The sequence below is a fragment of the Lipophrys pholis genome, assembly GCF_963383615.2.
Source record: "Lipophrys pholis genome assembly, chromosome: 9".
In the NCBI taxonomy this organism is placed as follows: Eukaryota; Metazoa; Chordata; class Actinopteri; order Blenniiformes; family Blenniidae; genus Lipophrys; species Lipophrys pholis.
This window is the reverse complement of record NC_137639.1, coordinates 32129205-32197790: the sequence shown is the minus strand read 5'-3', so window position 1 is coordinate 32197790 and position 68586 is coordinate 32129205. Positions and strand designations below refer to the sequence as shown.

Sequence of the window (68586 nt, the reverse complement as noted above, 5' to 3'; positions counted from 1 at the left end):
ATGGGAAGACTTTCCTCCGACACAGACTCAGGCCACGTTTCCACGTCGCAGGCTGAAGGACAAAACGGTGATGTTTCTCTGTTTGGGATCATTTACACACAAAGCAGGATTCCTGAAAACTCCGGCCCGCTGGAGATCTGGATAAACTCCATGTCTCTGTTTGCGTCCAAAGGCGGGGAGGCGGAGATTAACGTCACAATTGGTGATGTCCTGTTTTTTTTCCAGGATTCTGATTGGCTATGATGGCTTCACGCTGCTTGCTACACTGCCCCCTACAGGTTTGGCTGCTCATAGCAGCTCTGGACCAGCTGGATATGTGGGTCAGTGTAAAGTAAGATCTTTTTTTAAATGTAGAGGGGAAATATCCATTTAAAAAACAAAACAACAACTTGGTACTTGTAAACGTTGGCCTCATTCACCTGAGGAGACACCGCAGGTGAGAGGAAGGAGCTCTGTCTTTCATGTTGGTTCGATGGTGCGTTCAGGGAGGCTCTGTACTTTTCTTATACCACGTGGTCAAGATGTTCTGCCGCCTTTGTTGTGTATTAGATTAAAACAGTATCTGGATATGATTTAAATGCTTAAAATGAAGAAGTTAGGTTGAAAAGCTTCTGAAATGTATTATATATTAAGGTGAAACAAGTTGGTTAATGTTTGAAAAAGGATTTCATTTAAAAATTGAAAAAGTTTGTTTCAATGTATGAATGTATTAAATATTTACAATGTGAATTAATAATATAGAATTATTTAATTAAGAAGCATTTTGACAGTGCAAAAGAATGCCAGGGTTATTAAAGGAGTAATTACACAAGTGTTTTTGTAACTTCATTAATTGTTCATTTTCAAGGTTTTTTACCTAAAGAAGTTTCCTGAGAGTGTTTCCTCTGGGAGGTTCTCCCTGGGAGTGTTTCCTCTGGGAGGTTCTCCCTGAGAGTGTTTCTTCTGGGAGGTTCTCCCTGAGAGTGTTTCCTCTGGGAGGTTCTCCCTGAGAGTGTTTCCTCTGGGAGGTTCTCCCTGGGAGTGTTTCCTCTGGCAGGTTCTCCCTGAGAGTGTTTCCTCTGGGAGGTTCTCCCTGAGAGTGTTTCCTCTGGGAGGTTCTCTCTGTGAAGGTTTCCTCTGGGAGGTTCTCCCTGTGAACGTTTCCTCTGGGAGGTTCTCCCTGAGAGTGTTTCCTCTGGGAGGTTCTCCATGTGAACGTTTCCTCTGGGAGGTTCTCCATGTGAACGTTTCCTCTGGGAGGTTCTCCCTGGGAGTGTTTCCTCTGGGAGGTTCTCCCTGAGAGTGTTTCCTCTGGGAGGTTCTCCCTGAGAGTGTTTCCTCTGGGAGGTTCTCCCTGAGAGTGTTTCCTCTGGGAGGTTCTCCCTGAGAGTGTTTCCTCTGGGAGGTTCTCCCTGAGAGTGTTTCCTCTGGGAGGTTCTCTCTGTGAAGGTTTCCTCTGGGAGGTTCTCCCTGAGAGTGTTTCCTCTGGGAGGTTCTCCATGTGAACGTTTCCTCTGGGAGGTTCTCCCTGAGAGTGTTTCCTCTGGGAGGTTCTCCATGTGAACGTTTCCTCTGGGAGGTTCTCCCTATGAGTGTTTCTTCTGGGAGGTTCTCCATGTGAACGTTTCCTCTGGGAGGTTCTCCCTATGAGTGTTTCCTCTGGGAGGTTCTCCATGTGAACGTTTCCTCTGGGAGGTTCTCTCTGTGAGTGTTTCCTCTGGGAGGTTCTCCATGTGAACGTTTCCTCTGGGAGGTTCTCTCTGTGAGTGTTTCCTCTGGGAGGTTCTCCATGTGAACGTTTCCTCTGGGAGGTTCTCCCTATGAGTGTTTCCTCTGGGAGGTTCTCCATGTGCTTCTTTCACTTTTCTCTCTTTTCCTTCACAGTCTAAAGGCTGAGACGGTTTCCTGCCCGGCAACAGCTGATGATGATGACGACGGTCATGTGACTTCAGCAGGTCGCCTCCAGCTCCTGAGCTTTATGTTCCTCAGGTTCCTCTAGACACACACGCACACACACACACACACACACACACACACACACACACACACACACACACACACACACACACACACACACACACACACACACACACACACACAACCAGCTCTATCGAGCTAGATCTATGGTGCTAGATCTATAGAGCTAGATCTATGGTGCTAGATCTATAGAGCTAGATCTATAGAGCTAGATCCAGGCCAAAAGGTTTGTTCATTTGAAAAAAAAATGTGATTGAAAAAAAAACATTTTTAATCTGAATGTTCAAGGTTTGATCCTCAATTTTGAAGAATTAAAAACACTGTATTCAAAATAAAAATAAGTGAATGAAAAGTTTTTCACCTTACATATATTTTTAATTCAGCTCTGAAATTCTTTTGATAAAATCCTTTATTTCCATTTTTCACTCCTAAGTATATATTTTTTTAAATGTAGGTGTTATCTTTTCAGGTGCTGATTAAGTTTTCAGATTAAGATCTTATTTTTTGTCATTCAAATCTTTTTTTCAAGTTTCAATTTTTTTTTTTTTTTCAAAAGTTTTATTCATTTTCAGATCGTTTTTTTTTTTTTTTCAGGTTCAAACTTTTGATCCTGTTCTGGCGTGGGGGCGTGGCTTCCACTGGGGTGGGCGTGGCTTCCACTAAGAGGGCGTGGCTTCAACAGAGGTGTGGGATTGTGTTGCCTTCAGGAACAGTGGGTACTTTGAAATATGTAACTCAATACTCTCTGTACAATGTAATTAAAGTTATGCTGAGAACATAGATACTTTTACAGGCCAGCTTGGACAATTCTTTTCAATTATTAATATTTAAAAAATGTTAAATTATACAGATTGTTAATTTTAACACCCATTCTTAATGTTTGCCATTTCCACATAAGACTGAATGTAGCAACAGTAATGCTGAGTACAGTGGTGCCCCCATCGGGCCAACCTGCTGACCTAGAGTGAAGAAATACAGATATAAATATAAATAACAAAGGTACAGAGGAAATCATCCTCAGTATCGTCAGGCTGAGTAACATTCAGGAAGACGTTTTTCTGTGTCAATGCAACAAGTCGGGAGAAGCTTCGTGTGAAGCGGCTTCATCCAATCAGCTGCTGTTAATGTTGTTCAAGTTTTCATCTCAAACTTCCTTTTTAACAAAGTTGATATGAGCTTCCTCACTGAAGGAAACAATCAGGGAACGCCCTGAGCTTTCTCTGCAACGCTGTCACTCACAATCCCACAGCCCTCTCAGTGGAAGCCACGCCCCTCGTGAAAGCCACGCCCCTCGATGAAAGCCACGCCCCCACGCCAGAACTGGGCCAAAAGTTTGAAACTGAAAAAAAAACATCTGAAAGTGAAAGATTTTTTTTAACTTGAAAACAGGATTTGGATGTGAAAATAATCTGATCCTAATCTGAAGAGATTAAACCGGCAACTGAAAAGATAACACATGAAAATAAAGGATTTTATCAAAAGAATTCCAGAGCTGAAGTAAAATTATATGTAAGGTGAAAAACTTATTTATATTTTGAATAGTGTTTTTAATTTTTCAAAATTGAGGATCAATACTTAAATATTGTTTTTCAACCACTTTTTTTTTTTCAAAAGAACAAACCTTTTGGCCTGGATCTAGCTCTATATGTCTATCTCCATAGATCAGGCTCTATAGATCTAGCTCTATATGTCTATCTCCATAGATCAGGCTCTATAGATCTAGCTCTATATGTCTATCTCCATAGATCAGGCTCTATAGATCTAGCTCTATATGTCTATCTCCATAGATCAGGCTCCATAGATCTAACTCTATATGTCTATCTCCATAGATCAGGCTCCATAGATCTAGCTCTATATGTCTATCTCCATAGATCAGGCTCCATAGATCTAACTCTATATGTCTATCTCCATAGATCAGGCTCCATAGATCTAACACTATATGTCTATCTCCATAGATCAGGCTCCATAAATCTAACTCTATATGTCTATCTCCATAGATCAGACTCCATAGATCTAGCTCTATATGTCTATCTCCATAGATCAGACTCCATAGATCTAGCTCTATATGTCTATCTCCATAGATCAGGCTCCATAGATCTAGCTCTATATGTCTATCTCCCTAGATCTGCATTTTGGCCACCAACGTGCAGAGCTTCAGTCCTCCAGCAGGGGCGCCCTGCTCTTTTCCTTTAACTGAGCCAATCACAGGCACGAGCACAGGTGCGCGCTTCAGTGCGCAAATGGACCAGAATCAGTGGAAATGAGCGCAAACGGCGCGTCCTGCGCGTAAAGTGACACTTCTGTGACAATGGAACGAGTTAAAGAGGAGGAAGAGGAGGAAGAGGAGCAGGGCTGCGGGGAGGGGGGGATGCTGTGGAGCAAGTAAAGGGGGAGGAGGAGGAGGGAATTGTGACTCTGGGCTACGTCAGTCTTCATCACAAGGCTCCCCCCTCTCCCCCCCCCCCCTCTCTCTCTCCCCCTCTCTCTGTCTCTCTCCCTCCCTCTCTCTCTCTCCCTCTCTCTCTCTCTCTCTGTCTCTCACTCTCCCTCTCTCCCCCTCTCTCTCTCTTCCCCCCTCCCTCACTCTCTCTCCCCTCTCTCCTTCTCTCTCCCCCCTTTCTCTCTCTCTTTCTCTTTCTCTCTCCCCTCTCCTCGCCCCTCTCTCCCTCTCTCTCTCTCCCCTCTCCTCGCCCCTCTCCCTCTCTCCCTCTCCCCCCTCTCTTCCCCCTCCCTCCCTCTCTCTCTCCCCTCTCTCCTTCCTCTCCCCCTTTTCTCTCTCTCTTTCTCTCTCCCCTCTCCTCTCCCCTCTCTCCCTCTCCCCTCTCTTCCCCCTCCCTCCCTCTCTCTCCCCTCTCTCCTTCTCTCTCCCCCTTTCTCTCTCTCCCTCTGTCTCTCACTCTCCCTCTCCCTCTCTTCCCCCCTCCCTCCCCTCTCTCTCCCCTCTCTCCTTCTCTCTCCCCCCTTTCTCTCTCTCTTTCTCTCTCCCCTCTCTTCCCCCCTCCCTCCCTCTCTCTCTTTCTCTCTCCCTCTCTCCTTCTCTCTCCCCCTTTCTCTCTCTCTTTCTCTCTCCCCTCTCTTTCCCCTCCCTCCCTCTCTCTCTTTTCTCTCTCCCCTCTTTCCCCCCCTCTCTCCCTCTCTCCCCCCCCTCTCTCTCCCCTCTCTCCCTCTCTCCCTCTCCCCCTCTCTTCCCCCTCTCTCCCCTATCTCTCTCTCTCTCTCTCTCTCTCTCCCCTCTCTCTCCTCCCCCCCTCTCTCTCTCTCTCCCCCTCTCTCTCTCTCTCTCTCTCCCTCCCCCCTCCCCCCCTCTCTCTCTCTCCCCTCTCTCCCTCCTCCCCCCCTCTCTCTCCCTCCCTCCCCCTCCTCTCTCTCTCTCTCCCTCCCCCTCCCCCCTCTCTTCTCTCTCCCCTCTCTCCCTCCCTCCCCCCCCTCTCTCTCCTCCCTCCCCCCCTCTCTCTCTCTCTCCCTCCCCTCTCCCCCTCTCTCTCTCTCTCTCTCCCTCCCCCCTCTCTCTCTCTCTCCCCTCTCTCCCCCCCCCCCCCCCCTCTCTCTCTCTCCCTCTCTCCCCCCCCCCCCCCCTCTCTCCCTCCCCCCCCCCTCTCATCCTCTCCCCCCCTCTCTCTCCCTCCCCCCCCCCTCTCTCTCCCTCTCCCCCCCCCCTCTCTCCCTCCCCCCCTCTCTCTCTCTCCCCTCTCTCCCTCCCCCCCCCCCCCCTCTCTCCCTCCCCCCCCCCCTCTCTCTCCCTCTCCCCCCCTCTCTCTCCCTCCCCCCCCCCCCTCTCTCTCTCGGGTGACACCCTGCGCTCAGATCAGGCCGACCCTCTGTCTCCCTCAAACATCTCGCTCAGACCTTCTTCGCTTCAGGAAGGTAAGAATCTGATGAAACCCGCAGTTTTCCTCCTGGACTCTGTTCATCCGTTCATCGTTCATCCGTTCATCTCTGCAGCCGCGGACGCGCACGCACAAGCCTTGTGACGTACGTGGACGTTTCCGCGTGTTTATGACTCCCCAACGACATTGATTCGTCCTCCAAGAGGAATCTAAAGGTCTGGACTCTGCGCAACGCCGCGACCCCGAAACCCGCACCCGGCGTGAGGAGGCGCAGGTGAGGAGCGGAGGTGCAGGTGAGGAGCGGAGGAAGAGAAAATACACGTTATTCACTGAGAAGCGCTAAAATTAGGCGTCATTTTCTGAATGCGCTTTTATTGGAAGGACAGGCACATTCCGTCCCGGAACGCAGCGAGAGGCGACGATCCGTCCGATTCACCTTAACATCAGGAGGGCTTAAGACTCATGACGTCATCCAGCCACCTCAGAGAAATCATCTGTTCATCTCGAGGCTTTTGTGTTCTCCTCCTCCTCAGGTTGAACCCCCTCAGGGGAAACCTGCACGTTGGAGTGGCTGTGATGCTGCAGTCGGCAGTCGGTAGTCGGTAGTCGTAGTCGGTAGTCGTGTGTCCTGCATGGTGCGTCAGAATGACCTTGTGGAAACCCCGCAGGGAGACGGTGCGGTGTGGAGCGGTTCATCCTGCGGTGCTGCTGCTCCAGATGTTCAGAAGGTTCCTCTTCTCCTCTGGAGGTCAAGCCCTCTACTCTTTGCACGTGTGATTTGTTCTCGTGGTGTGAGCAGCCATCATGGAGCAGCTCAGCTATTACTGCGTCCTTTTGGGGTGGTGGTGGTGGGGGGGGGGTTAGGGTAGGGGGGGTAGGGGTAGGGGGGGTTAGGGGTAGGGGGGTAGGGGGGGGGGGTAAGGGGGGATGAGCTGAACCTTTAGAGCGACTTTATTTGCTCCGAGTTCATTCTACCTTCGACTCTTGTGTAAAAACTTTTCTCACATAGAAAAACTGACAACAATGGAGTCTTCTGTTGGTCCACTAGTGGGCGCTGTTGTTAGTTTTAGTACTGACTGAAAGCACACACACACACACACACACACACACACACACACACACACACACACACACACACACACACACACACACACACACACACACACAGAACAATGAGCTCTAAACAATAACAACAGGAGAACACAGATCATCAAGTTTGATTGTTGTTATGGTGACTGTCAAAATAAAACTACCATGTTGGATTGTTGTTATGGTGACTGTCAAAATAAAACTACCATGTTGGATTGTTGTTATGGTGACTGTCAAAATAAAACTACCATGTTGGATTGTTGTTGTGGTGACTGTCAATTTAACTTAGTAGTTTTATTTTGACAGTCACCATAATAACAATTTAACTTAGTAGTTTTATTTTGTTATTGCGGTGACTGTCCCTAGAGTGTGTCTCCATGGCAACAGATGCTGAACTCCTGTGATGTCCTCCATGGACAGCCTCTCACTGGACATTCTTTCCACAGTTTATTGGGATTAACGTCCCAAAATGTAATGGACCGGTGGTGGATTAAGACAAATCATCCCTGAAGATTTCAAACAATTCGGGTTCGTGGTTTTTGCAAAAAGTTTTATAAAATACATCCAAACCAATAAATACATGCAGACAAAAACATTGGTTGGTCAAAGTAACGGAGACGTCACATGGTCTCCAGCTCGGACTTTCTGTGTAAACAGAGTCTAAAGCATGAAAACCCTCCGTCCAATCAGAACAATGAGCTGCTAGTTAATGGATAGTTACTGGTTAACCAGCTTCATGCTGCCGATACATGGCTGAGGCCTTCAGGTGTCTCGTGGTACTCCACCTTCGTGGTTTTCTTTTTTTTGTTTTTTTAATTGTGTGTGGGTGTGGCTCATATTCAGGAGCCCCCATAGTCCAGAAATTACGGTATTTTGTGTGACGTCTTCGGGACATGTCCAACACTGAACAGGAAGTGTCCAACACGGAACAGGAAGTGTCCAACACTGAACAGGACATGTCCAACACAGAACAGGAAGTGTCCAACACTCAACAGGAAGTGTCCAACACTCAACAGGAAGTGTCCAGCCTGCGAGTCAAACCGGGTCGTCTCCAACAGACAAGAGAGGATCTGGTTCTGTTTCTTCTGTTTGTTCTGGTTTCAGGATGTTGTTTCTTCCAAACGGCGCAGACTGTTGAAGGTTGAAGGCTGAAGGTTGAAGGTTGAAGGCTGAAGGTTGAAGGCTGAAGGCTGAAGGCTGAAGGTTGAAGGTTGAAGGCTGAAGGTTGAAGGCTGAAGGTTGAAGGCTGAAGGCTGAGGTTGAAGGCTGAAGGCTGAAGGCTGAAGGTTGAAGGCTGAAGGTTGAAGGCTGAAGGCTGAAGGCTGAAGGCGCCAGTCAGCATTCTGAATGTGTTAATGCTCTTGTATTGAGAGAAAAGGCTTCATCAGTCAGACCAGCTGTTGTGACTCTTTCTGATGAGAACTTCCAGAGCGGCTTCAAAAGACAAACATTATGACCTCTACATTATGACCTCTACATTATGACCCCTACAGTATGACCTCTACAGTATGACCTCTACATTATGACCCCATATGACCTCTACATTATGACCTCTACAGTATGACCTCTACATTATGACCCCATATGACCTCTACATTATGACCCCTACAGTATGACCTCTACATTATGACCTCTACAGTATGACCTCTACATTATGACCCCATATGACCTCTACATTATGACCTCTACAGTATGACCTCTACATTATGACCCCATATGACCTCTACATTATGACCTCTACATTATGACCTCTACAGTATGACCTCTACATTATGACAGATTTCAGGTCACACAACAAATGTCAGTGAATAAGAGTGAGAATAAACAGCCCAGGCCCTCTACACGCCAATAAAAGAGGTCAATAGGTTGAGGACAAAAAAACATCTGATAAAATCAAATCCATCAAAGGTGGAAATGAGAATCTCTTTAAGTATATTCTGGATTAAATTTAAAAGGGTTTGAATCCTGGAGGATGTGTAGTGTACTGCAGCGACACGGCTTCATGTTTTCAGTTTCACCATTTCCCATCTTCTTTGTTAGCATCCTTTCAGTGTGTGTGTGTGTGTGTGTGTGTGTGTGTGTGTGTGTGTGTGTGTGTGTGTGTGTGTGTGTGTGTGTGTGTGTGTGTGTGTGTGTGTGTGTGTGTGTGTGTGTGTGTGTGTGTGTGTGTGTGTGTGTGTGTGTGTGTGTGTGTGCAGCATTCTTTCTGCTGAGAGAAAATGGGATTACATAATTAAATATTACATCAGCCGAAGGTTTTTCTTCTTCCTTCCCATTCAACTGTTAATTTATGATCAATGTTCACTTCATCAGCGAGCAGAGCTTTAGAGGAGGTAGATGCTCTATAATCTGATGTTAGAGGAGGAAGATGCTCTATAATCTGATGTTAGTGGAGGTAGATGCTCTATAATCTGATGTTAGAGGAGGAAGATGCTCTATAATCTGATGTTAGTGGAGGTAGATGCTCTATAATCTGATGTTAGAGGGGTAGATGCTCTATAATCTGATGTTATGGGGTGGATGCTCTATAATCTGATGTTAGAGGAGGTATATGCTTTATAATCTGATGTTAGAGGAGGTAGATGCTCTATGATCTGATGTTAGTGGAGGAAGATGCTCTATAATCTGATGTTAGAGGAGGTAGATGCTCTATAATCTGATGTTAGAGGAGGAAGATGCTCTATAATCTGATGTTAGAGGGGTGGATGCTCTATAATCTGATGTTATAGGGGTAGATGCTCTATAATCGGATGTTAGAGGAGGTAGATGCTCTATAGTCTGATGTTAGAGGGGTGGATGCTCTATAATCTGATGTTAGAGGAGGTATATGCTTTATAATCCGATGTTAGAGGAGGTAGATGCTCTATAATCTGATGTTAGAGGATGAATATGCTCTATAATCTGATGTTAGAGGAGGGAGATGCTCTATAATCTGATGTTAGAAGAGGTAGATGCTTTATAATCTGATGTTAGAGGAGGTAGATGCTCTATAATCTGACGTTAGAGGAGGTAGATGCTCAATAATCTGATGTTAGAGGAGGTAGATGCTCTATAATCTGATGTTAGAGTGGGTGGATGCTCTATAATCGGATGTTAGAGGAGGTAGATGCTCTATGATCTGATGTTAGAGGAGGTAGATGCTCAATAATCTGATGTTAGAGGGAGTGGATGCTCTATAATCTGATGTTAGAGGAGGAAGATGCTCTATAACATCTGTAATCTAAACAAAACCTTGATAATGCACTTTTCCAACAGAAGATCAGTAAATCTGAGTTCAGTGAAATAGTAATGGTTAATAGAGTAGCTTTGCTGAATGCTAATGCTAACAGTTAGCAGCACAGCTTGACAGGCACAGAGAGACAGAGACACAGAGACACAGAGAGAGACACAGAGACACAGAGAGAGAGACACAGAGAGAGAGAGACACAGAGACACAGAGACACAGAGAGAGAGACACAGAGAGAGACACAGAGACACAGAGACACAGAGACACAGAGAGAGACACAGAGAGAGAGAGACACAGAGACACAGAGACAGAGACACAGAGAGAGACACAGAGAGAGAGAGACACAGAGACACAGAGACAGAGACACAGAGAGAGAGACACAGAAACACAGAGACACAGAGAGAGAGAGACACAGAGACACAGAGAGAGAGACAGACTGAGACAGACTGAGGTGACATTGACGACCACGTCTTTTAAAAGCTGCTAACTGGTTGTGCTGATGTCTTGAGTTGACGGTTGCTAACGCCGCTGGTCTCTGTTGTTGCAGGTGAGGTCATCCAGCAGCAGCAGTGGAGCAGAACTGACGGCGGTGAGCCTGGGCTCTTCCTGATCGTCCCGATCGTCCCGATCGTCCCGATCCTTCGCAGCGACTGACCAGCACCTCCACGCCCCTCCACAATGGATGACGACGGGCGCTACAGGGACGGCCGCTCTGACTTCGTCCGTGGCGCCAAGGACATCGCAAAGGTGGCCAAGAAGCAGGTGGGTAAGAAAGTGGGCCGCGGCGTGGACAAGATGACGGACGAGTACACCAAGCGCTCCTACAAGCGGTTCGAGGAGGAAGACGACGATGACGACTACGCCGGCGTGCCCGGCAACGATGGCGGTTATTATCGCAACGACAGCCGGGCTAACGACGACGAAGGCCACAGCGACTCCACCGAGGGCCACGACGAGGACGACGAGATCTACGAGGGCGAATACCAGGGCATCCCGCGGGCCGACTCGGGCAAGGCGGGCAGCGTGGACGGCGTGACGGCCGCCGCCCAGGCGCAGCAGTTCAGAGACCTGTCGGCGTTCGAGGGCGAGCGCAGGAAAGACCAGGAGGAGCTGGCGCAGCAGTACGAGGCCATCCTGCAGGAGTGCGGCCACGGCAAGTTCCAGTGGACGCTGTACTTCGTCCTGGGCCTGGCGCTGATGGCGGACGGCGTGGAGATCTTCGTGGTCGGCTTCGTGCTGCCCAGCGCGGAGAAGGACATGTGTCTGTCTGAACCCAACAAAGGCATGCTGGGTAAGTTCAACACTCTGAAGCACGAGCAGATTAATCCCTGACTGAGTTCATCTTCCATGACTCAGCTGGTTTCCTCCACTTCACTGGAAAAAGCTTTGTCATGGATTTTTGAAACTAAATTCCTTCAAATGTCCTGGAGAACATTGAGTCACCAGAAGATCAGAAATGTGAGATTCTGGTTCTGACCAGGTCCGTTAAACCTCTGTGGTTCTTCTCATGAAGACCTGGAGAGCTTTTAGCTTTTGGTCCAAACTAATCTGCTGTTCTTCTCCTCCTGTGGTCCTGCTGCTGCTCCTCTAACATCAGATTATAAAGCATCTCCGCCTCTAACATCAGATTATAGAGGATCTCCGTCCTCTAACATCAGATTATAGAGCACCTTCCTCATTTAACATCAGATTATAGAGCATCTTCCTCAACGAACCTCAGATTATAAAGCATCTCCGCCTCTAATATCAGATTATAGAGCATCTCCGTCCTCTAACATCAGATTATAGAGCACCTTCCTCATTTAACATCAGATTATAGAGCATATCCGTCCTCTAACATCAGATTATAGAGCATCTCCCCTCTAACCTCAGATTATAGAGCATCTCCACGCTAACATCAGATTATAGAGCACCTTCCTCCTCTAACATCAGATTATAGAGCATCTTCCTCAACGAACCTCAGATTATAAAGCATCTCCCCCTCTAACATCAGATTATAGAGCATCTTCCCCCTCTAACCTCAGAGCATAGAGCATCTTCCCCATTTAACCTCAGATTATAGCGCATCTCCATCTCCGCCTCCTCTGACGTCTCCTCCCACTGTCTCCTCCCACTGTCTCCTCTATGTCTCCTCCAACGTCTCCTCCCACTGTCTCCTCTATGTCTCCTCCCACGTCTCCTCCCATTGTCTCCTCCCGCTGTCTCCTCTCCGTCTCCTCCCACGTCTCCTCTCCGTCTCCTCCCACATCTCCTCCCATGTCTCCTCTCTGTCTCCTCTCACTGTCTCCTGCCACGTCTCCTCCCACTGTCTCCTCTATGTCTCCTCCAACGTCTCCTCCCACTGTCTCCTCTATGTCTCCTCCCACGTCTCCTCCCATTGTCTCCTCCCATTGTCTCCTCTCTGTCTCCTCCCACTGTCTCCTCCAACGTCTCCTCCCACTGTCTCCTCTATGTCTCCTCCCACGTCTCCTCCCATTGTCTCCTCCCATTGTCTCCTCTCCGTCTCCTCCCATGTCTCCTCTCTGTCTCCTCCCACTGTCTCCTATCCGTCTCCTCCCATGTCTCCTCTCTGTCTCCTCCCACTGTCTCCTGCCACGTCTCCTCCCACTGTCTCCTCTATGTCTCCTCCAACGTCTCCTCTATGTCTCCTCCCACGTCTCCTCCCACTGTCTCCTGCCACGTCTCCTCTATGTCTCCTCCCACGTCTCCTCCCACTGTCTCCTCTATGTCTCCTCCCACGTCTCCTCCCACTGTCTCCTCTCCGTCTCCTCCCACGTCTCCTCCCACTGTCTCCTCTCCGTCTCCTCCCACGTCTCCTCCCACTGTCTCCTCTCCGTCTCCTCCCACTGTCTCCTCTCCGTCTCCTCCCACGTCTCCTCCCACTGTCTCCTCTCCGTCTCCTCCCACGTCTCCTCCCACTGTCTCCTCTCCGTCTCCTCTGTCTTCACCTGACGGGACATGTTGGTAGTTCAGGTGAAGTCAGCAGAGACGTGGACGCTGACACTGAGTGTGTTTCTTTGGTCTTCATGCTGCAGTGAGCAGGTTCTTATTCCCAAATCGGTGACATCATCAGCCAAGGTGGCTTAGGGAGAGGAGGGGGCCGAGGACACGACCCTGTGGTGTGCCTGGACTCATGATGGATGGAGTGTGACCTCCTGACCTCCTGACCTCCTGACCTCATGACCTCCTGACCTCCTGACCTCCTGACCTCCTGACCTCCTGACCTCATGACCTCCTGACCTCATGACCTCCTGACCTCATGACCTCAGGATCAGAAGTGTGAAGCTGAACCATAAATGTTCAGCCATATTTGATAATGTTGCTTGATGACATCACTTCCACTGCAGGTGGATGCGGGCAGTGTGTCCATTGTCTGTGCTGTAGGACGGCGTATTGATGAGTTCTGCTGCGATCAGTTCAGACGGATCGTTGGTTCCTGAGGTCACTGCTTGTCGTTTCACTCTGGTTGTTGTTGGAACAGTTTGTTCTTCATTTCCTGTTTGTGTCCAATTCAAAACATTAAGACGTTCCATGAACTCACTCTGCATCAGGACACACATACTGGGAACAGTCCAACTTGGTACTTTTATTTTGACAGTCACCGTTATAACAATCCAACTTCTGCCCACTGGAATGTCTGTGTTCTGAAGAGGAGGAGGAGGAGGAGGAGGAGGAGGAGGAGGAGGAGGAGGAGACATCTTGATCTTGTACTCTGATGGATCCCGATCGAACATGGAATATTCTTCAATGTCTTCAGGCTCAAGCAGCTGGATTTATTACTGAGCTATGTGACAGTCCGTGAGAGGGTGGATGAGACAGGGTGGATGAGACAGGGTGGATGAGACAGGGTGACTGAGACAGGGTGGATGAGACATGGTGGATGAGACAGGGTGGATGAGACATGGTGGATGAGACAGGGTGGATGAGACAGGGTGGATGAGACAGGTTGGATGAGACATGGTGGATGAGACATGGTGGATGAGACAGGGTGGATGAGACAGGGTGGATGAGACAGGGTGGATGAGACATGGTGGATGAGACAGGGTGGATGAGACAGGGTGGATGAGACATGGTGGATGAGACAGGGTGGATGAGACAGGGTGGATGAGACATGGTGGATGAGACATGGTGGATGAGACAGGGTGGATGAGACATGGTGGATGAGACAGGGTGGATGAGACAGGGTGGATGAGACATGGTGGATGAGACATGGTGGATGAGACAGGGTGGATGAGACAGGGTGGATGAGACAGGGTGTGTAAGGTGTTTTAAAAATCACAATATAATGTGAATGAAGGTTTTGCAGGATCCTTTCAGACCTTAACGCCTCCATCAGTCACCAAGTGGAAACCCTGCAGCTCCTCCAGGCCCTGTGTGTGTGTGTGTGTGTGTGTGTGTGTGTGTGTGTGTGTGTGTGTGTGTGTGTGTGTGTGTGTGTGTGTGTGTGTGTGTGTGTGTGTGTGTGTGTGTGTGTGTGTGTGTGTGTGTGTGTGTGTGTGTGTGTGTGTGTGTGTGTGTGTGTGTGACAATGTGGATGGGTGGGCAGTTATTAATAGTCTCCCTGCCCCCCACTCTAAACACACAACTCTGCTGCTGCACACACTCTTCTTCCATTTTCAGGCACACACACACACACACACACACACACACACACACACACACACACACACACACACACACACACACACACTGCCCTGGAGCCTGTGACAGCTCTGTCATAGCGTCAACCGGCCTCATTCTTTTCCTCTCTCTACTCCTCCTCCTCCTCCTCCATGGTGCTTCCTGGAGATCCCTCCTCTTCCTCTTCCTCTTCCTTGTCCTCTTCCTCCTCCTCGGTGCTTCCTGGAGATCCCTCCTCTTCCTCTTCCTCTTCCTCCTCCTCGGTGCTTCCTGGAGATCCCTCCTCCTCCTCTTCCTCTTCCTCTTCTTCCTCCTCCTCCTCCTCCTCGGTGCCTCCTGGAGATCCCTCCTCTTCCTCTTCCTCTTCCTTGTCCTCTTCCTCCTCCTCGGTGCTTCCTGGAGATCCCTCCTCTTCCTCTTCCTCTTCCTCTTCCTCCTCCTCGGTGCTTCCTGGAGATCCCTCCTCCTCCTCTTCCTCTTCCTCTTCTTCCTCTTCCTCTTCCTCCTCCTCGGTGCTTCCTGGAGATCCCTCCTCCTCCTCTTCCTCTTCCTCTTCTTCCTCCTCCTCCTCCTCCTCGGTGCCTCCTGGAGATCCCTTCTCTTCCTCTCACTCCTCTTCCTGACTGTTTCACTCCTCACTTCTTCTCTGCTGCACATCATGGTTTCAGGTTCATTTTGGATGTTTAATTGAGTGATTCTGCCGCCCCCTGGTGGCTGTGTGTAACGTTGCAGGCCAGCCCAGGACCTGCTGCAGAGGTTTCCACCACAACGTCACTAGTGAAACTCATAGTTTTGGCATTTTTGTTTCAGAAAAGTTTCATGTTTCCATGGCAACGTTCTGAAACCAGTGAAACAGAAACAGTGAAGATGATGTAGTTTGTATGTTTGGCCACGAGTTGGTGCTGTTCTCTGTTTTTGTAATGAAAGCACACACACATTCAGTAGAGAACAGCTCAGACCGGGTCTCCCCTCCTGATCTGGAGCTCAGACCAGGTCCCCCCCCTCCAGCTCAGACCAGGTCCCCTCCTCCAGCTCGGACCACGTCCCCCCCTCCAGCTCGGACCACGTCCCTCCCTCCAGCTCAGACCAGGTCCCCCCCTCCAGCTCGGACCACGTCCCCCCCTCCAGCTCAGACCAGGTCCCCCCCTCCAGCTCGGACCACGTCCCCCCCTCCAGCTCAGACCAGGTCCGCCCCCTCCAGCTCAGACCAGGTCCCCCCCTCCAGCTCGGACCACGTCCCCCCCTCCAGCTCAGACCAGGTCCCCCCCTCCAGCTCAGACCAGGTCCCCCCCTCCAGCTCGGACCGGTTGCTGGTCGGTCACAGGAAGAGTTCAGAGTCCTCAGAGTCCCTGGTTCAGGTCTTGGTGGTACTGGACTCAGGAGCTGGAGTTCTGCTGCTGTTCCTCGTGTTCATTAGCTGCTAGTGGTCACAATGTTCACCACATCTGCCTGAATGAAAGTCAGTCCAGAAACCAAAGACCTCAGAGACACCTCCTTATGATCTCCTACTGATCTCCTGCTGATCTCCTCCTGATCTCCTCCTGATCTCCTGCTGATCTCCTCCTGATCTCCTGCTGATCTCCTTCTGAACTCCTCCTGATCTCCTCCTGATCTCCTTCTGATCTCCTGCTGATCTCCTTCTGATCTCCTGCTGATCTCCTTCTGATCTCCTCATGATCTCCTGATCTCCTTCTGATCTCCTCCTGATCTCCTCCTGATCTCCTTCTGATCTCCTTCTGATCTCCTTCTGATCTCCTTCTGATCTCCTTCTGATCTCCTTCTGATCTCCTTCTGATCTCCTGCTGATCTCCTCCTGATCTCCTTATGATCTCCTGCTGATCTCCTGCTGATCTCCTGCTGATCTCCTGCTGACTCCAGTCCTCTCTCCTGTGGCTGTTCGGAGGGAAAAACGCTTGAATATTAACGATAACATATTTGGTTCTTCCACGGTTTCGACTCCCCTGCAGAGACTGCCGGAGCCTACAGAGCGCCCCCATGCTGCTGCAGTGGAAATGCAGACGAGGTGTTGTCACTTGAAACATTGTCATGGAGACGGGGCATCAGTCTCTCAGCCTGTCTGTGGTGATGCTGCATTGCAGCGTCAGCGGCTGACCTCCATCCTCCTGACCTCCATCCTCCTGACCTCCATCCTCCTGGCCTCCATCCTCCTGACCTCCATCCTCCTGACCTCCATCCTCCTGGCCTCCATCCTCCTGACCTCCATCCTCCTGGTCTCCATCCTCCTGACCTCCATCCTCCTGACCTCCATCCTCCTGGCCTCCATCCTCCTGACCTCCATCCTCCTGGCCTCCATCCTCCTGACCTCCATCCTCCTGACCTCCATCCTCCTGACCTCCATCCTCCTGGCCTCCATCCTCCTGACCTCCATCCTCCTGGCCTCCATCCTCCTGGTCTCCATCCTCCTGACCTCCATCCTCCTGGCCTCCATCCTCCTGACCTCCATCCTCCTGGTCTCCATCCTCCTGGTCTCCATCCTCCTGACCTCCATCCTCCTGGTCTCCACCCTCCTGGTCTCCATCCTCCTGGCCTCCACCCTCCTGACCTCCATCCTCCTGGCCTCCATCCTCCTGACCTCCATCCTCCTGGTCTCCATCCTCCTGGTCTCCATCCTCCTGACCTCCATCCTCCTGACCTCCATCCTCCTGGCCTCCATCCTCCTGACCTCCATCCTCCTGGTCTCCATCCTCCTGGTCTCCATCCTCCTGGCCTCCACCCTCCTGACCTCCATCCTCCTGACCTCCATCCTCCTGGTCTCCGTCGGTCTGTTGCTGCATGTTTCTGTCAGAGGAAGCAGCTTTCAGCTCGGCCATTTTGAGAAACACTCCAGAGGAGTCACAGTAACTATAGAGCCAATCAGAACAAAGTTTCCTCCCTGGGGTTCTGACTCTCAGTCCATGTTCTCCTGGGGCTTGGTAGTTTTATTTTGGCAGTCACCATAATAACAATCCAGCTTGGTGTGAGTGTGTGTGGTCTCAGTAATAAAACTAACAACAGCACCAACTAGTGGACCAACATGAGAGCTACATTGTTTTGAGAGCATTGCCTTGAAAACGTGAAAACTTTTGAAATGACCACCCCCCCCCCCCCCCCCCCCATTCCCGCAGGTCTGATCGTGTACCTGGGCATGATGGTGGGCGCCTTCGTATGGGGCGGCCTGGCAGACCGGATCGGCCGCCGGCAGACGCTCCTCATCTCGCTCTCCATCAACAGTGTGTTCGCCTTCTTCTCCTCCTTCGTGCAGGGTTACGTCTCCTTCCTGTTCTGCCGCCTGGCCTCCGGCGTGGGGTAAGAACATGGCGTGGTGGTGGGGTAGGAACGGGGCGTGGGGTAGGAACGGGGTGTGGGGTAAGAATGGGGCGTGGTGGTGGGGTAGGAACGGGGCATGGGGTAGGAACGGGGTGTGGGGTAAGAACATGGCGTGGTGGTGGGGTAGGAACGGGGCATGGGGTAGGAACGGGGTGTGGGGTAAGAATGGGGCGTGGGGTAAGAATGGGGCGTGGGGTAAGAATGGGGCGTGGGGTAGGAACGGGGTGTGGGGTAGGAATGGGGCGTGGGGTAAGAACGGGGCGTTGGGTGCAGTGTTCCAGGAGGGAGGTGCAGTGGTCCAGGAGGGAGGTGCAGTGTTCCAGGAGGGAGGTGCAGTGGTCCAGGAGGGAGGTGCAGTGGTCCAGGAGGGAGGTGCAGTGGTCCAGGAGGGAGGTGCAGTGGTCCAGGAGGGAGGTGAACATGCTGGTTTGAGGCTCCAGCAGACTGTTCTGTGCTCTGCAGCATCGGTGGTTCCATCCCCATCGTCTTCTCCTACTACTCTGAGTTCCTGGCCCAGGAGAAGAGAGGAGAACACCTGAGCTGGCTCTGCATGTTCTGGATGATCGGAGGGATCTACGCCTCCGCCATGGCCTGGGCCATCATCCCACACTACGGTGAGACACCACTGCTGGAGGACAAAACCAGCCTGTAAAACATCTGTCCACTGCTGGAGGACAATTCTGAAGGAGGAGAATTCTGAAGTAGAATTATTGATTATTGAATTAACGATTGTCCCCACCACCCCCCCATACCCCCCCACCCCCCACCCCACCCCCCCACCCCCCACCCAGGTTGGAGCTTCCAGATGGGGTCAGCCTACCAGTTCCACAGCTGGAGGGTCTTCGTGTTGGTCTGTGCCTTCCCCTCGGTGGCGGCCATCTCTGCTCTGACCACGATGCCCGAGAGCCCCCGCTTCTACCTGGAGGTGCCCCCCCCCCCCCCCCCCCCCCCCGATCACCTGACACACCATCACAGGGACGTCACTGACTGATCTGCTTGATTCCTCCAGAACGGGAAACACGACGAGGCCTGGATGATCCTGAAGCAAGTTCATGACACCAACATGAGGGCCAAGGGTTATCCTGAGAGGGTGTTCTCTGTGAGCACACACACACACGCACGCACGCATGCACGCACGCACACACACACACACACACACACACACACACACACACACACACACACACACACACACACACACACTCACACACAAAATTTAATAAACTATGGGTCTGTTTCCTCAGAGGTCTGGACTATGACAGAACAGCTCACCTTTAGTTCATGATGCTAATGCTAATCACAGCGACTGACTGAGGATACAGGCTAACGCTAATGCTAATCACAGCTACTGACTGAGGATACAGGCTAAAGCTAATCACAGCTATTGAGGATACAGGCTAATGCTAAAGCTAATCACAGCTACTGAGGATACAGGCTAATGCTAATGCTACTAACAAAGGAAACAAACATAGCAGCCTGAATTTTAGTTATAACTTTACAATAAACACAATTTCACTTTTCAAACCAAATCATTGAATGATTTCTGTAAAGTCTTTGTTGTTTTGTGTGTGTGTCTGTTTGTATGTCTGTGTGTGTGTGGTTTTGTGTGCGTGTCTGTGTGTGTGTGGTTTTGTGTGTGTGTCTATGTGTGCGTGTGGTTTTGTGTGCGTGTCTATGTGTGTGTGTGGTTTTGTGTGCGTGTCTGTTTGTATGTCTGTGTGTGTGTGGTTTTGTGTGCGTGTCTATGTGTGTGTGTGGTTATGTGTGTGTGTCTATGTGTGTGTGTGGTTTTGTGTGTGTGTCTGTGTGTGTGTGGTTTTGTGTGCGTGTCTGTTTGTATGTCTGTGTGTGTGTGGTTTTGTGTGCGTGTCTATGTGTGTGTGTGTCTATGTGTGTGTGTGTCTATGTGTGTGTGTGGTTTTGTGTGTGTGTCTATGTGTGTGCGTGTCTATGTGTGTGTGTGGTTTTGTGTGTGTGTCTATGTGTGTGCGTGTCTATGTGTGTGTGTGGTTTTGTGTGCGTGTCTATGTGTGTGTGTGGTTTTGTGTGTGTGTCTATGTGTGTGCGTGTCTATGTGTGTGTGTGGTTTTGTGTGTGTGTCTATGTGTGTGCGTGTCTATGTGTGTGCGTGTCTATGTGTGTGTGTGGTTTTGTGTGCGTGTCTATGTGTGTGTGTGGTTTTGTGTGTGTGTCTATGTTTGTGCGTGTGTTTTGTGTGCGTGTCTATGTGTGTGCGTGTGTTTTGTGTGCGTGTCTATGTGTGTGTGTGGTTTTGTGTGTGTGTCTATGTGTGTGCGTGTCTATGTGTGTGTGTGGTTTTGTGTGCGTGTCTATGTGTGTGTGTGGTTTTGTGTGTGTGTCTGTTTGTGCGTGTGTTTTGTGTGCGTGTCTATGTGTGTGCGTGTGTTTTGTGTGTGTGTCTATGTGTGTGCGTGTCTATGTGTGCGTGTGTTTTGTGTGCGTGTCTATGTGTGCGTGTCTATGTGTGCGTGTGTTTTGTGTGTGTGTCTATGTTTGTGCGTGTGTTTTGTGTGCGTGTCTATGTGTGTGTGTGGTTTTGTGTGTGTGTCTATGTGTGTGTGTGTGTTTTGTGTGTGTGTCTATGTGTGTGTGTGTGTTTTGTGTGTGTGTCTATGTGTGTGCGTGTGTTTTGTGTGTGTGTCTATGTGTGTGTGTGTGTTTTGCTCCAGGTGACGACCATCAAGACGGTGAAGCAGCTGGATGAGTTGGTGAATCTGAGCGAAGACGCTTCGTGGCACGAGAAATGGAGGATAAAACTCACCTCACTGTTCCATCAGGTGACGCTTCGTTCTCTCTGCTGGGAGTCGTCACTTTCACTGAAGTTACCTAGATAAGAGTAAACCAGAGTTAATCCTGAAGTTACCTAGATAAGAGTTAACCAGAGTTAATCCTGAAGTTACCTAGATAAGAGTAAACCAGAGTTAATCCTGAAGTTACCTAGATAAGAGTAAACCAGAGTTAATCCTGAAGTTACCTAGATAAGAGTAAACCAGAGTTAATCCTGAAGTTACCTAGATAAGAGTTAACCAGCATCATAATTCAAGAGAACAGACCCAAACTTACCTTATTGTGTGTGTGTGTGTGTGTGTGTGTGTGTGTGTGTGTGTGTGTGTGTGTGTGTGTGTGTGTGTGTGTGTGTGTGTGTGTGTGTGTGTGTGTGTTCAGGTGTGGAGTAACTTCCAGACCATCTTCTCCCCGGAGTACCGTCGGACCACCTACATGATGATGGCTGTCTGGTTCTCCATGTCCTTCAGGTGGGTCCCTCAGGTCCAGCAGGTCCAGCAGGTCCAGCAGGTCCAGCAGGTCCAGCAGGTCCTGGACCTACAGCCAGAAGAGAGTACCAGTGAAAGTTATGATGGGAGGGAATTTGACTCCTGGATCCCCAGCGCTTCAGGTCCAACTGGACATTTAAAAGCAGTAAAACTGTAAAAGACATAAATTTGCTCATATTGAAAGAAGGAAGTTTCCTGTTGCTTTAGCAGCTCTGGAAACCAGTCAAAGGTTAATTCTTCACATTGGGGTTAAAAAAATACTCATATTGAACAAAGAAACTCTGAAATAGGAAGTATATGTGAGGGTTAAATATACCTCATTATAATCAATACTACAAACAGGATCAATTTAAGATGTTAAAACTGTATGACGTCATGGTTTCACTTCCTGTTTCAACTCTCATGGTGGAGTGATGATGTCATTTCCTGTCGCCCTGCAGCTACTACGGACTGACAGTTTGGTTCCCCGACATGATCAAGTACCTGCAGAAGCAGGAATATTCATCCCGAACCAAAGTCTTCCTCAAGGAGAAGGTGGAACACGTCACCTTCAACTTTACTCTGGAAAACCAAGTACACAAGCAAGGAGAGTACTTCAACGACAAGTGAGTTCACTACACAGGTGAGGGTGTGAGGTGAGGTTTAAAAACTAGAGTTACACTCGGTAGAGCGCAGACCTTCGCCAACGCCACGTTGTTTGTTGAACAGAGTTAGCAATGTTAGCATGCTAGCCATTAGCTCATATCGATGCTAACTAGCCTGTCAGGTAGCTACATCACTGTGGAACACAGATTAACCACTACCAGAGTCACTGCGCTCACACCGCCGTTTCTGGACACTGGAACGGAGATATTAGCTGGAGCTCCTGAGCGGAGTTAGCAGTGTGCTAGCGGGTGGCTAACAGGAAATATCTCAACTCTCCAGGAGCCGATTGATTCCAAAATCGAATCGTTTGACCCTTGGATGATGACAGATCCTCACTGAAGATTTTATGTAATTCGGTTGAACCGTTTTTGAGAAAAGTTGAAAAACTACATTCATACATACAAACAATAAATCCACGTGGACCAAAACATCGCCAGCGTTCGTTGGCGAAGGTCATCTAGTGTGGAGGACAATGTCCCGGCGAGCAGCAGAGGAGGCGTCTCTCCACAGTCACAGCTGATTCCTTACAGTTTCGTCTCCTGCAGCGTGTTGATCTATTAGAAGAAACTTCTTCTCCGTCGTCGCAGATTCATGAACCTGAGGATGAAGTCGATGGTGTTCGAGGACTCACTCTTTGAGGAGTGCTACTTCGACGACATCACGTCCAGCAACACCTTCTTCAAGAACTGCACCTTCATCGCCACGCTCTTCTACAACACAGGTAGGGGGCGCCACACTCTTCTACAACACAGATTATAGAGCATCTTCCTCTCTAGCTCATGTAACTTCAGACACACGACTTGTAATACGAGAAGAAAACCAGCTCTATGATCATTTCTTCTCAATTTCTATACTATTTATGATCTAATAATACGTTCTAATAATACGTCCCTGATTCCGTCCAGTCTGAGTTCTTTGAGTCTGCTGTGTCTGTGTGAATTCAGTCGCCCCCTGGTGGAGGGTTCTGGTAACTCAATTTCCATTTTTATGCAGAAGAAACACAACGAAAGTTACGTACGTAACTACGGTTCTATGAATCCCGGATGACTGCCGGTTTAGCCCTGGATGTCTATGTCTCACTGGTCGAGCACCTATACCAACAAAGTCACCTGTGACCCCCCCGGAGTCTATAAGCTCCGGTGTCACCGGTGGATCTTTTCCGCAGGAATCTTCTCGCAAAACCACGATGATTCCGAGTGACTGAACGCTCTGGCGGTCTTCCGGGATTCACAGAACCCTAGTTACGTACGGAACTTTCGTTCTATTTCATCCCTACTGACCGCCAGAGGCGGTGCTTTAGCACTGGATGAGCAATGTCAAGAGTGTCATGAGGAATCCGGATACCCCCCTCACACACTGGATGCTGAGGGATTGACGGCCAAGACCGCTCCCGGTGGAGGAGGTGTAGCCACGTTCACTCTGTAGAATCTGGCAAAGGTACTGGGTCAGGTCCACGAGGCCGCAGCACAGACCGCCTCAATGGGTACACCCTTCAGAGAAGCCCATGAGGGAGACTCACTCCTCGTTGAGTGACATCTCACCCTGGCTGGTGGGGGGGAGCGCTGGACGCATAGGCATGTGTGATGGCGTCCCCCACCCGGCCTCTGTTTTGACGAGGCCAAATTCTTTGTTGTTTTTCACTTTTTCTTCTGATCTCTGTATTTTGTTCTTGTAATTTTATTGTGGTTTTAATGTAAAAGCACTTTGTAACAATGTTTAAAAAAGTGCTATACAAATATTCTTCTTCTTCTTATTCTTATTGTTGTTATTATTCTTCTTCTTCTTCTTCTTCTTATTGTTATTATTGTTATTATTCTTATTGTTGTTATTATTCTTATTCTTATTAACACACCCTTACCAGATGTGGACGTCTCACAGCAATAACATCAGAAAGACTCCTCACGTCCCACTTCCCTCCGACCACTGGCTGATTAATGTCTCCAGTGCAGAAACCAGCCCAGGTCATGTAACAGGGCACCACATGACCACAGAGAATCCTTAAATATTAATGTCTCCAGTGCAGAAACCAGCCCAGGTCATGTAACAGGGCACCACATGACCACAGAGAATCCTTAAATCCTTGAATCATTGAATCCTTGAATCCTTGAATACAAACACAAGATCTCCCAGCAGAGACATCCTGAACTCTCACAATTTAAATGTGGTGATTTGCTGTCCCTCTGGATGATTCACACACAGGAAGCTTTGACTTTGGGACAGATTTGTGATTTTCTGCGCTTCATCCAACGTCTCCATGACGACCAGTAATGCTGGAGGTCGTCATGGAGATCAAAATCTTCATTTTTCTGTGTTTCCGCTCGGCATTAAAGGCTCAATCTATTTGTGAGAGAGTTTAGTTCAGCTTTGTTTATGCTCCGTTTCCACAGCAACAGCAGAAACGGGGAAAATTGATGAAGTTACCATGTTGGGCGACTAAAACGTCCCAGAAGAATATGGGCCTGGAGTCATGACGCTCTGGAGGATACCTTGTTCTGATTGTCTCTACTGAGCATGTGCAGAAGAACGACTTACTACGACCAGGAGGAGAATTTCAGAAAAGTTGTGTTTTCTCCCGTCTCCATGGAGCTGGAGTCGGAGAGTGTCTCCAGTGACTCTGAGCTCCGTTGTTGAGTCAGTTGTGTCAAACACTATGAAAGTTTTCCGTTTTCACTTGAAAATGTTGCCGTGGAAACGGGTCCCGAGTCTTATTTCACTGTACTTCAGCTGAACGAGCCACGGTGGCGCCACCTGCAGTCAGTTATGAGGAAGTGTAGGCCTTCAGTTGGTGCCGTGGTCCTCTGAGAATACTGAATCTGAGTGTTCGAAAATGATGGAATATTTAAAAAAATAAATGCATATTTGTGCTTTGGGTTGCCATGGTAACAGGGTCTTGTTCTAGATGTCTTTGATAAATTGTCAGCATGTTGAAGAGTTTGAGTTTTTGTCTGCGAGCCTCACAGAGTTGCTCCGGTGTGTTGAGCAGCCAGAGCTGCAGTCTGACCAGGCTCCCTGTCTCTGTTTCCGCAGATCTCTTTAAGTACAGGCTGGTCAACTGTAAGCTCATCAACAGCACCTTCCTGCACAACAAGGAGGGCTGCCTGCTCAGCGACATCAGCGACGAAAACAACGCCTACATGGTGTACTTCGTCAGCTTCCTGGGCACCTTGGCTGTGTTGCCCGGCAACATCGTCTCCGCGCTGCTGATGGACAAGATTGGACGTCTGAGGATGTTAGGTAGAGCGGCTGCAGCAACAATGAAAATGAAAAGCTGTGATCACGTCTCCTGCTCCACTGATTCACTATGAAAACTACCAGCAGGTTTCAGCTCCATCAAACAAACATCAGCGGCCATGAAGTTATTATTAGTGACCCTGACAGTGACGTGAAAAGCCGCGTGTGAGCTGGACCATCCACGTTCAGTGGCATCAGCTGCTTCTTCCTGTCGTTCGGTAACAGCGAGTCGGCCATGATCGCTCTGCTCTGCCTGTTTGGAGGCATCAGCATCGCCTCCTGGAACGCCCTGGACGTCCTGACGGTGGAGCTCTACCCCTCCGACAAGAGGTGGGTGGAAACCTGCTGCACCACAGAGACACCGTCACAGGATGTCTTCTGTCACAGGACGTCTTCCGTCACAGGAAGTCCCCCCAGGGATCTGCACTAGCACCTCTAGCCCACACCTCAAATAGCATATACGTCTCTGTGTCCCATCGGTAATGTTTAGACTGTATCGCTCAATTACAGTGTTTCTGCCAAATCCGTGGAAACGGACTTTCTGAAGCGTTGTCTTGTAAATGGTGTAAATGTAAGTGGTTCTAGAGAAGAACCCGTGTTGACTGGCTCCTCATCTGCTGCCTTTCCTCCTTCAGAACGACGGCGTTCGGATTCCTCAACGCGCTCTGCAAGCTGGCGGCGGTGCTCGGCATCAGCATCTTCACCTCCTTCGTGGGAATAACCAAGGCCGTGCCCATCATGTTCGCTTCGGGCGCGCTGGCCACCGGCAGCTTCCTGGCCCTCAAGCTACCGGAGACACGAGGGCAGGTGCTGCAGTAATGTGGTGCCTCCTGGGGGAGGCGCACTGTGATTGAGCAGCTCCAGACCCCCCCCCACCCATACCCCCACCCCCACCCCCCACAGTGAGAAACAGCGGTGAGTTGTAAATAACCAGCCGAGGGATTCCTCCGTAGAGCCGGCTCTGCTTTCAATCAGCGCTTCCCAACCTGAGAGACAACGTCACAGAGAAACACCTGGAGTCCACATTCTATTGGCTGTCAGTGAGAGGGGGCGTGTCCACCAGCCTCACTGTCATGTTGTGGCCAATCGGAGATCAGAATGGAAGACCGCAGCCTTTAAGGTTGGAAACCGCTGCTTCAAACACGAGTGAAACTATTATTAGATATTAAAACTAAAATATTGAACTGGAGCAAAAAAACCAAGCATATTCTAACATTTTGTCCTGGTCAGTGTAGATCCATACCAGTGGGGTCAGAGGTCCGAGGGGTGGGGGTCGGTGGGTGGGAGTTAGTGGGGTGGGGGGGTCAGTGGGTGGGGGTTAGTGGGGTGGGGGGGTCAGTGGGTGGGGGGGTCAGTGGGGTCAGAGGTCAGTAGAGTGGGGGGTCATGGGGGAGGGGCTCTTTATAAGGAGCCATGCACACAGACTGGTAGAAGGAGTTCTCCGTCGTCGCCTCCATCCTCAGCAGATTCACCTCCTCAAGTCTTCAGTCACTTTCCATTCTTGGACATCGACTCAAAAATGCAATATTTTTCGCCTTGATATGAAGCATTTTTGACGTTTGTGGGTAAAACCAAGACTCTGGCCTCTTGGCTTTCTCCGTCCCAAAGACCCGCCTCACTCCGCCGCCTGACGTCTCGTGTTTGTCTACAGACTTTACTGCCATTTTGTAGACGATAGAAGATCCCAGGTTTGCTTTAATTTTCCCCACGAGGTGATCAATACCGGCCGGCAGCAGCCGGGAGGTCATCCGGTCAGACGACAGGACAACCGTCATGTGTCAGTGTCCCCAACGTTTTCCCGCCATGATGGAAACGTCTCGTCCAGTTGTCATTGAAAAGCCTTCTGGTCCTTTACCATTAGTGTGTGTGTGTGTGTGTGTGTGTGTGTGTGTGTGTGTGTGTGTGTGTGTGTGTGTGTGTGTGAACTGAATGTTTGGACCTACGTGAGAGTGCTTCTTCGTGCATATTGAGAAAAGACTTGATGTATTTATTAATTTTCGACGTGAGCGTTGGACTAGTGGTTGGATGTGGAAGTTGGCATGACGACACACTGGTCGTGTTTAACCTGCCTTCTGTCACAAACAGGAAGTAAACAGGAGAAACCAGAGGTCAGCACTGCAAAAGTCAATTTTGTTGGATTATTGAGGAAAATGTTGAAGTTTGACTCTTTTGTGCTGATGACGGTCTGGGAACCTTTTTCCTTTACAATTCTGCATCAAGATGCCGTAGAGAACTCACTGCCAACGGCTGCAGCGCCGCGGGCCAACGGCCAATCAGAAACACACAGCGGGCCAACGGCCAATCAGAAACACACAGCGGGCCAACGGCCAATCAGAAACACACAGGAACTACTAAGAGAAGAAACAATCGCTGACGTCTCAGATTAACAAAAAAATCTTTTGTCCAAACTGCCATTTTGTAGGATAGCAGCCATATGTAGCCTCCTGATGAGCCGCCGTGCTATGCTAAGCTAAGCTATGCTATGCTATGCTACGCCGTCGTACCTGCACAATGAATCAGCTGAGCCTCGATTCGTTCAGCACACACCCCGACAACACCATGATCAAAAACACAACGGACAAAACACCTTTAGCAAAAGCACAATGACCAACCAACAACCCCCCCCCCACACACACACACACACACACACACACACACACACACACACACACACAAAACACTGTTTGCACACTCATCCCACCTCCTCGCTTCCTGCCAAACCTCGTCTGTTACACAATGATCCAACCAGCCAATCAGGAAACTTTTCAAAAACGTTGGTCTTCGTCCAAGTTGTGTGTTTGCTGCTCTGGTGAGAACTGCCCTTCTCTTGCTGTGACCTTTGCCCTCTAACATGGACTGCCTGTGTCCCACTACTGCCCTCAAGTGTCCACATGATGCAACAACCATGACCTAGGTTCCGGCCTGGTATGGAGGGTTTCCTGTTCTCACCAGTCCTTTAAGAGAAACCCCCCTCACCGCCCCCCACCCCTTGTCTCACCCCCCAAAACCCCTCAAGGCCCCCCACCCCCTGTCTCACCCCCTAAAACCCCTCAAGGCCCCCCACCCCCTGTCTCACCCCCCAAAACCCCTCAAGGCCCCCCACCCCCAAAACCCCTCAAACCCCCCTCACCTCGAAAACCCCCACCCCTAAAACCCTTCAACCCCCCCCACCCCAAAAAAACCCCTAAGACGCCCCCCCCCCCCCCCAAAGCACATTGACACAACAGCACAGTAGGAAGCGTAAACGCTCAGCAGTAGCTGTCCTGCTACATCTCACGTCTCCGCGAGGCTAGGTACATATCGTAGCTCACATTACGTCACAGGGTTTTTTTGTATAAATACCTGGTTGCCTAGCAACCATCAATCGTGAGTGCAAAAAGTGAACAAAGCAATAAGAGTCTCTTCTTCTCTCCTCTGGAAGCTTCTGGGAGTCGACCTGCTGACCTTTGACTCATTAACAACGTAGGACGGCTAACGTTACCGCGACGCAGGACGGCTAACGTTACTACGACGCAGGACGGCTAACGTTACCACGACGTAGGACGGCTAACGTTACTACGACGCAGGACGGCTAACGTTACCACGACGTAGGACGGCTAACGTTACCACGACGCAGGACGGCTAACGTTACTACGACGCAGGACGGCTAACGTTACCACGACGTAGGACGGCTAACGTTACTACGACGCAGGACGGCTAACGTTACTACGACGCAGGACGGCTAACGTTACCACGACGCAGGACGGCTAACGTTACTACGACGCAGGACGGCTAACGTTACTACGACGCAGGACGGCTAACGTTACCACGACGCAGGACGGCTAACGTTACTATGACGCAGGACGGCTAACGTTACCACGACGCAGGACGGCTAACGTTACTATGACGTAGGACTGCTAACTTTACTACGGCTAACGTTACTACGACGCAGGACGGCTAACGTTACTACGACGCAGGACGGCTAACGTTACTACGATGTAGGACAGCTAACGTTACTACGGCTCACGTTACTACGACGCAGGAAGGCTAACGTTACCACGACGTAGGACAGCTAACGTTACTATAACTAACGTTACCACAATGCAGGGCGGCTAGCAGGTGGCTAGCATCCTCTCGCTAGCATTACTGCGTCGTCTCGCTAGAGTGAGCACGTCCTGTCGCTAGCGTTAGCGTGTCCTCTCTAAAACAACTCGTTTTCTGCGTTGACGTGAATCAATGTAAGAAAGAATTCCTCATCACCTTCGTCACTGTACCGTGTTGTAGAAACTGTAGTTGACTGTAAGTATAGAAACTGTCGAATTAAAACGCTAAAAAAAAAATGTAAATGAAAGAATCTGTATGTTGTCTTTGATTTCTGTGTATTTTGTAAATGAATGAAATCTAAGTAAGAGCATCAATGTTCAACCGAGTTCTAAGTCGTAGTTAGGCTAAATGTGACGACGACATGAGTTCTGTCTAAAGGTGTGTAAGACCTTTGTTTTTCTCTGGGTTTGCACTCTGCTGCCACCTGCTGGAATCACAAAAACTACAAGAATAAACTCATGGAAGTGAACTACTGCGGATCGCTCTGTCTCCAGTCTTTATGGACGCCAGAGAACACACCCACACACACACGCACACACACACACACACACACACACACTCACGCTCACACACACACACACACACACACACGCACGCACACACACACACACGCACGCACACACGCACGCACACACACGCACACACACGCACGCACGCACGCACGCACGCACACGCACACACGCACACACACACACACACACGCACACACTCACGCTCACAAACGTGTGTGTGCAGGTTACACATAGTCCACAGATCAACCGACGGGTTTCCCAGTGGGAATTTCCCAGTTTGACCACATTTTTCCCACTTCCATTTACTAAAATTCCATTTGCTTCTTTAATTCATCTTTACTTGAAGAAAACAGTGAGATTGTTGTTTTGAGGCGCCAACATAGGAATCAGCACGAGGAGCTTCCTGGGAAATATGGAACAAATGTAATAAAAATGATTTATGTAAATCAACATGCACATATCAAACCGCGTATCGTCACTACGATACGCTAGCCTGTTAGCCTCGGGGCTAACAATTAACAAGCTGGAGTTCAGTAACGTCGACTATGGAGATAAAAACTTTTTCCTAATTTACTTTTGTTTCCATTTCAGAAATAAACCAGCTTTTTTTGAAAAAATAAACTTTTAACATCTAAACGAATTCACTTTTAAAATTAAATCACAACAGCTTGAAAACATTTCATTGAAGCTTCAAAATAAAACAAATAACAATAAATGAAATAGAGCGAAATTTAAAATGGCTTGAAATAATAAATACTAATAAAAAGTTAGAACCTTTGACTTTCTGAACTTTAATCAATATTCTGTTGATTGATGTCAGAACTTGTGGGCTTGGATTCATTTCAATCTTTAAACTGAAGAAGAGAAGTTTAATAAAGAGAGGTTTTCCCGCGCTGCGGACAGGTATGCGTGCTGACGTCACTGAGGTGACACCTTCCTGGCTCCGCCCCCTCCGGTGCTTAAGTTCCCGGTACAGATTCTTTTTCCTCACTTCAGAACGCGTCTGTCCAGCGATGAGGATGAAGATCTGCTCCTCCTCTTCCTCTGCGGGGCGGTTCGACTCGGACTGACTCGGTTCGACTCGGACTGACTCGGTTCGACTCGGTGATCCGGACTGAAGCTCGCAGGAATCAGACGGTGAGTCTAAACTTTCTCAAACTGTTTGAAGCGTCTGAATCAGTGATCAGGCGGGCGCGCGCACGGAGGGATCGTCCGCGTTCACGGTGAGGAAGAGGAGGAAGAACAGAGTGTGTCCGCGTCGCTCCGTGTGCGTGAAGACGCGGGCTCGAAGGTGACAGGCGGGGGATGCGGGGCGGGGGGGTCCCGTACGAGGACCTCCGTCCGGTCATGCACCCTGACGTCACGCGGCGACGCGCTGTCAGCGTGGCTCCCGGTCGACGTGTCCGCCCGGGTGGTGGTGGGTGGGGTGGGGGGGTGGGGCTGGGGGGGTTAAAGAGTAACTGACCTCAGGAATAAGCCATACTTTCACAGGACGTTACTTTAACACAGGGAGATGTTTCTCATTAAAAATAACAAAACTAAACAACAAATAGTAACTTTTCAAGTCTTTTCAGAGTGAAACTGATTTCAGGTCAAAATCTATAAACAATAACCTGTAAACAACAACAACAACCTGTAGGTAACAGCAGCAACTTGTAAACAACAACAACAACCTGTAGGTAACAGCAGCAACCTGTAAACAACAACCTGTAAACAACTACAACCTGCAGGTAACAGCAGCAACCTGTAAACAACAACCTGTAAACAACTACAACCTGTAGGTAACAGCAGCAACCTGTAAACAACAACAACTACAACCTGCAGGTAACAGCAGCAACCTGTAAACAACTACAACCTGCAGGTAACAGCAGCAACCTGTAAACAACTACAACCTGCAGGTAACAGCAGCAACCTGTAAACAACGACCTGTAAACAACTACAACCTGCAGGTAACAGCAGCAACCTGTAAACAACTATGATTGATTTACTCCACAGGAACCGTCTGGGTCGGGTGGTCTTTGGTCGGGTCCATGATGGCCTCCGGAGCCAAAAGCCACCTGTGCCGGATCTGTGGAGGCACTCTGCAGGGGAACCAGCGTCGATGGCTGTTCGGGGGCACAAACCGGAGACCCACTGCGGCAGGTGGCCCCCCGGGGACCCCAACCGGGTCCCACCAGTCCAGGTCCTCTCAGAGCAGCCCCTGGGGTGAGGAAGACCACCGGCTGGGGGTCCAGGGTTAAATAACTTGAGATAAAATATGGCAGATTAAGGGTGTGTGTGTGTGTGTGTGTGTGTGTGTGTGTGTGTGTGTGTGTGTGTGTGTGTGTGTGTGTGTGTGTGTGTGTGTGTGTGTGTGTGTGTGTGTGTGTGTGTGTGTGTGTGTGTGTGTGTGTGTGTGTGTGTGTGTGTGTGTGTGTGTGTGTGTGTGTGTGTGTGTGTGTGTGTGTGTGTGTGTGTGTCGGCCCGTCCTCAGGCAGTACCTTGTCTCTCAGTTCCTCGGGGTCTTTGTCCCGGTCCCAGCAGTCCCTGACCCCGTCCTGGCCGTCTAAAGCGGTGGACCTGCTGGCGGTTCTGACCCACATCCTGGGCCAGGCGGTGCCGCGTGGAGACGTCCATGGCGAGTTTGTGTGTGGGAAGTGTGTGTGCGTCCTGGAGCGGGTGTTCAAGTTCGACACGGTGATCTCCCGGGTGAAGGTGCTGTCGGCGGAGCGCCTCCAGAAACTCACGCAGGAGCGCGACCAGATCCGGCAGTGGGTGCGACAAAGCTACCGGCGGCGGCGGCCGCGGGGCAGCGGCAGCTCCGGTGACGACGACGGCGGCGGCGGCAAGGCAGAGCAGGAGAAGGAGGCCTACCGGGAGATGCTCCAGGACAACATGGCACTCTCCGAGTACGAGTGTTGGTCAGAGCGCTGGGACACGTGTCCCTACTTCATCCGTACCGGGAAGCGCTGCCGCCGGGGGAAGGGCTGCGAGGGCTGCGACTCTTTACGGGTCCCTGACTCTGCCTACGAGTCGGTGTGCGGCATCCCCCGACACCTGCCCTTCCAGCCGCTCTCCCCGCTGTGCCGGGACAAGTCCCGCAGCATGCCCCTCCACTGGCAGAGGGCACTGTCGGGGGGGTCCAGCCCGGCCTCACTGTCTGGCTCCACCCTGTCCCTGCGGACCTCGTCCAGGGCCTCGTCTAGGACCGCCTCTGTGCAGTCCCTGGACTCCCTGGACAGTCAGGACCCCTTCGAGATGGCGGGCGACTGCTCACTGGGCGACTTCTCGCTGGGCTTCTTGCTGATGGAGCTGAGGGGTATCGAGGGGAATCATCTCAGCTCTCCGTTAGGGAGCCGGATCCCCGTCCTGGGCCGGGGGCGCAGCAGGTCTGCAGGGAGAGTCGGGGGGCCGGTGTCACCCTCGGTGAGCCGTACGCTGAATTTCAGAGAGAACGGAGAGGACCAGACGGACGGAGAGGATGGGGACATCCTGACGGAGCTGAGGGACGACTTCCTGCCGCTTCATCGAGAGGTGAGTCCCACACCGGACCTGGGTGACCCTCCAGTAGTTATGGGGGTAACGGTACACCCGGGTCACGGTTCAGGATGTACCTCGGTGTTGGGGTCAGGGTTCAGTACCTCAGCGTGGGGGTCAGGGTTCAGTACCTCGGCGTGGGGGTCAGGGTTCAGGACGATTTCGGTACAACAGCAAAAAACAACAAAAAGTCAGACGTGTATGAAATGAGCTTTATTTCATTTTTTTGAACAGAATGCAAACTAAATATCGTCTGTTATAAAAGTAAAAAATAAAACAGCAAATGCACTGGCAGTGTTCATTCATTCATTCAGAGGCCAAACCAGGGTCTAGTAGGGGGTTAATGTACCGGTTGCTCTATCAGCACGTCAACAGGCTGATTAAAGCGACGATGGATTGTTTCACCAGTTTCCTCCTTCAGCCAGAGGCCGACGTGTCGGCGTGATGCGTCTCATGTGCGTTAGCATGTTTGAGGTTTTTCCAGCGCCGTGCCGCCGTGGAGCTTCACCGGTCTGAGTCCGCCAATGGACCGTCTGCCGTGGAGCTTCACCGGTCTGAGTCCGCCAATGGACCGTCTGCCGTGGAGCTTCACCGGTCTGAGTCCGCCAATGGACCGTCTGCCGTGGAGCTTCACCGGTCTGAGTCCGCCAATGGACCGTCTGCCGTGGAGCTTCACCGGCAGACGGTTGATCCGCCACTCGGACCAACGCCGTCACGTTGCACCGGGAAGACCCAGTTCCCAAATGACTGATTGACATGAAGCCGGCGGGTCTACGTAACGCCACGTTCTCAGCCTTTCTTCTTCGTCTCTGTTTGGAACTTCTTCAGCTTCTTCTTCTCATGCCGTCACGTTAATGGCAGCTTCCAGGCTCATTACCGCCCCCTGGATTGTAGGAAGACTCCAGTTTTGTTTGGTACTCAGTCAGTGTGAGTGTAGTGGTGTAAAGACCTGGTGTCTCGTGCAGAAAGCAGACCTGCACCGGAGGATCTAGACTGTGTCAATATTGACGGTGTGTTGGCGTATCGGGGGCGGGGCTGGTCAGTTGGATCCTGAACCCGGGAGCAACCTCTAAACCCGGTAGCGACCTGGTTAGTCGGACCAGTCAGCTCACTGTGGTGGTGTGTGCTTTCAGAACGCCTCCGGATCACTACACTGTGCCGTCAGGACCCTGCGAGGGCAGCTGGATCAGGCCCTGGACAGGGTCAGGACGCTAGAGGCCCAGCTGGACCGGAGGCGGAGCAACGGCTGCCAGGTCAACGGACCGGAGGAGCCGCCCACTGTACGCTTTCAGAGTTCTGACACACACACACACACACACACACACACACACACACACACACAGTAGTTGTGCTCATTCCCTCTTCTGATGGCCTTTTTCAATGGAGGAAAAATTTATTTAATTTGAGCCCAGCTTTAAGGGGCAGTATGAAGTGTGTAGCTACTGCCATCCAGTGGTAGAATTCCCTGCTGCCACGCAGGAGGCGAGGGTTCGATTCCCAGGATTCCTCAGCTCTGCTTTAAATGAACAAACTAGCGACCTTTGACCTTTTCCTTCTCTAAACAAGATCTGCAGGTTGATTCCAACGTGTCCTCGTCACATGTTGAAACCGCCGGCTGAGCTTCACTGAAGGTGTGTGTGTGGAGGGTGTGCCTACACACACACACACACACACACACACACTGTCAGGAATCCCGCCCGGCTGGTGGAGTTCGCCCTGAGCTGCCGCCTCGTGACTAAACTATATCAGCTGTTTTCTGACAACCAGCGACATCTTATACGAAAAGCTTCGCTCACATGAAAAAACACAAAAATCTGAAAATGTCAAGCCACTAGTGGCTGCTGTTTGTAATGCACCAGCTATTAGCATAGCTCCCAGTTAGCCACTGTTAGCTTTAACATTAGCATAGCTCCTGTTTCTGAATGTAGGAATGCTGTGGCCACTGTTAATATTAGCATAGCTCATGCTCTCTAGTCGATATTCTACCATAATTACCTCCTGGTGAGGGTGTTAGCATTAGTGTAGCTTTTGTTCTGTGATTCATATACGCTATAAGCGCTCTAAAGTCTCTTTTGCTAGCTGAATCATTTGTTTGCCTTACTACTCCTGTAGCTCCTATCTTTTAGCATTACCAATTATCTGAAGCTAATAACTTCTTGAACAGCAGCTCTGTTACGATTTGACAACGACGCCCCTCCAGTAAACTGGAGGGGCGTCGTTGTCATGAAATTAGAGTTGGCCTGTGTGATTAGCATTAGCCTGTGTGATTAGCATTAGGTGGGTGTATCTATCAAGATCAGTGGGTCGCACCGCCCCATGCGGTCGCTACGGGCCCCCCCACATCAGTTCCGGCCAGTGGATAACACCCCCCCCAGCTGCTCAGGCTGGTTAATCTAGGAAATCATGTTCCTGTCTAGATAGAGCTGCTCAGGCTGGTTTAATCTAACTGCAAATAATATATGTAGCACGAACAAGGGTATTGTATGTTACCCCCCCCCCCCCCACTCTTCTCTTCTCTCTCTCTTTGAGCGTCCGCCCCCCCCCCCCCCCCCCCCCCCGTGCAGCAGCCATACCAACTCCTAATAAAGCAGCAGCAGGAGGAGACTCCAGGTCTCTTCCTGTTCAAGAACAAAAACTGTTCTGACTCCAGAAGGTTCTAGATCACATCATGTTGTTTGGTCAAGCTGCTGAACAGGACAAGGGGGAAAAAAGAAAAGAAAAGAAAAAGGATTAGTCTGTGTGATTAACATTAACCCGTGCGATTAGAATTAGCTCGTGTGGTTAGCATTGGCCCATGCTATTAGCATTAGCTTGTGTCATTAGCATTAGCTCATGTGATTAGCATTAGCCTGTGTGATTAGCATTAGCCTGTGTGATTAGCATTAGCCTGTGTGATTAGTATTAGCCCTTCTAACAGCCGTCTGAATGTTGGTAGTTTATGAAGAGTAACTTCATCAAGTAAGTATTTGTACTAAAAGTTGTAAAGTCACTCCACTACTTTTTAAATATGTAATCAGTAACTGTAGTAAATTACTGTGTAACCTCAAGTAAACACTTTTAATTACAGTAACTATCAAGTAATTTTTTTCTATGCTGACTAGTAACTTTACCAAGTTAATAGTTGTTTGAATCAAAGTAATTAATAAAATGACTGCACTAATTCTAGAAGCTGTGCTTGAGGTGAATTACCACATAACACAGTAACTCTGGCAAGTACCTTGTAACCATTAAGTAAATACCTTTTTATGTACAGTCACTTGTAAATAAACTCCACTGTCTCGAGAAGAATAACTCTAATTCATTATCACAGCTACTAGTTACTTCTTCATAAGTTCTTTTGAGTTACAGTAACTGTGATATGGATTCAGTACTTTTAAAAGAAGTAGCTAATCCTGGAGTAATCCTCCTGTGTTGTGTGCAGCTGCTTCAGGAGGAGGAAGGAGGAAGAGATGCTCTGCTGCAGAGTTTCAGCTCCTCGCTGCACAGCAGGGAGCGGCTGATCCAGGTGAGGGGGCGGGGCTTCAGGGGGCGGGGCTCTTAAAGTGACAGCAGTCCTGCAGACTCGTGAGCTCCAGGTGATCGGTGACGTCTACAGACTGTGAATAAACAATATCTTCCTAATTATTATCCCACTTCGCTCCGGTTTCCCTCCTCCAGGAGTGTCTGGTCCTGATCAGCACACTGAGTGATGAACATGGTTCGAGTCCGGAGCTGAACGACACACTGAGCCACAGTCTGAAGGAGCTAATATCTCAGAACAAGGTTCTTCTACGATTATCACTCACTGAATCTGCTAGCTTAGCATCAGCAAAAGTCCTGTCTCCCTCTGTTCAGGTGGTCTGTGTGTCTTTAAGGCGGTCTGCACTCGCGGCAATGTATCGGTATTAGATGCAGTCTGGTTGTACTAGCGGCGGGCTGTACTAGCGGTGGGCTGTACTAGCGGTGGGCTGTACTAGCGGTGGGCTGTACTAGCAGTGGGCTGTACTAGCGGTGGGCTGTACTAGCGGTGGGCTGTACTAGCGGTGGGCTGTATTAGCGGCGGGCTGTACTAGCAGAAATGTACTAGCAGAAATGTACTAACGGTGGGCGGGCTGTATTAGCGGCGGGCTGTACTAGCAGAAATGTACTAGCAGAAATGTACTAACGGTGGGCGGGCTGTATTAGCGGCGGGCTGTACTAGCGGCGGGCTGTACTAGCGGCGGGCTGTACTAGCGGCGGGCTGTATTAGCGGCGGGCTGTATTAGCGGCGGGCTGTACTAGCGGCGGGCTGTGTCTTGCAGGACACTCTGCAGACTGTGAGCAGTGAGATGATCCAGAAGCAGAAGAACCTGCACACTGAGTTGGAGATGCTGAGGAAGGCGGGACGGGACCAAGACCGAGACCTGGACACTCTGAACACGGTGCTGCGCTGCAACCAGGACGTCATCAACGTAAGAACCAATCAATAACAACCAGGACGTCAATGTAAGAACCAATCAATAACAACCAGGACGTCATCAACGTAAGAACCAATCACATCAGTACTATCAATACTATTGATCTACTGATCTGACCGACTGAAGGCTCCTGGACTCCAGGTTGTTCTGGTTCTGGCAGGATTTGAGGCGGATCACTGATCTCGGGTATCCTAGTGGCTGATGGGGGCTGTGCTTCCCTGCAGGACCTGCGGGGGGCGCTGCAGGACAAGGAGCGGCTGCTGGAGGAGGCACGGCAGGAGAAGGAGCTGTGGAGACTGAGGGACGGAACTCTGACTGCTGCTCTGAAGGAGAAGGACGAACAGGTCTCCATCCTGAAGGAGCAGCTGGAGCAGGTCTCTGTTTCTGTCTCTCTCTGTCTCTCTCTCTCTTTCTCTCTCTCTCTCTCTCTCTCTCTCTGTCTGTCTCTCTCTCTCTCTCTCCCTCTCTTTCTGTCTGTCTGTCTGTCTCTCTCTCTCTCTCTCCCTGTTTCAGTAAAACTTGACTTGGGTTCTTTAAAAGAGTATTTCTTTTTTATTTGAAGTAATAATTGTCTTGTTTTTTTAAATTTCTGAATTAAAATCGTCTTTTTGTCGCAGCGATTCGTTAACGTGACCAAAGTTGGTTAGAATGTTTGTTTGTGCTCTGATTGGCCAGCGAGCGTCAGGGGGCGGGGCCAGCTGGGAGCAGCGGCTTGGAGACGGCGCCACCTTGTGTCAGGAGGTGAGCAGGCTCACCGACAGCCTGCAGGACTACCAGCAGCTGCTGCAGGTCAATAACACACTTTATCGATCAGCTTCACTTCACTGGAAACTCAGACAGGCGAGTTTCAGGTTCTGAGGGACGACAGAGGAACCAGGAAACACCTCAGCACATCTAAAGCTCCAACACAGGTTGCATCATCTCCAGGTCCATCGGAGGCGGTGAAGCAGAACCGTTGCTTCTCTCTGCAGTGTCAGTCCAGCATCTGGTGTCATGAGACGGCCTTGATAGTTCTGGTCAGAGACTAGTTCCCAGTGGGACGGGTGTGAAGAGACGTCAGGGAAGGACAGAGTCTCCGTCCTAACATCCACCTCCAGGAGAAAGAGAAAAACAGTCCAGCCTTCAGCGTCTGGACGTCTCAGGGAATCTGAATGGACATCAGATTTGTTTTGGGTCAGGACGTCTTCGTCTGTCTCTCGTCCTTCAGTCTCTGGTCTCCATGCTGCTCCTAATCTGTGGCCATTTCTTAGGGTTCCAGCTGAGCTCTGAATTTGTCCAAGTTGGTTTCCATTCCTCGTAAAGGCGGAAGAGTCCCGTCCTGCGTCCTCTGAGTTTATCATGAGTCTGAGCGTTCAAAGTCCTGCTGTCCCCCAGGGACGATGGGCGTCTTCTCCTCTGTAGCTCAGGAACCCAGCATTGAAGATTCAAAATGGAAACATAAGAAGTTAGATAAAGAAAAGTAAACTGAATGTTTTCAAAAGTAGAAAAATACATAAAAATGAATTAAGAGTCAAAAAAGATCAAATAAATAAATAGAATAAATTAAAGCTAAAATGTTATTTATAGAAACTTACTGTGAATAATTCTCTCTCCTGGTCCTGGTCCTGGTCCTGGTCCTGGTCCAGACTCGGCAGCAGAGCTATGCGGTGGCGCTGAGCCGTCTGACCAATCAGCTGCAGGAGTCCCGCAGGGCTCAGTGGGAGGAGCAGAGGAGGAGGAGGGAGGAGCAACGACAGCAGGAGGAGCAGCAGGAGGAGCAGAGGAGGCTGAGGGAGGCTCTGAGGAGCAGGGACACTCTCATCCAGGTGGGTGTTACTATGTGTTACTGTGTTACTGTGTGTTACTGTGTTACTGTGTGTGTTACTGTGTGTGTTACTGTGTTACTGTGTGTGTTACTGTGTTACTGTGTTTGTTACTGTGTGTGTTACTGTGTGTTACTGTGTTACTGTGTGTGTTACTGTGTGTTACTGTGTTACTGTGTGTGTTACTGTGTGTTACTGTGTTACTGTGTTACTGTGTTTGTTACTGTGTTACTGTGTGTGTTACTGTGTGTTACTGTGTTACTGTGTTTGTTACTGTGTTACTGTGTTACTGTGTGTGTTACTGTGTGTGTTACTGTGTTACTATGTGTTACTGTGTTACTGTGTTTGTTACTGTGTTACTGTGTGTGTTACTGTGTGTTACTGTGTTACTGTGTTTGTTACTGTGTTACTGTGTTACTGTGTGTGTTACTGTGTGTGTTACTGTGTGTTACTGTGTGTTACTGTGTTACTGTGTTACTGTGTGTGTTACTGTGTTACTGTGTGTGTTACTGTGTGTTACTGTGTTACTGTGTGTGTTACTGTGTGTGTTACTGTGTTACTATGTTACTGTGTTACTGTGTGTGTTACTGTGTGTTACTGTGTTACTGTGTGTGTTACTGTGTGTTACTGTGTTACTGTGTGTTACTGTGTTACTGTGTGTGTTACTGTGTGTGTTACTGTGTTACTATGTTACTGTGTTACTGTGTTTGTTACTGTGTTACTGTGTGTGTTACTGTGTGTTACTATGTGTTACTATGTTACTGTGTGTGTTACTGTTACTGTCTGTGTTACTAGTGTTACTGTGTGTGTTACTGTGCCTGTGTGTTACTGTGTGTAACTGTGTGTAACTGTGTGTATTAGTGTGTGTGTTAGTGTGTAACTGTGTGTATTAGTGTGTGTGTTAGTGTGTAACTGTGTGTGTTGCTCCTGCAGGAGATCCTACAGGACGCAGAGCAACGTGACTTCCTGTTTACAGAACTGCAGAAGAAGAAACAAGAACCTGTGACGGCCGTCAAACACACACTGTGACACACACACTAACACACACAGTAACACACACAGTGACACACAGTAACACACAGTAACACACACTGTGACACACACTGTGACACACACACAGTAACACACACTGTGACACACACACTAACACACACACTAACACTGTGACAGACACACAGTAACACACAGTAACACACAGTAACACACACTGTGACACACAGTAACACACAGTAACACACACTGACACACACAGTAACACACACTGTGACACACACACACTAACACACACACTAACACTGTGACAGACACACAGTAACACACACAGTGACACACAGTAACACACAGTAACACACACTGTGACACACACACAGTAACACACACTGTGACACACACACTAACACACACACTAACACTGTGACAGACACACAGTAACACACAGTAACACACAGTAACACACACACTGAAATCTTTTAATTTAATCTCTGATTTCAATCAGGAAGTATTTTTTGCTTTTTTTCTGGGGTTGAATTTAAATTTACAGTTTTTTAGTGAATTGTCTCATTTTTATTTTCTTTCTCATTTTTCTGTTTTTCACATTTTCTGCTTGAATTAATTTTCCATCTTATTGTTTTTCTTTTCTATTTAGTTTTGTTTCTATTTTTTCTTCCCTTTAGTTTTTCTGCAGTTTTATTTTGAAGCTCGTCTTGTTTTCCTCTTTCTTTCTCAGTTTCTGTCTTTTTCTTTCTTTTCCCGTCCGTTTGTTCATTTGAAGTTTTTCTTTTGTTTCTTCTGATGTTTTCACTCTTTTCTCTCTTTTATTTTCCGATTTGTCGTCTTATTTCCTGGTTTCTCTTCATTATTTTTCTACTTTTCCTGTTTTCATTTTTATCCGATTTGAGTCAACATTTTATTTTATTTTTACTCTTTTGTCTACATTAAATGTTGGATTTTTTCATGTACTTTCAGGTAGTTTCATGTAGTTTACTGTAGTTTCAGGTAGTTTACTGTAGTTTCAGGTAGTTTACTGTAGTTTCCTGTAGTTTCCTGTTGACGCTTGCTGCTGGCTTTGCGGACTGGAGTTGCTTTCTGTCCACGCTGCTGATGAATCGACGGTCGTAGTTTTTCTCGGCAGCGTTTTGTGTTTTTGTGAAGCTGAAGTGAAGTTTTTCCTGCTGGATGATTGTTTCTCTTCACTTCAAGATGATTAAACTCTGGAATCACCTCGACTTCAGTTTGGTTCCTTTCTGCTTCACTCGTCTGCTGACAACGTGTTGGTCATGACACACACACACACACACACACACACACACACACACACACACACTAAATGATTATTTTAAACACTGAAGTTCAGTGAAAATCACGGCTTTTAATTTTTCTAACCAAAGTGATCAGAAACGTGATCAGAGCAGAAGAGTTGCATGTCTTTTTGATGTTAGCGGCTAGCTTGGGGGTTCCACCCGGAGGTTCGACCCGGGTGTTCCTCTCCGAGGTTCCACCCGGAGGTTCCTCCCCAAGGTTCCACCAGGAGGTTCCACCAGGAGGTTCCACCAGGAGGTTCAAACTGATCAATGAGAGTGACGGGTGAAGGCCGGCTGCTCTGTGATGATCAATACTCTGTCTCACCGTGGTGATGAACCTGAAAGCTTCTCCAGCTGCTCCGGTCCATCAAACAGTCCGTGACCCACGACCCCCGGTCGGAACCCGCCAGAGCAAACCACTGCACACATCAGCAGGCCCAGCACGCATCACTGCAGGACCAGGAGGACCAGGAGGACCAGGTGGACCAGGAGGAGAGAATCAATATATTATAAAGTCTTTTCCAACAGCAGCCAGATGCAGGAACGATTTCCGTTGAGCTGCAGGAGAGAATCCAGCCTCTGAATCAGGAAGCAGCTGACGGTCCATGGTTCTGCTGCTCGCTTCCTCTTTCTCTGGGTCTGAACCTGGAGAAGCAGAAGAACGAGCAGAACTAGACCTCATCCTCTCCAGACGGTTGTGTTTCATTTGGTCGAGCCGTCGTCTCCCAATTGGAAGGTTGTAGGTTTGATGCCCATCTCTGCCTGTCCGCATGCCAGGGAGTCCTTGAGCAAGACATTGAACCCTCGAAATGCTCCCAGTGGAGTGACGGCGCCGTGCATGGCCGCGGCCTCCATGTTAGTGTGAATGTTTAGTGTAAAGCGTTACATAAATGAAATACATTTACCGTTTTATCTTGTTCTCCTCTCGACAGCCTGTCTTCATTGTGTTGCAGTTCTGTGCCCGGCCACTGGGGGCAGTAAACTCCGGCCCCGTCTGGCGAAGCTGCCCCGCCTCCTCCTCCTCTTCTTCGTGACGTTTCCATCGGCGTGCGTTGTACCCGAGCTAGCAAAACAAGCTCACAGTTTCTGCTTTTCCTGGTCGTTGTTCTCATCAGAATGCGGCGGACAGAGGATTTATCCCCGCTCCGGAGAGTTTTGCGTGACATTTGAGTGTTTCCAGGGTGAAGTTTGACGCTAACGCTGCGCTTGTAGCAGCAGTTAGCCGGTAGCAGCTAGGCTAACAGACGCAGGTTGAACGTTGTGAAAGGCGAGTTTTAAATAAATTCACTTTTAAAGTTTGAAATAAATCCGTGTTAGCAGGTTCAAATATTGCAGGAACAGCCACTTGTTGATGTCTGCAGGTTTTTTGAAATCAGGACGCGATTTTGTGGGACAGTTGGGAGATTCATCATCTCTGCAGCTTTGTTATCGTTGTAAAGTGCTTTTGAGTTTCCCTAAAGTTAACCCTGAATGATTAATATAGAAAATACATCTTAAAGTGGGAACAAACGCATTCCTATGTTGGAGTCTGCTGTGGACATTTCTCTTGCTGTCAGTTTCAGCTGTAAATGAGGTTTTCCTGTAGCAGCATTCTGCTGTCATACAGTGACGTTGACGTCACAGTTGGAATGAACAGAATCTCGAACTGTATAAGATTAGATAAACCTTTGTTAGTCCCACAAGTAAGAAACTGCAGTGTAGAAAATAGTTCCGTGACCTGCAGAACTGTGCTACATTTACTACAATGTCCATCCTGTCTGTCTGTCTGCAGGCGTCATGGCTGCCCTGGAGCAGTGGGTGAACGACCGGCTCCACGACATCCTCGGGCTGAGCGACCGCTACGTGTCCCAGTTCATGATCGGGATCGCTCGCAAAGCATCCAGCCCGGAGGACTTCCTGTCCCGCCTCCAGGACACGGGAACCATCGACATTGACCAGAGCGTCATGGCGTTCGCCACGGAGCTTTATAGCAAGGTCCGATCGCCAAACCGCAGCTACACTCCGGAGAGAACTGCACACACAATCAACTGTGTGTGTGTGTGTGTGTGTGTGTGTGTGTGTGTGTGTGTGTAGATTCCCCGGCAGAAGGTTGTGGAGAAGCCTTCTCGGGCTCTGGAGCGTCAGGCCATAGAGATGGACAGGAAGAACCGCACGTACACGCTGCTGGAGGACAGTGAGGAGGAGGAGGAGGAGGGGGACGTCCAGCAGGACAGAGAGAAGAAGAAGAGGAGCAGAGAGCGGGCAGACAAGAGGAAGCACATCAGGCAGAAGAAAGATGGCCCGTCGTCCAGCGAGGACGAAGCTCCACACAGGTTCATGGCTCCACCCTTCATGTCTGACGACCTGCTTGTCAGGAGGAGCTCCATTCTAGAACTTCTCTGTCCATCAGGAGTCAGACTGAGCACAGCTCCGTCAGGAAGGAGGAGAAACAGGAGGAGGAGGAGGAGGAGTGGGAAAAGGAGGAGCGTGAGCGTCTGCAGGACATCGAGGAGAGAGACGCCTTTGCTCAGAGAGTGAGAGAAAAGGACAAAGACAAGACCAGAAATATCGCAGAGAGGACGGACAAAAAGGTGAAGGGAGTGTGTGTGTGTGTGTGTGGGGTGGGGGGGGGGGGGCAGTAGTTATTTAATTACATTTGAGAACCAACAAGAGGTTTTCTTTATGTGTGTGTGTGTGTGTGTGTGTGTGTGTGTGTGTGTGTGTGTGTGTGTGTGTGTGTGTGTGTGTGTGTGTGTGTGTGTGTGTGTGTGTGTGTGTGTGTGTGTGTGTGTGTGTGTGTGTGTGTGTGTGTGTGTGTGTGTGTGTGTGTGTGTGTGTGTGTGTGTGTGTGTGTGTGTGTAGGCCTACGAGGAGGCTCAGAAGAGGCTGAAGATGGCCGAGGATGATCAGAAGAACATGGTACTTCCTCACTCATTTCTGCCCTTATTTGTCCCAAAAAATGTAACTTTTATTTCATTACAAGAAAAATAGATTTTTTGTTGAAACTGTCGTCGGAAGTAATTTGTAATGGTTTTTTAATTTAGTAAAAAACTGTTTATCTCAGGTGGTGATGAAACAAATTCCAAGAAAGTTTTCTGCAGAATTGCTTTCACGTCCCACTTTGAGTACACACACTGTTTATATAGTGTGTGTGTGTGTGTGTGTGTGTGTGTGTGTGTGTGTGTGTGTGTGTGTGTGTGTGTGTGTGTGTGTGTGTGTGTGTGTGTGTGTGTGTGTGTGTGTGTGTGTGTGTGTGTGTGTGTGTGTGTGTGTGTGTGTGTGTGTGTGTGTGTGTGTGTGTGTGTGTGTGTAGCTGCCCGAGCTGAGGAAGCGCTCTCGCTGGGACTACCTGAAGAAGAGGGAGGAGGAGAAGCTGGAGGACCTGGATGCGGAGATCCTGGATGAGGAGTACCTGTTCTCCTCCTCGGAGGTGACGGCCCGCGAGCAGAAGGAGCTGGAGTACAAGCGAACGCTGCGAGACCTCGCCAAGGACTACAAGACCGCCGGAGCCAAGGAGCAGGAGGAGAGGAGGAACCGCTACTACATGCCCAAGGAGAACCGGAGCAAGGTAGTAGTGCAGGAGGCGCAGAGCACCGCCCATACCCTCGCGGCGGAGCGCTGAGCCATCTCCTGCCCCCGCAGGAAGTGCCTCACATGGAGCTGGAGCTGGACGACGCCCCCCCGGAGTTGGGGGGGGAGCAGGGCCGCTGGGAGGAGGAGCGCCTGAAGACCGCCTCCCTCAGCTTCGGAGCCAAGAAGGAGCGCGAGCAGGGGATGAGGAGGGAGCAGGAGAAGTACCAGCTCCTCCTGGAGGAGGACGAGATGATCGACTTCGTCAGCAACGCCATCACCATGAAGGGAACACGCAGGGAGGAGGTGGGAACACCCAGGGAGGAGGTGGGAACACCCAGGGAGGAGGTTGGAGGAGGTGGGAAGTCTGTGTTTGAATGCGTCTCTCTGCTGCCCCCCTCAGGACGACGAGGGTCCGGCGCAGTCCCAGGCCGAGCTGAAGAAGCAGTCCATGCAGGAGGTGCGCCGCAGCCTCCCCATCTTCCCCTACAGAGACGACCTGCTGCAGGCCGTCCAGCAACACCAGATCCTGGTCATCGAGGGTGAGACCGGCTCGGGGAAGACCACCCAGATCCCCCAGTACCTGATGGAGGACGTGAGTCCAACTTTATTCAAATCCAGAGCTGATTCACATCCAGAACCTTCTTAGTTTGTTCCTTGGCTTGTAGCCTCGATTAGTTTTCTTCATCTGTGCTTTAGCAGCTGTCTGCTGTCATCCAGCCACTTCTCGTGGTCCAACAGAGCATGTAGCACATATTTCCATTCGGGATGTCCCCATCAGATCGGTAGATATCGGATCAGGGTCGATATTGGTGATTTGTGAGTGATCGGGATTCGGCAAATCCAGCCGATCACCCTGCCGATCTAAAAAAAAAGAAAAAAACGCGGTCCGCAACGTCGCCTAATAACCAGAACAATCAGGGACTAGAAGCTCCGGTGGAGCTGCAGCAGCTAGAAGCAGGCGGAGCGGGGCCATAGACCTATAAAACTAGAGTGATATATAGTGGTTTAGGTGCAGAAGTCTACTTCTAAATTTCTATGTGGTCTGTCTTCTGCTTTTTTGTTGTGTTTGGTGAGTCACAGCGCCCCTAAAGGCCTGGCATGTGTACTACATGTCCTGAAGCCTCGCGTTGAGCCGAGTTCATAGTGAGGTGTGGACGGAGGTTCTTAGGGAGAAGACCAGGGAGAACAAAATGATTGTTTTTTCGTTGTGTGGATGTTCCCTCAGTTTACAACAACAACAAAGAAAAAGCCGCACCGAAGCAGCAAACTCAGTGCGGCTTTAAAATAAAGGATTTTAAAATAAAGGATTTTAAAATAAAGGCTCAGTCCCCACAGGGGAGCGATATGGCGAAAACAAGAACCCAGAAGGTTCCTCTAGTTTGAAGGGAGACGGGGATATTCTGAATAAGTTTTTGAGAGTACTATGTTCAGAGTACTTTTGTCAAACAGGTTTTACCACTTTGAAGTAGAATGAAGTGTTTATAATTCAAATTGAAATGTAAATGTTCTGTGACATTCAGGTCCAACCTCTCATACTGCTTTAAGGTAAACTGGAATTTAATAAACAAAGAAGTTACATTGGAGCCTGAGAGTATTTATGTTTAAGTCGTTCTGAGAAGAATTTTGATTCAATAAGTGAGTTTTACAATAATTTCTAGCTAAACAAAGTTTCTGCCAATAGTACTTTTAGCTTCAGACATCTTAGTCCCTCCAAAAATACACTGAGTATATTTGCAATAGTAATGTAAGTATCGGATCGGGAAAGTATTGGTATCGGCCGATACTCAATTCTCAAAATCAGATCGGTATCGGGAGCTAAAAAGTGTGACCAGGACGTCCCTAATATATATATGTGTCACTTCTTAATAGAATTTACAACTAAAGGAAGTGAGTTATAGTCGATGTGACGGATGAAGGTGACTGTTTGACTTCGATGTCAGAAGTTTGTTTCTCTTCGTGACTCATTTCTGACCCCCCCCCCCCCAGGGTTACACTAATGGAGGGATGAAGATCGGCTGCACTCAGCCTCGCCGGGTGGCCGCCATGTCGGTGGCGGCGCGTGTTGCAGAGGAGATGAGCGTGAAGCTGGGTAATGAGGTGAGTCCGTTAGCGGTGGAGGAGGGGGTCAGGGGGGGTCTGGTCTCACCCTGGACTCTGTGGGTCTCCAGGTGGGCTACAGCATCCGCTTTGAGGACTGCACGTCGGAGAGGACGCTGCTCAAGTACATGACGGACGGCATGCTGCTGCGCGAGTTCCTCACCGAGCCCGACCTGGCCAGCTACAGGTCAGATCGCAGCACTTTCTGTTTCCTGTGTGCTAGCTGCTAAAAGGTGTTAGCTTTTAGCATTGGACACTTTTGTCCTTAATGGCTTGAAGGGTTAAATATGCTAAGGCTAATCACAGCTAATGCTAAAGTTTCCCACAGCTTCCTGTTGCTGTCAGGAGGAGTTTAGATGAACACCAGTTCAGTGAAACTTCAGCTGCTGTAAACACTGGAGCTAGCGCCTGCTGCTAGCATCAGCTAGCAGCAAGAATTGGTATCTGCCAGGAGCAGGAGCTAGCAGCAGGAGCTAGCAGCAGGAGCTAGCAGCAGGAGCTAGCAGCATGAGCTAGCAGCATGAGCTAGCAGCATGAGCTAGCAGCAGGAGCTAGCAGCATTAGCTAGCGGCAGGAGCTAGCGGCAGGAGCTAGCAGCATTAGCTAGCAGCAGGAGCTAGCAGCATTAGCTAGCGGCAGGAGCTAGCAGCAGGAGCTAGCAGCATTAGCTAGCAGCAGGAGCTAGCAGCATTAGCTAGCGGCAGGAGCTAGCAGCAGGAGCTAGCAGCAGGCGCTAGCAGCATTAGCTAGCGGCAGAAACTAGCGGCAGGCCTAATGCTTCCTGTGTTCTCCTGCAGTGTGATCATCATTGACGAGGCCCACGAGCGCACGCTGCACACTGACATCCTGTTCGGCCTGATCAAAGACATCGCCCGGTTCCGGGCCGACCTGAAGGTGCTGGTGGCCAGCGCCACCCTGGACACCGAGCGCTTCTCCGCCTTCTTCGACGACGCTCCGGTGTTCCGGATCCCCGGCAGGAGGTTCCCCGTGGACATCTTTTACACCAAGGTCTGCTGGTTCTGGTCCTCCTGGGCCTCCTAGTCCTCCTGGTCCTCCTGGCCCTGGTCCAGCTGCTCACAGCTGTTCTCCAGTATAAGGAGCAGAACGTTTCTCCGCCTCCTCTGTTGAGCCACGTTCTTTGTTTCACGCTGGTTTAGTCTAGTTCCAGGCAGTTCTTCATTATTTAAATAGAAGAGGACCTGTTAGCTTCACATGCTAACTAGCATTGCTAGCCGCGGAGTGGATCATGGCTAGCAATGCTAGTTAGCTTCACATGCTAACTAGCATTGCTAGCCGTGGAGTGGATCATGGCAGGAAGCTAATCTGTAGCTCAGCTTGTTACAAAACTGCTTATGCTAATGCTAGTGTGTTGCTGTGGTGTTCAGGCTCCTGAGGCGGACTACCTGGAAGCCTGCGTGGTGTCGGTGCTGCAGATCCACGTTACCCAGCCGACCGGAGACGTCCTGGTCTTCCTCACTGGACAGGTGAGTTTACACTGCACCTGGTGTACTTGTATAAAGTTTATACTGCACCTGGTGTACTTGTATACGCTTTCAGTCAGCGCGAAAAAAGCGCTATATAGATCCAAGCCATTATTATTATTATTATTATTATTATTATATAAGGTTTATTCTGCTCCTCTTGTACTTCTATACAGTGGAGGGAGTAATTCTTTGATCCCTCACTGATATAGAAGTGAACAGTCTGTAACTTTAAAGGTCGGTTCCTTTTAACAAAGAGACAGAAAATCAAAAAGAACATTCAGAAAACCACATTATATAAAAGATATAAATTGATTTGCATTTTATTAAGTGAAATAAGTATTTGATCCCCTGGTAACCATTAACTATTCTGGCTCCCACAGACTGGTTAAATACTCCCACTCCTTAGACACACTGAAAAAAACTTGTTACCTGCAGCAAAGACACCTGTGTCAATCAGTCACCTGTATAAAAGACACCTGTCCATGCAATCAATCAGACTCCAACCTCTCCCCCATGGGAAAGACCAAGGAGCTCTCTCAGGACATCAGGGACAAGATTGTAGACCTGCACCATGCTGGATCGGGCTACAAGACTATCGGCAAGCAGCTGGGTGAGAAGGAGACAAGTGTTGGTGCAATCATTATAGAATGGAAGAAATAGAAAATGACCACCACTCGCCCTCGTTCTGGGGCTCCACATAACATCTCATCTCGGGGGGTATCGCTGATCATGAGGAAGGTGAGAAATGAGCCAAGAACTACACAGGAGGAGCATGCTAATGATCTCAAGGCAGCTGGGACCACAGTCACCAAGGAAACCATTGGTAACAAACTGGACGCCACAATGGATTAAAATCCTGCAGCGCCCCCACGGTCCCCCGGCTCAAGAAGGCACAGGTACAGGCCCGTCTGAAGTTTACCAACGGTCACCTGAATGATTCAGAGAAGTCTTGGGAGAGAGTGCTGTGGTCAGATGAAACCAAAATAAAGCTCTTTGGCATCAACTGACTCGCCGTGTTTGGAGGAAGAAAAATACTGAGTATGACCCCAAGAACCCCGTCGCCACCGTCAAGCATGGAGGTGGAAACATCATGCTTTGGGGGTGTCTCTCTGCTAAGGGACAGGACGACTTCACTGCATTGATGGAAAGATGGACGGGGCCATGAAATCCTGAGTGACAACCTTCTTCCCTCCGTCAGGGCGCTGAGTATGGGTCTTCCAGCACCACAATGACCCAAAACACACGGCCAAGGCAGCGAAGGAGGGGCTCAAGAAGAAGCATGTTAAGGTAATGGAGTGGCCGAGCCGGTGTCCGGACCTTCATCCCGAAGGAAACCTGTGGAGGGCGCTGAAGCTCAGAGTTGCAAAGCGACGGCCTCGAAACCTCAAGGATTTGGAGATGATCTGCAGAGAGGAGTGGACCAAGGTTCCTCTTGATTTGGTACCATAAGTACCTCAAACCTGCTAATCAACTCCACCAGACCTCTGGCCTCCCGAGCCATGTTACCACGGGATCAAATACTTATTTCACTTAATAAAATGCAAATCAATTTATATCTTTTATATAATGTGGTTTTCTGAATGTTCTTTTTGATTTTCTGTCTCTTTGTTAAAAGGAACCGACCTTTAAAGTTACAGACTGTTCACTTCTATATCAGTGAGCAAACTAACAAAACTAGTGAGGGATCAAAGAATTACTCCCTCCACTGTATAGAAGTACACCAGGTGCAGTATAAACTTTATAGAAGGTTTATACTGCACCTGGTGTACTTGTATAAGGTTTATACTACACATCGTGTACTTATATGAAGTTTATACTACACCTCCTGTACTTATATAAAATTTATACTGCACATTGTGTACTTCTATAAAGTTTACAGTTGCATCTCGAAAAATGTTGACTATTTGTTGTCAGTCATTTGAGAAAGTCCGACCCAGAGAGGATGGAGCCTCAGGACAGAGTGAAAACCCCAAATTCAGTGTCTCAAGAAATTAGAATATAAGATATATAAAAAGGATATTTTAAACCAAACTGTAAGGCTTGTGAAAAGTCTGTTCATTTCTCTGCATGAAGTACTGCGTCTTAGGGGCGTGGCCTGGAGGCCATCAACCTGTGGTACTGCTCAGGTGGACTGAAGCCCAGGGAGCTTTGATAGCAGCCTTCAGGTCATCTGGTGTCTCTCACCGTCCTCTGGACAGTAGCCAGAGATTGTCTCTGGGGTTCTGCTGGCCAGTCCAGCTCAGTACCACCAAGGTCATTGAAGCAGCTTCTGGTACCTTTGGTACCTTTGGTACCTTTGGCAGTGTGGGCAGGTACCAAGTCCTGCTGGAACATGAACCCATCGTCTCCATGAAGCTCGTCAGCAGAAGGAAGCATGAAGAGCTCTAAAGGTTCCTGCTGGACGCTGCCTGGACTGTGGACTTCAGAAGACCCAGTGGAGGGACAGCAGCAGAGGACATGGCAGCACAACTCATCACAGACTGAGGACACTTCACCCTGGACCTCAAGCAAGGTGGATTCTGAGCCTCTCCACTCTTCCTCCACCCTCTGGGACCTGGAGTTCACTCTCCCTCCACCCTCTGGGACCTGGAGTCCACTCTTCCTCCACCCTCTGGGACCTGGAGTCCACTCTTCCTCCACCCTCTGGGACCTGGAGTCCCCTCTTCCTCCACCCTCTGGGACCTGGAGTTCACTCTTCCTCCACCCTCTGGGACCTGGAGTTCACTCTCCCTCCACCCTCTGGGACCTGGAGTCCACTCTTCCTCCACCCTCTGGGACCTGGAGTCCACTCTTCCTCCACCCACTGGGACCTGGAGTTCACTCTCCCTCCACCCTCTGGGACCTGGAGTCCACTCTCCCTCCACCCTCTGGGACCTGGAGTCCACTCTCCCTCCACCCTCTGGGACCTGGAGTCCACTCTTCCTCCACCCTCTGGGACCTGGAGTCCACTCTTCCTCCACCCTCTGGGACCTGGAGTTCACTCTCCCTCCACCCTCTGGGACCTGGAGTCCCCTCTTCCTCCACCCTCTGGGACCTGGAGTTCACTCTTCCTCCACCCTCTGGGACCTGGAGTTCACTCTCCCTCCACCCTCTGGGACCTGGAGTCCACTCTTCCTCCACCCTCTGGGACCTGGAGTCCACTCTTCCTCCACCCACTGGGACCTGGAGTTCACTCTCCCTCCACCCTCTGGGACCTGGAGTCCACTCTCCCTCCACCCTCTGGGACCTGGAGTCCACTCTCCCTCCACCCTCTGGGACCTGGAGTTCCAAATGAGATCACAATGTTCTTTCCTGTGACAAAAGGACGTTGGACCACTGAGCAACAGTCCAGTTCTTGTCCTCCACAGTCCAGGTGAGACTCTTCTGACCTGGTCTCTTGTTCAGGAGTGTCTTGACCCCAGGAAGACACATTAGGATCCCATGTCTAGGATTGGTCTGTCCCTAGTGGCTCTTGATGCGCTGACTCCAGCCTCAGTCCGTCCTTGTCCAGTATTTTGCTGGACAGTCCTGTCCAGGCTGCGCTCCACCCTTTTGCTGCTGCACCTTTTCCTCCCACTCCACCTTCTCTGGACATGATGGATCCAGCACTCTGTGAACAAGCAGCTTCTTCAGCAAGGACCTTCAGTGGACGGTGTCAATGACTGTCTCCTGGACATCTGTCCAGTCAGCAGTCTCCTCCATGATTGTGTCCCCTCCTGACCCAGACTGAGACATTTAAAGGCTCAGGGAACCTTTGTAGGGGTTTGGACTTCATCAGCTGATGAGGGTGAGACACCAGGACTTTACAAAACTCAACTTTTCCGCCTTTTATCGCCCAAGTCATTTTTTCAAGTTTTTTCAGGATACACAAAAACTGAGTCGGATGTTGAATATGTGATATTTTTGAATTCTTTATCTGAACCAGGTAATGACAGATTATGATCTGTTTAACTGAGAATGTTGGTGATCTTACCTGAGGTGGGGGACTTGGTTTAGACAAAGAATATTTTTTCTCTAAAAATTACTTGGTGAGGATATCTGGGTTTGACTTTCTGAATGAGTGACAGAAAATATCCAACATTTTCATGATATTCAAATTATTTGAGATGCACCTGTATACTACACATCGTGTACTTCTATAAAGTTCTCTCTCTCTCTACCTGTCTCTCTCTCTACCTGTCTGTCTCTCTCTCTCTACCTGTCTCTCTCTCTCTACCTCCACCAGTCTCTCTCCCTCTCTCCCCACCTGTCTCTTCATCTGTCGCTCTCTCTCTCCACCTGTCTCTCTCTCTCTACCTGTCTGTCTGTCTCTACCTGTTTCTCTCTTCACCTGTCTGTCTCTCCACCTGTCGCTCCCTCCCTCCCCACCTGTCTCTTCATCTGTCTCTCTCTCTTCATCTGTCACTCTCTCTCACTTTACCTGTCTCTCTCTCACTCTACCTGTCTCTCTCTCCACCTGTCTGTCTCTCTCCACCTGTCTCCACCTGTTGCTCACTCTCCACCTGTCTCCACCTGTCGCTCTCTCTCTCCACCTGTCTCTCTCTACCTGTCTGTCTCTACCTGTCTGTCTCTCCACCTGTCGCTCACTCTCTCCACCTGTCTGTCTGCAGGAGGAGATTGAGGCGTGTTGCGAGCTCCTTCAGGAACGTTGTCGTCGTTTGGGTTCTAAGATCGCAGAGCTGCTGATTCTTCCGATCTACGCTAACCTGCCGTCTGACATGCAGGCCAAGATCTTCAACCCGACTCCACCCGGAGCCCGCAAGGTCCAGCGCTAATGCTGCGTCAATCCCTGCTAACGCTAATGCTGTGCACAACTCTGCTAATGCCAGAGCTCACGTGGGCTAATGCTAAAGCTAATGGGTGCTAATGCTAAAGCTAGCGGTTGCTAACGGGGCCTATGGTAACAGGACCCAGACAGCAGCTCTGCTAATGCTGAAGCTTTCGTCTCATGCTGTTGTATCGTGTTGCTGATTCTTTGTGTTTCTTCTTCTGCTCTTTAAGGTTGTCGTAGCAACAAATATCGCAGAAACATCTCTCACCATCGATGGCATCATCTACGTCATCGACCCCGGATTCTGCAAACAGAAGAGCTACAACGCCCGAACCGGCATGGAGTCTCTCATCGTCACACCCTGCTCACGGGTACAGGCACACACACACACACACACACACACACACACACACCCCCCCCAACGTCCTGTTTCCTGTTGTTTTACTGTGTGTGTGTGTGTGTGTGTGTGTGTCAGGCCTCAGCCAATCAGAGAGCGGGCCGTGCGGGCAGAGTAGCTGCTGGGAAATGTTTCCGCCTGTACACGGCGTGGGCCTTCAAGCACGAGATGGAGGAGACGAGCGTCCCCGAGATCCAGAGGACCAACCTGGGCAATGTGGTGCTGCTGCTCAAGAGTCTGGGTGAGGGGGGCGGGGCAACCACCTCACCGTCACTCACTCTCGTCTGTCAGTCATCCTGAAGCTCCACCCACTTCCTCCTGCAGGCATCAACGACCTGATTCACTTCGACTTCATGGACCCGCCCCCCCATGAGACCCTGGTGCTGGCTCTGGAGCAGCTGTACGCTCTGGGAGCGCTCAACCACCTGGGAGAGCTCACTAAGGTACCCACAATGCAACAGGAGGGAGGGAAAGGTCATTGACGTGCGTGCGTGCGTGCGTGTGTGTGTGTGTGTGTGTGTGACTCACAGTCAGGGTGTGTGAGGTGTTGAGTCGTGTTGTTTGAGTTGCAGCTCGGCCGCAGGATGGCTGAGTTACCGGTGGACCCCATGCTGAGTAAGATGATCCTGGCCTCCGAGCAGTGAGTCTGCACCACACACACACACACTGTACATCACGACACACACAGGAAGTCTGTTGGCCCACTTCCTGCTTTCTGCAGGTACAAGTGTTCGGAGGAGGTCCTGACCATCTCGGCCATGCTGTCGGTCAACAACTCCATCTTCTACCGGCCCAAAGACAAGGTGGTTCACGCCGACAACGCTCGCATGAACTTCGTGGTGCCGGGCGGAGACCACCTGGTTCTGCTCAACGTCTACACCCAGGTGAAGCGTGCAAATGTTATATTATTATTAGATTAGATTCTAATTAAATTAATAGATTATGCTGTTTCCTTTTCCATGTGAATAAAATTAAATAGAATTAATAAAACATTTAAATGGAAAACAATTGATCAATCTAATGACATTGACCCCCCCCCCCCCGCAGTGGGTGGAGAGTGGTTTTTCCACTCAGTGGTGCTACGAGAACTTCATCCAGTTCCGTTCTATGAGACGGGCGCGGGATGTCCGGGACCAGCTGGAGGGCCTGATGGAGCGCATCGAGGTGGAGGTGGTGAGCTGTGAGGGCGACAACGTGCCCATCCGCAAGGTCAGAGCCCCGCCCACTTCGCCTCTTTCTATGTCTACGTCATATCCTACATCTCAAGCTGCACATCGGCAGCTCTGTGTTTAATTGCCCCAGGAGGTGACGGCAGGGTATTTCTGTGTTTAATTGCCCCAGGCGGTGACAGCGGGGTATTTTTACCACACTGCGCGGCTCAGTAAAGGTGGCTACAAGACGGTGAAGCAGCAGCAAACTGTCTTCGTTCATCCCAATAGCTGTTTGTTCGAGGAGCAGCCGAGGTGGATCATCTACCACGAGCTGGTCTTCACCACCAAGGAGTTCATGAGACAGGTACCATGAGTAATCCATTACCAGAGAGTAATCCAAACCTCTCACTCAGTTCAAACTAGTTTTTTCTCAATGGATCAAAGTGAACAGAGCTTGAAGTTGGTTTTCTACGTCACTCTGATCACTGCTTCCTGTCCCACACTTCCTGCTTCCTGTCCCTGCTTCCTGTCCCACACTTCCTGCTTCCTGTCCCACACTTCCTGCTTCCTGTCCCTGCTTCCTGTCCCACACTTCCTGCTTCCTGTCCCCACTTCCTGCTTCCTGTCCCCACTTCCTGCTTCCTGTCAGGTGGTGGAAGTGGAGAGCAGCTGGCTGCTGGAAGTTGCTCCTCATTACTACAAGAGTAAAGAGTTGGAGGACAGCAGCAGCAAGAAGATGCCCCGGAAGCAGGGCAAGACCAAGGAGGAGCTGGGCTGAGGGACTGCACTGCCCTCAACTGCCCTCTGTCAACTGTGAGATTTCCACAATAAAAGCTGGACTATTTGAGAGACGTTTGTCAGTCAGCAGACCAATTATAGACTGAGTGGGTGGGGCCTGTTCAGTGACAGTCAGAGTGGGCGGGGCCTGATCCAGAGTGACAGTCAGAGTGGGCGGAGTAAAGACTCGTCTCCTGTTCCGGTTTTCTGTCCCAATAAAGTTTTGCTACGTTTGACATCAGTGTTGTTTTGGTTTTAAACTGAAGCTGAAAGTTGTGGATGTTGAGGGTCTGTCCTGGACTACATGGACCAGGTACTGGACCGGGGGGGGGGGGGGGGGGGGGGGGGTGAAAGCGCTTCTCCATCAGTCTCTCCTGATGGAGGAGTGATGGAGCTCCTCCATCAGGATAGACTCAAGGTGAACAGATGACAGGATGTTAACATGCTAATGCTAACAGACTGTGTGTGTGTGTGTGTGTGTGTGTGTGTGTGTGTGTGTGTGTGTGTGTGTGTGTGTGTGTGTGTGTGTGTGTGTGTGTGTGTACACAGGCTGAACTATGCAGTAGGTCTTGTTTGGTTGGTAAACACACACACACACACACACACACACTCAGGTGAGCCTTCATGTTTTCCTTCAATGGAATTTACCCAGCATGCATTGCTCTCTGACCTAATAACCTTCCTGAAGGATTCTCACATAAACACTCCACCGATCAGGAGTAATTCAATTTCATTATGAATACTTGGTACTTCAGGAGAATACTTGGTACTTCAGGAGAGTTCTCAGTATTCCAGGAGAGTACTCTTTTACGATCCAGATATTTTTAGCCTCGTTTCCACTTTCTAATGCTGGTTTGGCATCGTTACACTAAGTATTCGTTACACAAAGTATTCGTTACACAAAGTATTCGTTACACTAAGTATTCGTTACACTAAGTATTCGTTACACTAAGTATTCGTTACACTAAGTATTCGTTCCAATAAGTCGCTGGTTTAAACGAGCTAGCGTTCAGCGCGCTACAGACGGTTTTCGCTCGTTTTGGAGTTTTTAAACGGTGTTTTCTACGACTGAGTGAGTTTCTGGTAGTTTGAAAACCCAGATTAGGAAATTTACACTCGTTTTTGACTCTTTAGCTGGAGGAAGTTCCTGTCGTTGGTCCTTCTAGCTCCTGTATAATTCACTGTCAGCTGCTGACGACAGTTTGTTTCTGTGAGAGTCGACGATAAGCAGCCTGAAAACTGCTGGATCACCGGGGCCGGTCGGACCGGTCGGACAGGGCGGAGGAGGAGGAGGAGGAGGAGGAGGAAGAGGAAGCAGTCTGGTTCCAGCTATAAGAGAACAGGGGAGACTCACCCGGTCATCAGCGTGAGGCCGAGCTGCTCTCAGCCGTCCCGATGAAGACCGGTTGGACGATCACGGTGGAACCGACCCGGAGCAGCTGGAGACGTTTGTTTTGGTCGAGTTCAGGTCAGAACTTCTCCGTTCGACTCGTTAAGGAGAAACTCGGAGCTGCTTTCAGACTCGGTGACGTGAAAACGTGTTTCAGCTAAAATGCTTTGTCATAAGTTCAGAAACAGAAAAAACAACTGGACCTCGTCCGACTTGTTTTTCTGTTTATCAAATTTGTCTTGACTAGAAGTTATCTTAAAATGTGTTCACACTGTGTTCACACTTCGTTCACACTAAAATCACATTTTAAACACATTTTTTGTCAACTTTTCAAAGATTTTAGGGAAAAAAAAATTTCCACTTTTCCAGTTTTTAAACTAATAATTTTTTATGAAGTTCTGCTGGAATTCCGTCTGTTTTGAAAAGTTCAAGTTTTGTATTTTTATACTTTTAGATGTTGAAATAGTTTGTTTGTTTTCATGCAAAAGTTTTAAAGAGTTTTCGAGTTCTTAAGCAAACAGCAATTTGTTTGATTTTAAAAACTAATCAAGCTGAATTTTTCAGTCTTTTCTTGAAACTACTTCAGGACATTGCTTTGATTATTAGTAACAGATTACTTTTACTAAAAGTAATCTATCAGCTCATTTATGATTTACTTCAACAATATATTCAAACTGGTTTCCTACTTGTTTTATGCTAAATTCCCAGCTGGTTTTTAGCATTGCTAAACCAATCAGATTCAACATCTTGAGATTTTGAGTTCAAGCTAGTAGCATGCTAACAAGAAGCTAATAGCGAGCTAACAACAAGATAGCAGCGTGCTAACAAGAAGCTAACAGTATGCTAACAACAAGCAAATTTGTGCTAACTTGAAGCAAACAGCATGCTAACAAAAAACTAGCAGTGTGATAACTGGTAGCAAGCTTTGTGCTAACTGAAAATTAGCATGCTGACTGGAAAATAGCAGTGTGTTACCTAGAAGCGAGCTTTGTGCTAACTGGAAACTAGCAGCGTGCTAACTGGAAGCTAGCTTTGTGCTAACTGGAAATTAGCAGCGTGCTAACTGGAAGTTAGCTTTGTGCTAACTGTAGACTAGCAGTGTGCTAACTGGAAATTAGCAGTGTGCTAACTGGAAGCTAGCTTTGTGCTAACTGGAAATTAGCTTTGCGGTAACTGGAAATTAGCAGCATGCTAATTGGAAGCTAGCTTTGTGCTAACTGGAAAATAGCAGTGTTCTAACTGGAAATTAGAAGCGTGCTAACTGGAAGCTAGGTTTGTGCTAACATGAAACTAGCAGTGTGCTAACTGGAAGCTATCAGTGTTTAGTGTTTCTGACTCCATCTTGTTTGTGTTTTTTAGCAGTTTAATGGAACTCCAGCTGGTCGTCTAACACCTCCCCCAAAGCCCTGCAGCTCCTCTATTCACGATGAGTGATGAGTGGGCGGGGCGATACCCACCCCCAGACGTGTATCAGAACGTCAAACCGAGCGTTCAACCGAACGTCAAACCGAAGATGAATGAGAAGGGGGCGGAGCTTAGGACAGCGAGGAGCCGCAGCATCAGCTGGGAGAGGCGGGGAAGGAGGAGGGAGCGGCAGCGGGGGGAGAGGAGGCAGCGGGGGCGGAGCGAGGAGACTCGCGGACGCCACGGGAAGCGCGCGGCAGGTGAACGCGGCCGGGCCCGGCCCCCCGCTGAGGGGGAGGAGGAGGAGGAGGAGGAAGAGTGCGCTGTGTGCTTCTGCTCCTACGATAACGTCTTCAAAGCGCCGAAGCTGCTGGCGTGCGGTCACACCTTCTGCCTCGAGTGTCTCGCCCGCATCAACGTGACGTCGCCCGACCTCACCGCCGTGTCCTGCCCCGTCTGCCGCGAGCCCACCCGTCTGCCGCACGGCCGCGACCTGCCCCGCCTGGGCACCAACAGTGATATCATTGGCCGGCTGCCCCCCGGGATGCGCCGTGCGCTCTCCGTCCGCTTCAAACGCAACAAAGGGAAGCTGCTGCTCAAGACCCCGCCCCCTCATGGCGCCGCCGCCACCGAGCTGCCCGTCAAGAGCTCATCGGGGGTCGAGGAGGCTGTGGCCAGGCCGGCCGGGGACCCTCAGCCCAGCACCGTGGAGCAGGGGGGCCTGCAGCCCACCATGTTGGACGTGGGCCGGCCCCCCAGCAGGGTCAGAGGTCGTCTGCGCCGCCTGCTGCGCTCTGAACGCTGCTACTACGCCGTGGTGGGCACCATCATCACCGTCACCTTAGCGCTTATGCTGGTGGGAATCCTCGCCTTCGTCATCATCCCCCGGGTACCCAGACCCCCCTCCCGCCCCCCACAGAACAACCAGACCGGCCTCCCCTGAACGGACTGAGGGGGCGGAGTCAGGATGGCAGCTGATGACAGACTGAGAGGGCGGAGTCAAACTGGGGAGGCGGAGTCACACAGGGGGCGGAGTCACACTGAGGGGGCGGAGTCTGAGGGCAGAATGGAATAAGACAGTATATTGTAAAGCTAGCCTCCAGTTAGCGTATAATGAAGACAAAGTGAAGGAGCGCCGGCGCATCTGAAGCTTCAAATCGCTACGAAAACAAACTGCTGAGGAAGTTTAACAAAACCTGGCAGAAGTTAACTTTACATAAACTCAGAGCTTGAATTGATCCTGAATGGAGCTTCAAATGACTGCAAAGTTAATCCAAAGGTCGCGGATAAAAATCCCACGCTAGTTCAAAATGACAACAAAGCGAGTTTAGCATTAGCTCAGATCTGTGATCAAACCAAACCAGAGCAAAGTTCAGCTCCATGATGACTGGACAGAATCCTCCAACATCTGGCAGAGAGATAGTAGTACGTGGTCACAATTAGCAGAAAGTGGAATGAAACTGACACCAAATAACTTTACAAGTTCCGCCCAATAAACATACTTCTGTACAGAGACCTCAAAAATCCTGTTTGATAAAATTGTGCTTGAAGAAATACAAATGTAGGATAGGATTAGTGGAGAAGCTGTCCAAAGCTTAAATCTTAAAAAATGATCCCATGCCGAGTGGAAAAGTTTTACCAAACCAGTGAATTATGACCAAACACTTCACAATGAAGGCTCAAAATAAAGTCGTTCTATTCTAATAAACTCAAAGCCAACAGTGACCAAAATATAAATTACAAATCATCTAAACTGCATTAAAGTTTTACAGAAGTATCTCAGCATTAGCTTAGCTTCAGATAAAGTGACAACTGTCTTAGAAATACCAACGTTATCGGAACATTTGCTCAACTTTAGCACAGCAGTAATAAAGCAGTGTAAGCTATCTTAAAATCAGCCTGTAATACCTCTCTGCACCACTCGGGGTTCGAAGCTTGCGAAGGCTGACACCCTGAGGGACTCTGCAGTGACTCACTGCTGCCATCTGAAGGACACAAGCGGCACGACGCAGGCTCTTTAGCGTTAACGTCTGAATGAAGGAAACGTGTTTGTTTGGAATTACTGTGAAATTTTGCTTTAAGCTCAAAAATGTTGTGAAAAAATCTTCTGGGTTTCTTTGTCTTCCAAATATTTGTTTATATGCTTGTAAATATCTGAAGATGATTTTTATATTTCTACGATAATCAACTTTATTTTCATGTCTGAAAATAAACATTTTTGAAACATTAACCCTTTACAGATGAGTCGTAAGACCATATATGGTCGCTTCTTTTCAACAACAACAAAAAACAACTCACAATGTCTCGACATGCTAACGTTAGCTTGTAGCTCGACACTCCTTCATCAAGCTGTTAGCTTTAGCATTACTTTTGTTTCTTTCCACTTTTCCTACCCTGTTTGTCAACAACTGAAATTAGCATAAGCATAGCTGTTGTTAGCTTTAGTGTGTGTGTGTGTGTGTGTGTGTGTGTGTGTGTGTGTGTGTGTGTGTGTGTGTGTGTGTGTGTGTGTGTGTGTGTGAGAGAGAGAGAGACACCTGATACCCTCCTGTGGGGTAAACACAACTGATGTAACGAGCCTGTTTGCCCCCATCAGCATATTTTGCACCGTCGGGCAGTTTTGCTTCATCGCAGACACACGCGACGCTGTCAGTTAGCATTAACAGAGATGTGTTTGTGGGAGCTCATTTTCAGCATTAGCATGAGCAGATTAGCCTCTTTTTGGCTTGTTAGCATTAGGATTCTTAGCATTAGGCATTTGTGACTGTTAACTTTAGCATTCGGAAAATGACCATTTCTCTTTATCGGGCTGCCAAGCTGTTTGTATTAGCATTAGCACTGATGGAGCTGCTATCTCTCCTCATGTTGCCCTTAGCCCACTGGTAGCATTAGCATTATCTTTTCCGGTGCCACTGAAGTGTTGACGTTAGTGACCGGACCGGACCGGACCCTTTAAGACTTTACCTGTATTTTTATTCTTTACTCATCAAATAGAAACAAGTTCTTTAAAAGTTCCTAAATTAATTTACCCTTTCCCCCCAAACAATTAAAATAATCCTTTCTTCTGTAATTAAAATGATCAGATATCTTTTAATTTATATTTGAAAACAATTATAAACTGAAGGAATATTCATATAAATAATTGAATTCAAATGGTTTTAGATATTTCTGAAATTCTTTTGTGTTGGAAATGGAGATTATATAATGACCAAATATGTTTTGGGACTTTTATTTAAGACTGACTGTTAGCATGTAGTGTTAGCACACATTAAGCTAAATTAGCTTCTAATGATCAGCTCACTGAAGGAGTTGATTCACTTCTTTTATTTCAGCCTCATTGAGGCTTTACTGCTTTATAGTGTTCGGCTGCATTCATGTCACGTCGCTGCTAACTGAGCTAATTTAGGCTAAAGGTAGCTTCTGGGTCATGTGACGTTTCGAGGTGACGGCCAGAGGCGGGACTTCCGGTCTACAAACAGGAAGCTGTCGTGTCACTTTATTTCCTTTTTCCTACAATAAACTTTAATGAAGTTTAAAAAGAAACAAACATGAACGAACACAACCAACAAAAATACGATTTTATATGAGAATTCTTGTGTCGCTTCTCTTTCATCTGCTCTTTCTTTTCCTCCTGCTGCTCCTCCTCCTGCTCTTCCTCCTCCTCCTCTTCCTCCTCCAGAGTTCACAGCAGTAGATCTCGGGACTTGACCCGCACCAAGTTGCTTCCTCCGGCGGAGAAACGCTCCGGATCGTCAGGAAGCTGTCCGGACAGTCCGCGGCGGAACGGCCGCAGAAGACGCACCGGTCTCGAGGTAAGAGCTCCGGTTCCCGATGATTCGGCTCCGCGCTGCTCGTCGAGCGGCGGCAGGTCGTCAGTGTGGCGGCCACAGGTGACTGCAGCCGGGAGGCAGGTCGCGGGTTCGAGCCCGGTTCCAGTCCCAATGTTGTGCCAAAACGTGAATCCGTCCGCGGGAGCGCGCGCTGTCCGGAGACGTCCGTTCAGTTCCAGCTGCTTTTATTAGGATTTACAGCCATAAAGTAAAAAAGATAGTAAACTGGATCAACACGGTAACAACTAAGGTGCGTCTCTGGGAAAGTCTCATGTTTCTTATCTGCAAAAAAATAAAAGAACGATTAAACCAGGAAGGATTTGCAGCTCATAGCATCGTCTTGATGTGACTTACGTGTCAATAATTAATGTTTACAGTGTTTATGTGTTTGGTTTACAAGTGCAAACAAGGAAAACAAAACACAGTATATTGTATTATTATATATATTCAGTATATTTTTACATTATGACTGTAAATCCCGATAAAAGCCGCTCCCGTGGACGGGAATCACTTTTTGGCATAACACCGGTCTGTCACGGGTTCGAGACCGGGTCCGGTCCGGGTCCGGACCGCGACTTCCTGCGCTGCCGCCTCACGTGTCTGTCAGCTTTCTGCCAGTCGGTTCAGACTGAAGCTTTGCTCTTACCTGAAAACTTACCTGCCACTTTGATCGTGGGCGCGTCCTCTCTGTTCACACGCTGAACTGGGAGACATTCCCAGTTTGACACCGTACATAGTCACTATTTCTAGTTTGGATTTATCAGCTCAACATTTCCCACCTCCCACTGTGTTCAGATGTATTGTTCCCAGGTGGGAGGTTGTAGTGGTAAGTTTCCAGTTTACCAGCCTGCTGTTCCTTGTGCATCAGGAGTTTAACAATCAGAAGTTGACGGCGTTTAAAACTGTATTTCCCACAGAAAAGTTGAGATTTTCCCAGTTTTGGAACGTTTCCAGTTTACCAGCATTCAGAGGAATTCCTCCAGTTGTCAAGTTGTAAGTTAACAAACTCCCACATTAGTAGTGGAAAATTCCTAATTCATTAGCAGTTAGGTTGGAACTTTCCAAATTTGATCATTGAAAGTTTCCTGGACTGTTTTTCCGGGGTTGAGTTTCTGGGCTGTGTCTCACGCTCCGTCTGGTTTTTCCAGTTTGCCGGAGTTTCTCCGTCGTGCTCCTGTGATGATCCAGGACGCCGAGCGCCCCTCCTGCATCACGCTCCCATTGGCTGTAACCAGGACTCGTCTCCGTGCTGTGGCCCCGCCCCCCTCCCGTTTAGCGCCATGCTCCGGAAGCGGGGCTCTTTCATCCTCTGCGGCGCCTTCCTTTTCATCACCTGGAATGCCGTCCTGGTGCTGCTGCTGTGGGGGAAGTCCCCCCCGGAGGGGCGGGAGGGCGTGGCCGAGAGGGGTGGGGCCGAGAGGCAGGCCGACGACGTGGTGGCGGACGTGCTGCGAATGGCGGACACTTTCGAGGCGGAGCTGGAGCGGCAGAAGGAGATCCTGCTGCAGATCAAGAACCGCCGCCCGGCACGCAACCGCTCTGATGGGGGCGGGGCCGAGCCGCCCGCCACGCCCCGCCCGCCCGTCATCCCCATCCTGGTGATCGCCTGCAACCGTGTGACCGTGAGGCGCTGCCTGGACAAGCTGCTGAAGCTCCGCCCCTCCGCTGAGCGCCACCCCGTCATCGTAAGCCAGGACTGCGGGCACGCCGAGACCGCTGAGGTCATCCGCTCATATGGCGGCGCCGTGATGCACCTGCAGCAGCCCGACCTGTCCGACGTCCCGGTGGCGCAGCAGCACAGGAAGTTCCAGGGCTACTACAAGATCTCCAGGCACTACCGCTGGGCGCTCAACCAGGTGTTCAGGACGCTGGGACACTCGGCGGTGGTCATCGTGGAGGACGACCTGGAGGTGAGCCCTGTAACTGTAACTCATTACTTCCATTAACAGAAACTCAGAGCTGCTCTGTCCTGTTCACTGTCACATTGTTAGCATTAGCAGGACTGCTGTGTCTCTACTGAGGCAATGGTTAGCATTAGCGTGTTGTCCCTGTTATATGTACTAAGTCCACTGTTAGCATTAGCGTTAGCCTGACTGTGACACCCTTAGCATTAGCAGAGTGAATGTTGGCAAAGCTTCTTTCTTACATTTAGCTTAAGCATGATCAACGGTTCCCTCTCTGTGCCACTCTTATTGTTAGCATTAGCATGGTGACGTGTTGCTGCTCCTCGCTCATCCTCAGCTGCAGTTCTCATTCTGTCCTCCAGGTGGCTCCGGACTTCTTTGAGTACTTCCGGGCCCTGCTGCCGGTGCTGGAGTCGGATCGGAGCCTGTGGTGCGCGTCGGCGTGGAACGACAACGGCCGGGAGGGCTACGTGGACCCGGGTCAGCCGGGCCTGCTGTACCGGACCGACTTCTTCCCCGGCCTGGGCTGGATGCTGCTCCGGGACCTGTGGGAGGAGCTGGAGCCCAAGTGGCCCGCCTCCTTCTGGGACGACTGGATGCGGCAGCCGGAGCAGCGGCGCGGCCGCGCCTGCGTGCGTCCGGAGATCTCGCGCACGCTGACGTTCGGGCGTCAGGGCGTCAGCCTGGGACAGTTCTACGACAAATACCTGCGTCACACCAAGCTGAACAGGGAGTTCGTACCGTTCACCACGCTGGACCTCAGCTACCTGCAGGAGGACTCTTATCGACGCAGCTTCCAAAACCGCGTCTACGCCGCCGCCGCCGTCACCTACGAGGATCTGGCGCAGGGTCGGCTGCAGGGCCCCGGACCCTTCCGCCTGCAGTACTCCAGCAAGGACGCCTTCAAAACGCTCGCCAAGTACCTGGGCGTCATGGACGACCTAAAGTCGGGCGTCCCACGCACCGGCTACCGAGGCGTGGTCAGCTTCTTCCACAAGGGGCGGAGACTCTTCCTAGCCCCACCTCCAGGGTGGAGCCAGTATGATTCCAGCTGGAGCTGATGAGCCAGGTGTCCAATGACACCTCACCGATATTGGAGGGACAGACTGTTGGGGCTCATTTAGTTACAGTTACTTCTGCTGCCGAGCTGCTCTTTGTTCTACCCACTGAGATGTTGTTAGCATTAGCATTAGCGAACCTGCAGTGTCTCTCTCTTTTCCCGAACAGAACCTTTCTGTTAGCCACAGTGAGCTTCAGCATTAGCCAAGCTGCTGTTTAACACCGTGCTGCTAACTAAGCTTACTGCTAGCATTAGCCTAGCTACTATTTCTGCTAGTGCATTGAGCCTGTTGTTAGCTTTAGCACACCTGGTAATGCTCTGTGCTGTTAGCATGATTCAGCAGCGTTAGCGTTCTGCTTGTCTAATCATGGCTAACTTTAGCATTAGCAGCATTGTGATAGCACCGCTCCTTTGTGTCTCACTCATTTTGCTGTTAGCCTAGCTGAGCTGCAACAAAATTAACGAAATGATTGAAACTGAATCTTCACGATGAATGCTAACACCAAAGATGCTACTTGATGTAGTACAAAGGGTATGTCGGCTTAAATGACCTTTAGCAGCACCGCGGGGAAACCAACAGAATAATTTAATGCGCTTTTGCGTCATGTTAGCTTACAAGCTTTGCAAACTAAAGGCTGCTAGCTGTTAGCCTGTAAACGAAAGTTAGCTTCTTTGTAATTTGCAATGAATTTCTTTTAACAAACTTATAACGTAAACAACGGATGGCTACCGAGCTTGTTAGCTTGTTAGCTTGTTTGCTAACGAAAACGTGAGTAATGCCGCCTTGGCATCTTTCTGTGGCGCTGCTAGTCATGTGACCTAACTTTTGTCTTTTTGCACGTTATCAACTTTGTTTTTGTTTCTGTCTTTACGATAGTAATTGGTTTTGAATGCTAATGCTAACGTCTGACTGAATAACAACTTCATCCAGAGAGATTCGGTTCTCAGTGACGATGCTAACTTCATGTTCATGATCGTTGCCATGACAACCAGTGAGGAATCACCTGTGCACGCTCCATATCCTGTTGTGCTAAGCTAATGTTTGACGTTTAGCATTTGACATGGACGGTAACGGGAGGAGCTAAGAGCTCGTCTTCCTCACTGTCCTCACTGTCCTCACTGTCCTCACTGTCCTCGCTGTCCTCACTGTCCTCACTGTCTCGTGCAGAATAAAGATTGTAAAGATCAGAAACAAAAACATTCAGGTTAGAACTAGCAGCGGAAACTTCAGGAATTGTGGCTAGCTGTTAGCATGCTAAACTCTTGGACAGAAAGCTGTCCTCCTCAGACAGGAAGTCGTCTGTCTCTCTGACAGGAAGTCGTCCGTCTCGTCCAGTAATGAATGTCCACTTGCTGCCATGTGATGGTGTTTCTAAAGCCACTCGCGTCCCTGGTTTGTTTACGTTTTGAAGCTCGCAGAGTGGCTAACAGACCAAAGACGAGCTGGTTCCGTCCCGTCTCTGGGCCTCTGGTGTCGGGTTGCTGTCCGTCCTTCTCAGGTGTTCTTCCTGCTTCGTGTCCGCGGGCCTGGAGCTGATCGGACCTCGATTCTTCGACCTGCTGATGGTTCACGTTGTGAACGTGACGTCAGAGCTGCTCTGTGGCGGCGAGCAGCGACAGAGCTGCTCTGTGGCGGCGAGCAGCGACAGAGCAGCTCTGTGGCGGCGAGCAGCGACAGAGCAGCTCTGTGGCGGCGAGCAGCCGCTATAATCTGTTTGTCTACAAGAATCTCTTCTTCCTGCTTCTATTTGATATCAGAGAATTTGTTTGATTCCATGAATTGTTCCTCTATATTTGTGTATTTCTCTATTTTTGCAATAAAACAATACACAGTTCTGTTCTGGAGTTAACTGAACTTATGTATGCTATGCTAATGCCAAGGCAACACGTTAAATGTTAGCATGCCCGTTAGCATGCCCGTTAGCATGTTGGCTAAGAAAGAGCAGCGTGAGCTACCTGACTCTGGTGACAGACAAGGTGAAGAAACACTTCCTGAAAGTGATGAGAGCCGAGGATGTGGAGGAGATGTGGTTCGAGTACGAAGGGACGCCCCTCAAATGGTGAGGGCATTTTATCTAGTTTAATTGATCTTATCCTAAGTTGCATTAAAGCTTGCTGAGACAGTTAATTACCACTAAAAGGTCTTACACTCTTGCTTTCAAGCAGTCAGACATGTTTTTAGTGTTGAATTAAGACGTTAACTAAAGAATAAATGAAGAATTCAAATCTCCAGACTCTTAAAATGTCTGTGATGGGACTAAATATTGTCCTTCCTGTGTGTAAACCTTGTTGAGCTGCCCTCTAAAGTCACACACAATCTTTAAAACACACATTTCACAGTGAGAGCCAAAGGTTTTCACGCTGCTGTGCCTCGATTCAGTAACTTCACTCTTTTACTTTGACCACAAGAGAAACAAGTCAACAGGCTGCAGGCACTGATGTCAACCACAAGGGGGCAGCAGTGCAACAGGCAATGAATGTTTCTGCTGCTCCCTGCATGTAAATCAATCCGCACCGAAGGTTACCAACGTTTGCTGATTTCTGCTCACTAATAATTCACCTTAATGGTTTTAAAATGTCACTTTAGGATGTGTTATCATAACAGTTGTCTTGTAATTATTAATATCTGATCGCATCAACTTGATGACCTGTTCCTGTGTTTTCTCGTTGCATTTCCTGGACTCAGGCACAATCCAATCGGGGTTCTCTTTGACCTCCATGCTTCTAATACAGTTTTACCCTGGAGCATCACGGTGCACTTTAAGGTCAGACCCAGTATGCATGTGTGTGCAGGTGGAGACTGCAGGTGTTTGTTTCACCCAGCGTTTTCTGTCAATCTCTGGCTTTAGTTTTAGAGCTCTGCGCTTCTGCTGGCACCAACAGACCGAAGCCTTTGTGATATTAGGAAAGAAATGAGCGACGCACAG

General features: G+C 49.5%; 5 protein-coding genes across 13 annotated transcripts; all 5 read left to right on the top strand.

Moving 5' to 3' along the window:
• Positions 1-10776: 10776 nt before the first annotated feature.
• Positions 10777-26033, top strand: sv2a (synaptic vesicle glycoprotein 2A; the record flags this gene model as incomplete). The annotated part of the gene is made up of 12 exons (XM_080471790.1): positions 10777-11389; positions 17844-18024; positions 18508-18659; positions 18837-18970; positions 19055-19144; positions 20736-20843; positions 21232-21320; positions 21779-21943; positions 22571-22704; positions 25011-25217; positions 25385-25544; positions 25850-26033. 12 exons carry the CDS (start codon positions 10777-10779, stop codon positions 26031-26033), a joined length of 2217 nt encoding a protein of 738 aa, XP_080327916.1.
• Positions 26034-30781: 4748 nt separating this feature from the next.
• LOC308114699 (uncharacterized protein) lies at positions 30782-41813 on the top strand. Of its 2 annotated transcripts, XR_013935630.1 has the most exons (12): positions 30782-30946; positions 31805-32014; positions 32283-33322; positions 34459-34605; positions 36747-36830; positions 36983-37087; positions 37606-37755; positions 37986-38135; positions 38437-38550; positions 39387-39566; positions 40497-41528; positions 41559-41771. XR_013935630.1 is itself a non-coding variant. In XM_080471789.1 (11 exons), the coding sequence occupies exons 2-11, from the start codon at positions 31840-31842 to the stop codon at positions 40590-40592; spliced, it is 2241 nt and encodes a 746-aa protein (XP_080327915.1). In that variant the 5' UTR covers positions 30782-30946; positions 31805-31839; the 3' UTR covers positions 40593-41813. The 2 variants fall into 2 exon arrangements, 1 of the variants encoding a protein (XP_080327915.1); XM_080471789.1 differs by having other exon boundaries at positions 40497-41813.
• A 1069-nt stretch (positions 41814-42882) lies between these two features.
• On the top strand, positions 42883-56311 carry dhx16 (DEAH (Asp-Glu-Ala-His) box polypeptide 16). Its single transcript, XM_080471787.1, has 21 exons — positions 42883-43130; positions 43635-43837; positions 43937-44175; positions 44253-44433; positions 44705-44761; positions 45156-45410; positions 45485-45718; positions 45816-46007; positions 47402-47512; positions 47584-47699; positions 48310-48520; positions 48898-48996; positions 53586-53738; positions 53977-54117; positions 54222-54384; positions 54468-54586; positions 54716-54783; positions 54865-55027; positions 55191-55352; positions 55485-55658; positions 55944-56311. The coding sequence occupies exons 2-21, from the start codon at positions 43640-43642 to the stop codon at positions 56070-56072; spliced, it is 3165 nt and encodes a 1054-aa protein (XP_080327913.1). The 5' UTR covers positions 42883-43130; positions 43635-43639; the 3' UTR covers positions 56073-56311.
• A 1097-nt stretch (positions 56312-57408) lies between these two features.
• rnf183 (ring finger protein 183) lies at positions 57409-61095 on the top strand. 3 transcript variants are annotated; one of them, XM_080471794.1, is made up of 2 exons: positions 57409-57539; positions 58821-61095. In XM_080471794.1, the coding sequence occupies exon 2, from the start codon at positions 58888-58890 to the stop codon at positions 59806-59808; it is 921 nt and encodes a 306-aa protein (XP_080327920.1). In that variant the 5' UTR covers positions 57409-57539; positions 58821-58887; the 3' UTR covers positions 59809-61095. The 3 variants fall into 3 exon arrangements, with proteins under 3 accessions (XP_080327920.1, XP_080327921.1, XP_080327922.1); XM_080471795.1 differs by having other exon boundaries at positions 57432-57596; XM_080471796.1 differs by having other exon boundaries at positions 57439-57539; positions 58824-61095.
• Positions 61096-62487: 1392 nt separating this feature from the next.
• Positions 62488-67796, top strand: mgat1a (alpha-1,3-mannosyl-glycoprotein 2-beta-N-acetylglucosaminyltransferase a). 6 transcript variants are annotated; one of them, XR_013935632.1, is made up of 5 exons: positions 62488-62677; positions 63613-63688; positions 63844-64605; positions 64962-67251; positions 67309-67506. XR_013935632.1 is itself a non-coding variant. In XM_080471792.1 (4 exons), exons 3-4 carry the CDS (start codon positions 63976-63978, stop codon positions 65658-65660), a joined length of 1329 nt encoding a protein of 442 aa, XP_080327918.1. In that variant the 5' UTR covers positions 62488-62677; positions 63613-63688; positions 63844-63975; the 3' UTR covers positions 65661-67795. The 6 variants fall into 6 exon arrangements, 2 of the variants coding, with proteins under 2 accessions (XP_080327918.1, XP_080327917.1); XR_013935633.1 differs by having other exon boundaries at positions 64962-67259; positions 67314-67503; XR_013935631.1 differs by lacking the exon at positions 63613-63688 and having other exon boundaries at positions 67309-67794.
• Positions 67797-68586: the final 790 nt, after the last annotated feature.

Bases quoted from the DNA above. Each gene is read 5' to 3' on its own strand.
- LOC308114699 (XM_080471789.1), top strand. From the start codon at position 31,840: ATGATGGCCTCCGGAGCCAAAAGCCACCTGTGCCGGATCTGTGGAGGC. The intron at 37,088-37,605 runs GTTCTTCTACGA...TGTGTCTTGCAG, and splicing joins AGCTAATATCTCAGAACAAG to GACACTCTGCAGACTGTGAG. The intron at 37,756-37,985 runs GTAAGAACCAAT...GCTTCCCTGCAG, and splicing joins GCAACCAGGACGTCATCAAC to GACCTGCGGGGGGCGCTGCA.
- dhx16 (XM_080471787.1), top strand. From the start codon at position 43,640: ATGGCTGCCCTGGAGCAGTGGGTGAACGACCGGCTCCACGACATCCTC. The intron at 54,385-54,467 runs GTGAGGGGGGCG...TTCCTCCTGCAG, and splicing joins GCTGCTGCTCAAGAGTCTGG to GCATCAACGACCTGATTCAC. The intron at 54,587-54,715 runs GTACCCACAATG...TTTGAGTTGCAG, and splicing joins ACCTGGGAGAGCTCACTAAG to CTCGGCCGCAGGATGGCTGA.
- rnf183 (XM_080471794.1), top strand. From the start codon at position 58,888: ATGAGTGATGAGTGGGCGGGGCGATACCCACCCCCAGACGTGTATCAG.
- mgat1a (XM_080471791.1), top strand. From the start codon at position 63,976: ATGCTCCGGAAGCGGGGCTCTTTCATCCTCTGCGGCGCCTTCCTTTTC. The intron at 64,606-64,961 runs GTGAGCCCTGTA...TCTGTCCTCCAG, and splicing joins TCGTGGAGGACGACCTGGAG to GTGGCTCCGGACTTCTTTGA.